The 70,011-nt window shown below is 51.8% G+C and overlaps 1 protein-coding gene and 1 long non-coding RNA gene across 4 annotated transcripts; one reads left to right on the top strand and one right to left on the bottom strand.

Moving 5' to 3' along the window:
- The first annotated feature begins 10,376 nt into the window (after nt 1-10,376).
- LOC123641078 lies at nt 10,377-16,945 on the top strand. Of its 2 annotated transcripts, none has more exons than XR_006736214.1 (4): nt 10,377-10,745; nt 12,407-12,575; nt 14,174-14,410; nt 15,168-16,945. It is a non-coding gene; the product is annotated as an uncharacterized LOC123641078 (long non-coding RNA). The 2 variants fall into 2 exon arrangements; XR_006736213.1 differs by having other exon boundaries at nt 15,165-16,945.
- Nucleotides 16,946-25,928: 8,983 nt separating this feature from the next.
- TBC1D21 (TBC1 domain family member 21) lies at nt 25,929-37,064 on the bottom strand. 2 transcript variants are annotated; one of them, XM_045555527.1, is made up of 11 exons: nt 37,005-37,064; nt 32,705-32,812; nt 32,468-32,571; nt 30,207-30,301; nt 29,587-29,697; nt 29,371-29,471; nt 28,508-28,604; nt 28,094-28,194; nt 27,022-27,138; nt 26,305-26,388; nt 25,929-25,961 (listed from the first exon to the last, which is right to left on the bottom strand). In XM_045555527.1, exons 1-11 carry the CDS (start codon nt 37,062-37,064, stop codon nt 25,929-25,931), a joined length of 1,011 nt encoding a protein of 336 aa, XP_045411483.1. The 2 variants fall into 2 exon arrangements, with proteins under 2 accessions (XP_045411483.1, XP_045411492.1); XM_045555536.1 differs by lacking the exon at nt 32,705-32,812.
- Nucleotides 37,065-70,011: the final 32,947 nt, after the last annotated feature.

Here is a 70,011-nt window from a genome sequence, read left to right as displayed (position 1 = left end):
AGCTTGGGCAACACAGGTGACAGTCCTGGGTGGAGTGAAGACGTTGCACTGTCTCTGTGACGTTGGAGAGGCATTTCTATTTCTCTCCGTCTCCACGGCTCAGCACCTGGCTGCATCTAAACCTAGTTTTCTTTGACAAGATTTTTAATGCCCGAATTCTGTGGACAAATCGTAATTGAATGAGTAACCCCTATTTGTTGGTTTCATTGTATTCTCTCCGCTGTTCTAAATGACGCTGTAATGAACACCCTTCAGCACAAATCCTCGTGGCTGCCTCTGCTGTATAGCAGCATCAGAGTGCCCGGGTTTGGTTCCAGCCCTCCTTGTTTTGAACTGTGCAACTTGCTGTGCCTTTTTTTCCCCTGTAAAATGAGAGTGATGGTAAAAATTTAAATGAGGTGACGTGTGGGATGCATTTAGCACAGAGCCTGGTGCATACGAGCACTCTGTAAGCAGCAGCCGTTGTTAGTCCCTTAGATTCATTTATTGCAAGTTGGATTTCTGGTGAAAGGGTTTGAATGTTTTTAAGGCTTTGGCACCAAATACCCAGCTGCCCCCAGAAAGGTGGTCCCCACATACCTGCCTGGAGTGCTCTGACCCTTACTAATACTGGGGACTGTTTTTAAAAAGAGCATTAGTATTGGATAGGTTAAAAACAAGTAAAGACATTTTTTTTCAGTTGCATTTCTTTGGTTACCTGTGAGGGTGAACATTTTGTCTTGTGTTTGTTGACTTCCCAAATGGTTGTCTTGCTTCTACTTTTGTACCCTGGAAGTCTATTCTTAAGACAGTGGCCAGAATGATTCTTTTGAGACGTAAGTCAAAATTTCATTCTTGTGCTTAAAACCCTGCAGTGGTTCCCCATTTCACTCGGGATAGAAGCCAAAGACCTCTCATGGTCTCCAGGGTCCCCACCCTTGGCCCCCTGCTCTCTCTGTGGCCGCCACCGGGGCCTCCCCCAGCACCATGGCACACCACGCTGTGTCTCCTGCTCTGAACGCCCCACTCCTGCACTGGTTCAAGGCTTTGCTCAAGTGTCTGCTTCCTGATGAGGCCTCCCTTCGTCCCTGAACCCCCTACACTCCACTCCCGATCACTTTACTTAACTCTTACTTTCACCAGTAGTGCTTATCACCTTGTAAGACACATCAGAATTTACTCATTTGTTTATCACCTGGCTCTCTCCAGTGGAATGTAAGCTCCCCGAGGGCAAGGACCCTTGTCTGGTTCACTGCAGAGTCCCAAGTACCTGGAACTGTGTCTGGCACATAAGAGGTGCCCAATATACACTGGTTGAGTAAATGAATGAATGGTGAATTTTCCGTTCATATCCTTTGGCTATTTTCTATTGTAATGCTCCTCTTTTTAGTACAGGTCTATAAGATGTAGTATAGTCAGGCCAGGCGCGGTGGCTCATGCCTGTAAACCTAGCACTCTGGGAGGCCGCGGCGGGAGGATAGCTTGAGGTCAGGCGTTCGAGACCAGCCTGAGCAAGAGCGAGACCCTGTCTCTACTAAAAATTGAAAGAAATTAGCTGGACAACTAAAAATATATAGAAAAAATTAGCTGGACATGGTGGCACATGCCTGTAGTCCCAGCTACTCGGGAGGCTGAGGCAGGAGGATTGCTTCAGCCCAGGAGTTTGAGGTTGCTGTGAGCTAGGCTGATACCATGGCACTCTAGCCTGGGCAACAGAGTGAGACTCTGTCTCCAAAAAAAAAGATGTAGTATAGTCAGCACGTTTTCATATGTCACTTTTTGTCACTGTATTTTGCAACTAATTTGTCATTTGCATCAATATTTTTTAATACATTCTTGATGTGCCAAAGTGCTTCATTTTTAAGCTGTCAAATTATTAAACTCAGACTTTATTGTTATGTAACTTTGGCCTTCACCAAGAATATGTACATTTTCAATTAAATTTTCTTCTATGACTTTATGATTTCATTTCACTTCTTTTATGTTGAACTTTTTATTTTATCTTCATGTGTGATGAGAGGTAAGAACGTAACTTAAAAGAAAACTAAGCAACTATCCTGACATGAATCATAAGTGAATTCATCATTTCCCAATGATCTGAAAGGCCATTTCATCATTTACTTAATATTTGCATGTATTTGGCTGGGCTTGCACTCTGTTCCATTGGTCTGTCATATCATTCTTCCACTGGCATTTATTGCCCTATTTTGATCATTGTGACTTTTTAATAAGGGTTAATAACTGAGAGAATACAAATCCACCCTTTTTTAAATTCTTTGCTGTTGTTATTTACATATTCTTTAAGATGAACTCTAGACTTTTTTTTTTTTCCTGCCAGGTTAAATAAGCAAATAAAAATCTCTTTGGGATTTGCATTAAATTTGTAGATTAATTTAGTGATGGTCAACTTCTTTGCAATGTTGCATGTTCCTAGCCAGGAACATGGCATATCTTTCTGTTATTAAGGTCTTTTTAATTGTCGTTCTTCAGTGAAGTTTTATTTTGTAGGTGAATATGCACATTTGGTGCTTGTTTTCATGACATACAGCGATGACATTTGTGGCAGGCAGCCCCTGGCATGGCTCCCAGTGACCTATGCCTTCTGGTCCTCAACCCTTTCCCTTTGTGTGTCGGCTGGACCTGGTGACGCGCTGCTGATGAATAGAGTATGCTGAAGGATGATGATGGGTTACTTCTGAGATTAGGTTATAAAAGACTGTAATTTCTGTCTTGCTGTTATTTTCTCCCCCTGGCCCTCTTGCTTGCCTGCTCTGATGAAACCAGCTGCCTTATGGGAAGCCCATGTGACAAGGAACCCAGGAACTGACGGTGGCCGCTGGCCAACAGCTAGCAGGGGTCTGAGGCCCTCAGTCCAGCAACTGGTGAGGAACAGGGTCCTGCCAGCAACCATGTGAGTGAGCTGAGAGGCAGGTCCTTCCCCAGCTGAGTCTTCTGATGACACCACAGCTTTGGCTGACACCTTAATTTTAGCCCCTGAGAGACTCTGAGTCAGAGGACACAGCCAAACCATCCTGGGATTCCCTGACCCACAGGCACTGTAAGATAATAAATATTGTTGTTTTAAACCACTAAGTTTTGGGATAATTTGTTAAGATAACTAATACAGCCTCTTTTTTTTCTTTGCATCATGTTTTCTAACAGTTTTTTAGAAAATGGAAAAGCTGTTAACTTTTCTGTAGTTATTTTATATCATAACTGGCCATATTACTAAACTTTTTTTTTTTTTTTTGTCACAGGATCTTGCTCTGTAGCCCAGGCTAGAGTGCAGTGGTGTCATTCTAGCTCATTACAACCTCAAACTCCTGGGCTTGAGTGATCCTCCTGCTGCCTTAGCCTCCTGAGTAGCTGGAACTACAGGTGTGAAACACCATGTCCAGCTAATTTTTCTACCTTTTTTTTTTTTTTGGAGAGACAAGGTCTCACTCTTGCTCAGGCTGGTCTCAAATGCCTGGCCTTAAGCAATCCTCTTGCCTTCGCCTCCCAAAGTGGTAGAATTACAGGCATGAGCCACCGTGCCTGGCCTTAAACTTTTCTATTTTGACAATTTTGTATTTCTTAGATTTTTTCTGGGAAGACAATCATATTTGTAAATAATTATAATTTGTATCTCTCTTCTTTGATTTTATTTTCTATCCAATTGTATTAGCTATGATTTTTAGAACAAGGGCAACATAGCAAGACCCCATCTCTAAAAAGAAAAATTAGTCAGATGTGGTGGTGTGTACCTGTAGTCTTAGCTACTTAGGAGGCTGAACAAGGAGGACCACTTGAGCCCAGAAGTTCGAGGCTGCAATGAACTATGATCACGCCACTTCACTCCAGCCTGAGCAACACAACGACACCCTGTCTCCAAAAAAAAAAATAAATAAAATTAAAATTTTAAATTAAAAAAATCAGGAACAGATGTTGAAATTTACCAAACACTTATTCAGCATGTAAAAATATCTTCTTTGACCTATTGCTGTGGTACATCAGTTTACTGCAGTTCTGATACACATTCCTCTGTGCATTCCAAGAATGTTTGCTCGTGGTGTATTCTTTTAATATATTGTAGGACATAGGTTGGACTTAATCTGATTACATTAGTATTAGGACTTTACATCTATGTAAGTGAGACTGGTGTGTGACTCATTCATTCATTCTGTCTTTGTGGCATTTGTCAGGTTTTGGTATTGGGTTATTTTGGCTCTACAAAAAGAATAGAAAAGGGCTTGAATCAGGGTCCTGGCAAGAAGTCCTCCCCCAAGATGGCTTAATGGAAGAGACTGCTTACAGAAGTGTGAATGAGGTGCAGGGAACAAACACGGAGGGGACAGTGAGGCACCCAGAGACTAGCAATTAAGGGAAGCGTTACTATCCCCAGGGCTTCTGGGGCAAGGGGAGGAACCAGTGTGACTACAGCCTGGGGACAGCTGGCACCCTGGGGAATAGGTCCAGGCAAGAGCTGAGGCTGTGGGGACAAAGCTACTGCCAGAGGGCACTAAAGCAGGAGAGAGCAGGGAGGAGACACCAACCCCTCTCGCCTCCTACCCTCCAGGCTCCTGCCGTGCCCTCCACTGTCAGAGCTGGGCGGGAATCTAGGACACCAGGGAGCTTGGGTGCTGAATCCAGCTCATAGGGGTCAGGGCAGGCAGGGAAGGATGCGGCTCTGGTGCCTCCTGCCTGGACCCTGACTGATGCACACATAATCATGTGTTTAACGGGTTTTTAATATTCACGTCCAGGTCTTTTATACAATTTCCCCATATTCACTTCTTTTTTTAATTCAGAGTTTATTTGGGTCAAGGTTGAGAACTGCAGCCTGGGACTTGATTTCTCATTTACTATTATTTTACTTACTTTGATTCTTGCTTGCTTGCTAAGAGTGCATCTTTCAGTATTTTTTCTCCCCATGAAAGGAAGAGCCAGACATGGCACGGATCCTAAATTACGGCATATGGGAAAATGTTTCTGTTTTCTTCATGCAAGAATGCACCTGGCAGATTGTTAACATTTTAGGTCACAACTGCGATCTCTCAAAATTCGATGGAAGAGTAGTTCCCAAAGTTTGTTCCACTGAGCACCAGTCTTACCACATATTCTATGGAAAAGAGCTTCATAGTCAAGTAAGTTTGGAAAACTGCGCTTGCTAATGTTGCCCATTTAACAACACACACGAACACTTTAAAAGCCCTGCAAAAGCCTCAGCGTAGGATTTTGTCTTGCGTGCTTAATTCAGCATTTCCCAAGTTTACGACAGAAGACTTTCTCCCCAGCATAAATACTTACAAAATTCCGTGGAATCTATTTTCCAATGACACGCTTTAAGAACTGTTGTAGGTATTTCCCCCACGTTTGCCTCTGCATGGGTGCCTAGAGAATTTTTTCTTTACCCTTAAAACTGAAAAAATTCTGCACGGTATTCCTAGGTATCTATTTCTTTTTATGATTTGACTTAGACAACGAGGAGCCTTTTACACTCATAGGCTCAGCTCGGGAATATTGTCGTCTTCCTTGTGCTGTGATCCTTGCTGTTTTCATGTGCTCAGGGTCTTTAGGCCTGGAGCCCTAGCACGTTCTCTCTGTTTTTCATCCTGTTGGGCTTTTCCCCTGCATTCTCAGAGATCTTCTCATATTTGCCCTCCACACTCTCAGATTCCACGTTCTGTAGTTCCAGTTCTGTTCCTTCTGCACTGCCTGAGTGCGATTGAAACTTCCGTTGCATTTGGAGTTTCTTTCCAGCCTGCCCCTCTCCACCGCGGTTTGCTTTCTGTTTCCACCTGCTTGTCAGCCCCCAGCTTCTCAGTTCACTCATTCTATCTTGTTTGCGAATCTCATTTCTTAGAGTTCATGTCTTAATTAAATGAATTGCGTACAAAGCAGATGTGGTCTGAAAGTTATTTATGCTTCTGTGATACATCTTTTCCAAAGGAATTCTTTTTCTCTGCCCTTTGAGGGACACACTCTCTTCCTTTCATGATGCAGAATGTTTTCAAAGGCTCTGCATGTTTCCGAGTAAACGTGTGTGCACACGTGTTCATGTGTGTGGGTGTGTTTGCTTTCCTGTGTACTTCTGCTTTAAAAATTAGTGTTTTAAACTTAAAAAAAATTTTTTAAATTTGTTTTCATTTATAGAAGCGGGGTCTCACTTTGTTGCCCAGGCTGGCCTTGAACTCCTGGGCTCAAGCAATCCTCCCGCCTCAGCCTTCTGAGTAGCTGGGACTACTGCCATGTACCACTACACCTGGCTAAAAAAATATGTGTTTTATAAAATTTTATTATTTTCCTTCAAACAAGGCAAAGGAAGTGGATTCTCTTTAGCTCACCATGCACCTGGATGTTTTCCTGATTGTCCTATCATATTTTAAGACTGAATAAGGCAATTTCACATTACCAGTTGGCTATGAGCACAAGCCACCTGTGACATATGTAACCCCAACTCGTTACCAGTATTGACCTGCAGGTCTAGCTGGCCGTGGGGGTGTATGTGTGTGTCCTGTTCTCTCCCCACTCTGGGTAGAGCCTCCCAAGGGCCGTCCCCAGCTCAGGGACACAGCTGGAGAAGGGGCGGGAGCTGGCTGGGGCCAGGCCCGGCAGGGACCTTGCCTCTGCAGCAAGGGCCAGCTCCATGTGCCCAGGGTCAGGGTTTCCAGGCAGTTCCTCTGAGTATTCGGTGTAGGTATGATAAGACCTGTGCCCACCCTATCAGCGAAGGAGGAACATAGGTCTCTTGGGGTCTTCCTTTAATCTGGGTCTTGCAATTTTACAGAGATCCCAGCATTCCTGGCATGGGAACGTGCCTTCCCTGGCTTCCAGGCCAACAAGGGCTTTCCCTTCCTTAATAGTCTTTTGATCAGTTCAGCTGGGATCTGGGAGGGAGGAGAGTTCTGCACCAGCATAACAGGATGTTGTGTGGGACTTTTCCTCCTGCTCTGGAATTGCAGCTAACACCCAAAGCTGAATGGAAGGACACTGGGGGCCCTGCCTTCTGCGTTCAGAAGGTTGTCAGTGGGTGGTCCGCAGCTGGTACCATCTCCCTTCCACTCTTCTGTCATCAACCACCAGCTCCCATGGTCACTGGAAGAGGGGCAGGGCGTCGGGAGGGGTCATTTGCCATGTGGGTGTGCAGGGTTTGTGGTAGGGGCTACCTGCTCCCCTCTTCATGGGCGATGGGGTGGGGCGGGGCATTTTCCCTCCCTGAAGCCATCGGAAACTTCTTATAAGGAGAGACAAGCATGTCATCCCCCAGGTGGTGCCTGCTTAGTCTGTGGACCCTGTGATGTAGCTCTGAGCTGCCTGGGTAGGGGAAGAGGGAAACAGGAGACAGCTGGCAGGGCGGGGAGACAGTGCTGTGTGAGGTGGCTGGGCTCAAGCTGACATGTGGGTGCCCCACCCAAGGGGCCTTCCTCTCGGGCTTTAGAGGATGCACAGTCCCTCCATGAGAGAGTCACTGGGGCGGTAGGGGGAGGGGAAGCAGCCGGAGAAGCGGTGACAACCCACCCAGGAGAGGACAGTCGTGTGGGAGTTGCTTCCTGCTGCAGGTCTGCCTCATTCTTTCTTCTCCCTGCAGACTGGTTTTGTCCCAGACAGAAAATATGACCACTGACAGCTTCTGAGTGTGGTAACTTGGAGGTTCTGCCATTAGAGAGAAGTGACCCTCAGTGGCCCCACATCTGAAAACACAAGAAGAGGAGCCTCCATGGCTAAGCTGCGGACAGTGAGCCCAGCCAGGAGGGCAGCCTCACATAAGGAGGTAGGAGGTGAGCCCTGCAGAGGAACGGGATGTGCCACCCAGGGAGAGAGGCGGTCAGGCGGTTGCCACTGGGTTCCCAGCAGGAATCTGAGAGTCTGGCACTGTGGCCCTCTGCAAAGACGAGATTCTGACAGCCCCACTATCCCTTCACCTGCCGGCATCTGAGGAAACTCGGCCCCTCACCTCTCGTGAAGCCCACGGCAAGGGCAACAGCAACGACAACAGCAATAATAGTGGTTGGCATTTACTGTGCACTTACTATGTGGCAGGCCCTGGGCTGTGCTCTACGTGAATTTTTATGTCACCCTCACAGCAATGTATCATCTCCCCCGCTCTGCAGGTGAGGACGCAGGGCAGAGAGGCAGGGCCCAGGGCCACGCGGCTAGCGAGGGGCAGTGCGGGCATCCTGCCGGTCCCTCTCGCTCACCTTCTCTGCCATCAAGCTCTCCTGCCTCCAGGGCTGAGGGCCTGGGCCCGGCCATTCCCAGAGCCGGGTAGCAAAGTCTCCTGGCCCGGCAGGTAGTCCTGGCATGGGGACGCACAGGTATCACAGCCAGAGCCCGTAGGGCCTGTGCCTTCACACCGCCCGCCAGGTGAGCCACCGCGAGGGCTCCCGGGGCTGGTATAAGCACCTGGGTAGGTGACACTCCTGTAAGCAGCTTCTGTGGTCAGTGAGTGACCACACAGCTGGATCCTCCATCCTGGTTGCTTTGGAACAGAATGGGGCCCGGTTCTCTTCTCCCTTCATTCCCCCCCTCCCTTCCTCTCCTCTGTTCAGATTTTCCCTCTTCCTGTCCTTCTCCCGGCTTCCCTGGGCCTCTGCCGGGCGGGATGTGGGCGCAGGCAGCACTGCGGCCGGCAGAGGGTGCCAAAGCCCCTCCACGCACGGGGCCCAGGCCTGGCTCGGGACGGGCGGGGGTGGGGCCGGTGTGGGGGGCGGGGCCAGGGGGCAGGGCTGCTTGTTCCCCGCCCATTCCCAGATTCCTCCGGCCTCAGCCCGTGGGCCTGTGTGCCTGCGCTCACAAATGTGCAAGTGCCCGTGTGTGTGTGTGTGTGTGTGTGTGTGTGTGTGTGTGTGTGTGTACGCGTGCAGGCACTGCTTACCCAGGAGGCACATCTGACAGCCGGCAGTGTCAAAGAGGAAGGTCAGGGCATAGGGGCAGATACTGTGTCTGTAACCACTGATTTTGTACATCTCAATAAAACCACTTTCTGGGGCAGGCATTGTAACTCCAGTTTCTGTTCTACTGTGGGACAGGCAAGGAATGAGTTTCCGTAGAGAGGGGAAGGAACAGTTATGCAGCCCTCCTCTGTGTCCCGCCTTGGCTACAAGCTTTACATCCATGATCCTGGTTAACCACACTAGCAGCCCTGTGAGCCAGGCACTATTAGCCCTATTGTGCAGATGAAGACAATGAGGCTCGGAGAGGTTAAGTGACTTGCCTGAGGGCACACAGCTAGGAAGCAGTGAAGATTTGAATCCTGGTGTCTCCGATTTCATAGTCTTTGGCTGTTTCACACTCTAAAGCTGCCCTCTCAGATCTGTGTTTTGCTCACATGCAGACCCCCCCAAAGATAGGCTTGAGAGCAGCGCAGTGAAGTTCCAGAGGCAGCAGTTTCTCCGTGGCTGGAATAGCTGAGCTGAGAAATTAATGTCGATGAACAGTTTGTGGCCGATTTTTAGGAGTCAAAGAATAAGGCACTATATTTAGTTGCTTGCTGTGGGCTAGTTAACTGGTAGGGAGTGAGGGGCCAGACTACGGCGTGAGGGGGTGGGGAGAGAGAAGGAGAGAAAGAGAGATGCCCAGTTGAGAGAGAGAGATGCCTGGCCCGGGGTCCTCGCCCACAGAGTTGGGTCTCTGTGGCCAGCTTTGCATGGAACAGTGGCTGGTGGAGCCTCTTTATGAAGTTAAGACCTGACCACACCACCAGGCTGGTGGGAGAGAGAACAAGGGGATGCAGAGGAGAATCTTCCAGGCCTCTCCACATGCATGGCATTGGTCGGTGAGTCACTCTGAGCTTGGGGGTGCTGGGGCTCTGTAGACCAACACTTCGCACAGCTGGGACCCACAGAACAGATGCTCAGCGCTGCACACACACCCTCGATGGGGTAGGGGTCACATCTGTCCCTGTGATTTACTTGACCTCAGTTTCCCCTCCTCATGAGCTGGGACATCCCTCTTCTTCCTCACAAGGGGAAATTGGGGCACTTGCTCCAGATGGGCTTGGGCGTGGTTTTCCCAAACAAGCCGCCTCCCAGGGGGACAGAGAGGCAAGACGCTGCCTCCTCCTCCCATGGAGGTCTGTGACTGCCCCGGCTGGCCTTTCTCCTCAGTCTACGGTGTCCCTCCACATGTGACCAGTGGAGCTGGTCCTCATCCTTCTTGTCAAACTGGCACCTCCCTTTAAATTTCACCCACTCAAAGACATCAGGGAGCAAGGTCAAGTTTACTGACAGTTTGGGTGGGAAAATCCAGAAGACGGTCTGGCACCCACAGTGAGACTTGAAATCCTTATCCAGTGTTTCTCTGCAGCCTGTCCCCAGCCTTCTCTCGCTTAGGTCGCCCACCTCCCCAGCCTGTTGTCCACCTCCCCAGCCCCTTCTGTCCCGTATTTGTTTGCCCAACTCCTTCAAGATGGGCAACACAGAGGGCCACCAGGGACCAGGAGTCAGCTTCCTGGAGAATTATAAATTTACAGCAACAGAACTTTTCTATATTTAGAAGTAGCACAACAAATTTTCTGGGACTGTGAGTGGGGGCAGCTTAGACCAACAGAAAGGCCACCACACTGGAGCCCAGGAGATGTGCTTAGGCCCACCCCATCCATGCTGCTGGTGACCAGGAGCCAGTCACTTTCCCTGCTGACGCTCAGAGACACCTGAGTTCACCTGACGCTCAGGCAGGTGCTCTTTCTTCCAGACCACACTCTCTTGGCAGGGAGGCACAAGGATCCCTGGGACAGAGGTCACATCCATCTCAGCACTATGCTGCCAGTCGACTCCCCCAGACCGGTAAGCCAAAGGAGTCTGCCCCACCCCTTGAGGGAGGCTCACAGCTGGGACTTGGGCAAATGCTGGAAGCCCACAAACTCGCTCAGAGTTTTATCACACCTGGGCACCATAGATTGGTGTGGGTGTGGGAGGTGAGTAAAGGCAGTGGTAGCTCTCTGAAGGAAAAAAACACCCTTGGTTTGTAGCAGTTGCCAATTTCTGCAGTGTAAACACTCCCATCATGGCCAATTTCAGGCTACTAACATGATGTCACTGAATGCAGAGTTAGGAAAAGATGTGGAAAGTTGATTGTTTCCTGAGCTCGTGCAAGCTGACTTCAGCCACCACTGGATGTGTGTGTGTGGGGGGGGGGCCTGGATCCGGGGGCCCTAACCTAGAGGATGTTCTGGATGCAGCTGGGTAGAACCACCAAGCAGATGGCTAGATCTGCACATCCCTTTCCCACGTTGCTTTAAGAAGGGAGAATAAAAACTCAAGGGAGCCTTATGAGGGAATTCCTTTCAGAAACAATCAAATCACTTAGCAATTTAATTGCCTAAATATTTTTTACCTAATTTAAAATGGCTCGTCATGTGAGTAATTGGGCAATGTATTATTGAATTACTGAGGGATTTAATGCCTAAATTGAAGAAGCAATCAAACATTCAGATCTTCAAGTCGCTGAGTGACACCTAAAGGAGGTCGTCACACAATGGCTTGGGGGAGCATGGGACACCTTGTCGGGGTGGAGGGGACTCTGAGCCTCCCTTGCAAGCTGCCCTGTCCACCGTGAGCCCCAGCACTGTAGCAGCAGCTAGGCCTGGGCTGTCTCCTCCCTGGCCCTCTCCTGCTGCCGCTGTCCCTGCTCATCCCTCTCCGGTTTGTGCTTTTGTCACTGCGCTCCTATTTCTGCCCTTGGCTCCCTCCACTGTCTTCTCTTCCCAGTTCCAAGCTGTCTTTCCCTCTGTTTCTGCCTCTGCCTCCCTCCCGCCCTCTGTGCTTGTTTTGCCTGTGTCTGCTTTGTCTCTCCACGTCTCTCTCTTCTGTCCTCGCCTCTTCCTTGCCGTCTCTCTCCGTTTCTCTTGGAGTCTCTCTTTTCTACACATACACGTAGCCCGAGCCTTGTCCTCCAGTCCCAGGAGCTCCTCCCTGCCCCGACTCACACCCCACCCAGCTGCACTCCAGCCCCTGGCTCCTGTCCACATCCCCCTTGGCACCCTGCTGCCCAGTCCACACCCCCTCCCCCAAGTCGATTTCCTCCTGCATCTCAAGGGAAATTCAGAGGTGGGACCTGTGAACCCACAGACGTACTCGGGATTTCATTACACCTGGCAGCCACAGGTTGTAGGGGTGGGGAGATGAGGGAAGGCGATGGCAGCTCTTTGGAGAAAACCAAACCCCTGATTTGTAGCATTTGCCAATTTCCATGGTGTAAATACTCTCACCGTGGCTGATTTCAGACCACCCACAGGATGTCACTGAACGCAGAATTGAGAGAGATGTACAAGCTTGGTTCTTTTGAGCCAGTGCAAGCTGACTTCAGCACACCACTGGGCAAGGGGAAGGGGCTTGCCGCCTGCCTGCGGGGGCTGGGGAGGCTGCCCACGGGGCTGGCCACAGAGCAGCACATTGCCACCCACAGGGCTCAACTTTGGGCCAGCACCTTACTCCAACCTGTTTAGTTCTTCCTTGTAGCTGCCTTCACAGCAATGCTCACCCTAGGGTGGGGCAGGAGCCCAAGGACTGACCGCCACACACAGAAGGAAGGCTCCCTAGGTGCAACACCTGGCTGGGTCACAGAGCAGAGGTGCAGAGGACGGGACGGCATTCCAGGCCGAGGGTGAGAGGGCGGTGAGTGATGATGGGCAACTGCTTTGCCCGGGTACAAAGTTTGAGGCTGGAAAAGGTGAGAGATGGTGTCACAGAGGCGGACAGGAGCCAAGGTCACTGAGGGCCCTGAATACGGAGTGAAGGGGCAGGGTCTTCCCTTGCAGGCGATGGGGAAGGTAACACGACCTGATGTGTTGCCTTAGTTTGGTTTCCCCCCAGATGGACCTTTGACAAGGATTTGGGTGGAGTCATTTGTTTGGGAGATGGTCCCAGGCAGCATGTGAGGGGCAGGGAAGTGAGATGGGGGACAACTGGGGCCCACCAGCTCCCATCTCCCATCAAGGGTCACTCCTGGGGTGTCAGTTCCCCTGGCATTCCAGTCAAACTCACACGTGGACCAAGCTTGGTTTAAGACCAAAGAGCCCTCCTAAGGAGACCTGGGACGCTGGTGGCCACAGGTGCCAGGACAGGGAGAAGCACAGAGCCTGCCATGGTCGGGACTGGGTGTGACCTTTGGACTGGGCGGCACAGTGGTTGTTGGTGGCTTTGGGAGGGCAGTTTCCATGGGCTAAAGGAGAGTGAGTTATGGGAAGAATGAGAGAGCAGGAAACACAGAGACTGTAGACCACTCCGAAAGGCATGGACAACAGGAGACTGTCGGAAGGTACCCGGGCCCAGGGAGAAGGTGGGCTGGGGGCTGGTTGTGGAGCTGCTTCAAGCCAGGGAGGCAAGCAGGGGGCCCCGCGTGAGCGGCAGCTGCCAGACTTGGACTGATGGAAGCACAGAGGGGCCTCCCCAGGGCACCCCAGCCAACACTGAGCATGGAGCAGCCAGGGCACACCGCTGACCCTGCAGTCCCCTTGTCCTCCTTGGGAATTGTGGATTGGCTCTGTGTGACCCAGTTCTGCAAGCATTTATTTGATTGATTGGAAGCAGACAGGGCCTCCACTCTCCAGGAGAGCAGACCCCATGCTAGGCATGGGGGTGGGGCAAGGGTGGGAAAATGAGAAAAATCTAACCACACAGCGTGGGGAGATGCAGGCGTGCAGCCACAGATACACGCAGCAGGCTGTGGGGTGTGCAGCAGGGGAGCCCCCAGCAAGTGCGGGGGAGGCCAGAGAGGAGGCAGCTGTTCTGTCTGTCTGGAGGAGGACTGCTTGGAGCAGCCAAGCCTTGAAAGGTGACATACACTGAGAGGCGGAGAAAAGAGGGGACAGGCACTTCTGGATCCAAAGGCTTCCAGCCTGCTTAAGCCTTCCCGATGGCTGGATATTCCACACCCTCAGGACCAGGACGAGGGGACTCACTGGCTCCAGAGGCAGGCCTTCCACGGCCGGACCCCTCCTGCTGCCCTGTGACGAGTCCTACTGCCCTTGCTGGGGAGGTGCCAACAGAAGGATGCTTGGCCGGAAGTGAGGAGGGCCACAGCAGGCACCTAGCTGCGTTCCTAGGGTTAGGTCCTTGGCTGGTAGGCTGAATTTCACCCGCCCCGATAGCCACATCCTGATTTCTGGAACCCGTGAATGGCAAGCAGGACTTTGCCCATGTGAGTAGGTTAGGGGTCTTTAGATGGGGAAATTATCCTGGATATTTGGGTGAGCCCTGAATGTAATCCCCAGGGTCCTTCTAAGAGGAAGCTGAGAGGGCCAAAGGAGCAAGTAGGAGATACGACAATGGAAGCAAAAGTTGGAGTGATGCGAGAAAGGGACCAGCAGCCAGCAACGCCAGAAACTGGAACAGGCGAGGAGACCGACCTCTCCGAGAGCCCCGCAGGAACCAGCCCTGCTCGCACCTTGACTTAAGCCCCAAGAAACTGAGCTCAGACTTCGGGCCTCCAGAACTGTCAGGGAACGCGTGTGAGTGTTTTTAAGCCACCACGTTTGTAGTAATTTGTTAGCACAGCCAGAGGAACTAGTGTGCCTGGAAGCAGGAATTCGAGTGGGGAGTGCTCTTGGGGGGCCCCTCGGGGAGCGAGGAGCAGGGCTGGGCACAGGGGCAGCTGAACCGCTGTGTGGTTGCAGTGACTCCCTGGGGAGCTGCCCCAGATTGTGGCCCAGGTGCCCACACAGTCATTGGATGGGGCTCCTGGGCAGGGGCTGTGGCCTTTGGCACAGAACAGTTCATGGGGAGGGACTCGGCTGTGAGCCCTCAGCAGGCCACGCTCACCCGGGTCCTGAGGGGGCTCGTGGCACAGCTCTGCATGTCTCTGGACCATTTCCTTTGGCCTACAGGCCTCGTGCTTTGGCAACTTTCCAACATCCCAGACTTCCCAATGATGGGTCCACTTCTGTTCCTGAGCAAGAAATTGGGGTTTTAGTCCCAGTTTCTATACTTGTCATTAAGTGCTTTACATACACTGCTGTCTTTAGTCCTGGGAATAGCACTAGCTATTATCCCCATTTTACAGATGAGCAGGCTGATACTCAGAAAGGTTAAATGAGTGGCAGGTCGGGCTAGGACTCTCCTCGGTCTGCCTGGTGATTTTCACTGCCCTGTGACTTGGCCTCCCATCCTCCACTGTCCCTTATTAGCTGTGTCAGCTTGAACAGGTCACTTAGCTTCTTTTAGTCCCCATTTTTTGTTTGTTTGTTTGTTTGTTTGTTTTTCCAGCAGACTCTTCCATGGATGAAGACCTCCATTTTTTTTTTTTAAATGGCAGTCCCTGTCCTGCCTCTCTCCTAGAGCTGTGCTCACCTGGCTCCAGGGGAGACGAGATGTATGCCGGCTTTGTACCTGGGCCTGCGACCCTACTGCTGTGACTCTCTGGGCCCAGGAAGTTCACCCCTGCATGTCTCCCCTCACCCAGTCCCCTGACAGCTCTGGTGCACTGGTCCAGGCGAGAAGGAGGAGGAGGAAGGGCAGGGTCTCCTCTGAAGGTCCCATCTCCAGCGGCTTGTGGTTTTCAAGTTTGACTTGTCTCCTGCGTCCAGTTTCCCTCAACACCGGGAATTGCACAGGACCGCTGTGACGGCCACATGGCTGTGCTCTGGGTCTCTGCCAAGGGGGAAGAGGGGACTGACATCCATCCCGTGCTGGACACTTTTGGCTTGGCACAAGGGCACCATCTGCCGAGGGGCTCATCTGCCCAGAGGGGACAGCCTTGTTTAATCCTCACAAAAGCCCTGCCTGGGTTCTCAGTGGTCTGAGAATTATGTGCTGGCTTTGCAGGAGCCCCCAGAGCCTCGCATCCAGAGCACGGGAGGGGCAGTAACGGGTGTGTGGGAGTGAGAAGCAAACCCACTCCCAGTAGCACCCCAGAAGAGGCCACTGATCCTGCAAATCCCTCCATGGGAGCTGCCCAGGGCCCCCTCCCTGGAGACACGCAGAGGGAGCCCTGGGACGCCTGGGCTGCCACCCCCAAGACCCTGGGCCCACTTCTCTGTGCAGACCTCTGGCACAGAGGCCCCCACCCCAGGCTGAGCTCCCTGGGGCCAACCACAGAAAGGCCCAAGGGCTCTGTGTTCCTGCCTAGGTTTCTAACCACCCCAGAGTGGTTACTTCATCACTCATTTTTCCTCTCCCAGTCCTTTCCTGTACAGGTCTCCTGCCAGCACATCACCAATCCTGACTTCCCTGCATTCCTTCCCTGGCTCAGAGACTTCCACGGCTCCACCTCGTCCAGACCTGGCACTTAGCATCTACACACCCTTCTTCTCTCCCCTGAGCCCCTCTGGCTCCCTTTCATCTCTTCCCCCCACATCCCACCCCCAGACCTTTGCCCAGACTGCTGCCTTCCTGGACCGCCTTCCTTACCCTCCTTTCCTCTATCTAAACATGAAAGTCCCTTTCAGGCTGCATGAAGGCCCTCCCCTCGTGCAGAGCAGAAGAGCATCCCTGGCATCAGGCGGGGCGTGGGCCAGGGCAAGGCGCTCTGGGAGTGCAGACTGGGGCCCGGAATGGCCCTGAGGCCTGGATGTGAAGAGGGCACCCGATGTACCCTCTGCAGGGGCTGCACCCGCGGGCAGCTTCCTGTGAGCTGGGATCCCTGGAGGGGGAACTGATGGCCCATCGGGCTATGAGCCAGTGCCCAGGACAGCCCTCGCTGGAAGAGCCAAGGGTGGGCTCTCGGGTGGAGACCCCTCAGCCATAGCTGGGTCAGGGTGCCTGGGAGACCCGTCGGCCCGTAAGGCAGACCATCCACAGACACTTACTGAACGCCAGGTACCAGGAGATAACAAGTCTGAGTGACTGTCCAATACCAGAGCCACTAGCCACACAGGGCCACTGAGCATTTGAAATGTGGCTCGTCCCAGTTAAGACTTAGTACCCCCCAAAAAAGAATATAAAAATCTCATTAGTAATTTTATACTGGTTACATGTTGAAACAATAATATTATTGGGTTAGTATTGAGTTAAATGCACTTTTTTGCCTATTTCTTTTTACTTCTTTAATGTGGCTATTAAAATATTTAAAAATATATTTGTGGTTCACATTCTTTATTTCTATTGAACATTGCTGGTCTTGAGTGTAGAAAGACATAGGAGAGGGCTTTGAATTGTTTTTCATAGAGAAACAGGCAATGGTTAGGTACTGGCTAGAGGAAACAGGAGGCTCCGATTCCAGCCCGGCGCTGAGCCCTGTCGGTGGCCAGTGACCAGCGGGAGCGCTGGCCCCATGACCATCTGGAGGCAGCTATCGCAGCTGCTCCCTGTGGGCACGGGCCAGCGGGGCAGTGCCTCCGAGCAGAGCCCCAGCTGGGGACAGTGGCAGCTCCCTGGGTGTCCCTGTGCAGGGTGTGCGGGGATGGAGACCAGTGAACCGAGGAAGCCGAAGGGCAAATTCTCTCCAGCCGGCCTCATTTCCATTCCGAGAGATGACACATCCGAGGTCCCTGCTCTCCTCTGGCCATCATCTGGGGTTTAGGACGATCATTCCCGCTCACAGCGACTCACACTGGACCGGGGAGAGAGAGAGAGAGAGACAGCCTGTTTGTGTGTGTGTGTGTGTGTGTGTGTGTGTGTGTGTGTGTGTGTGTGTGTGTGTGTGTGTGTGTGTGTGTGTGTGTGTGTGAGAGAGAGAGAGAGACAGAGAGAGAGAGAGAGAGAGAGAGAGAGAGAGAGAGAGAGATGGGGGCGGCATTCCTAGCCAAACAGCATGTGGGCACGGTCCCCACCGCACGTGCCCACGGGGCTGCTGAGAGGGACGCCTCCAGGGGGACCCAGATGGCCCCTGGTCCCAGGATTCTCTCCTAGCACATGTGCAGCCAGAGTGGAGGGCTAGGACCTCTGAGAGCCATGAACAACGACACATTCCTTCTCCCTGTCCCCCTTCAGCCCCCAAAGCTGCTCTGGCGCATGCACTTAGGCTTCCTTCCTGCACCTCTCCGTCCGTCCGGCCGGGTAATAGAGGCTGCAGAGCGACTCTAGCACCCTGGGCAGGGCGCCTCCTCCCGGGCGCAGCCGCGCCTGCGCACGGAGTCCTGCGCGAGCCGAGGAGGCGCGCCCTCTGCAGGATGTCGCGTGCAAACGCAGGTTCCGCAGGAAGGAGGAGGTGGCTCACCCTAGAGGCTGCACCTGTGGCTGCGCGGGGCCGCGGGGCCTGGAGCCGTCCTTTCTCCTGTGCCGACTCTTTGGGTTAGAGAATAAATGATAATTCTGAACCTGACCCCTGCAGCGTCTTCCCAACAGCTACCAGTTCTTTGAATTGGAGTTTGCTGGGTTAAACACATCACAGACATAGCCATATCACAACCTGTAAGGTAGGTATTTTTATTTCTAAATCATGGGTGAGAAAACAGAAGCTCAAAGAAGTTAAACATATTGTTCAGTGTCACACGACTGTTTCCTGGTGTCCAAACAGTTCACACCGCAGCCTGCATGGGGGTTGGACTTCTGGGAGGGGAATAGAGCTGTGAGGACAGGGTCAGGCAGACAGCTCTGGTGACCTCATTGCAGTGGCAAGATGAGGTGAGGGTGATGGAGAAGTGGAGAGATCCGGGCCATGGGATGGGAGCAACACGAGGCCGTTTCTGAGTTCCTCCTAGAAGACATTTGTTAATATCTCCCCAGCTCTCTATTTCTTGACATCACCACCCCTCCCGCGCATGCGGACACACACACACACACACACACACACACACCCTGCAGCTTCATTCCACTGCACACGCACCGTGAGTCAGCTGCACTTGGTTTCCACACTCTCCCATTTCACAAAGGGGGAAACTGAGGCCCAGTGGGTGACCACAAGTCACCCCACTGGTCACAGGCAGACCTCAAGCATGCCCCCCTCACTGAGTGGAACTGGGGTGCTCACCGAGTCTGCCAAGGAGACAGAAGTCAGGTGTTGTCTCCAAGCTTTCCTTAGGTCTGCGGTGGGGGCCCCATGCTTGCTCCCCCATCGCAACAGGCCTCGGATCTCTTCCTCAAATTCCGCCCTGCTTCGTTCTGACAGGCTCTCTAACCCCACCCCACTGAGCTTTAGAGTTTTGAGAACCCATCTTCACCGACTTGTCCTTCGTATCTTCACCTTCTTTGTCACTTCCCTGTCACCCTCACCTCCCATGGGTCACTACAGTGATTTTCATCACCCACCACTCTCCCACAGCCTCCACTGTCCTCCATTCCAGCCACCGTGGCCTGCCATTCCCTGCGGCACCAGCGTTACTGTTCTCCTCCTCACGACACGCACCCCTCACAGTCCATGGCTGTCGTTTCTATGATGACTGTCATTAGCATGACCCTGTCATCTCCGCTCTACCCAAGCCTCACCTCCACCATCGCCTCCACCATCCACCACCACCAGTGCCTCTGTTACATCTGTCCTCACCGTTCCCGCGGCTCCCGTCTCCTCCAACCCCATTTTCCCATCGTCACTATCATCTGTTGTTCCCAGCACCACGTTACTAGGAAGGTCACCACCTTCACCTCAGCTCTGTCACCTCCTTGACTATGTCCAGCTCTGTCATTTCCACCATCCTCTCCCCCATTGCCTCCCTCCCCTCCACCACCCCTATCACCACCGCTCTCTCCCCCATAATTCAGTGCCTAGCACTGAACTTGGGGCTTGGGCGAGGAGCCCAGGCAGAGGACACACTGCCTGGCTGACAGACACCCCCGCCCGGATTTCCTAGCACAGAGACTGCTGGCCAGGCCTGTGAACAATCCCTCCTCGTGACCCGAGAGCCAACCATTCCTCAGGATGCTTCTGAGGAGACAGGGCCGCCCTCCGTGTCAGCCACCCCCCCACCTAAAGAGATAGCTGCTGTCTATTAATCCAGGGCTGCCCTTGTTTGCATAATGGATGCATATATTTGCATCCTATTTGCTCCCATCCTCTGAATGCTGCGCTGTGGGTGTTCGGGCCATTTGCATATCGCTGCAGGTGAGGTTCAAGCCTTTGAGACTCGGTTGTTGTTAATTCCTTCTAAGCCAGCACAGATTCTTTTCTGTGCTGGCTTAGAAAAGAACTGGGAATATTTGTTCTCAAAGAACGAGCTGAAGGGCTCTAAGGTGGGCGGGTAGGGAGGTCCAGTCTAGAGCCCGTGGAAAGAGGGCAGCCAGGGGCTTTGGTGTGGTCCAGGGAGGAGCACGGGTGGAGGGTGTGCTGCAGAGACAAGCTCTGCTCCTGCGTGTGTCAGTGCAGTGTCAGGCTGTAGTCCACTTGCTGTGAGGACTTGGGCCAGTCCCTCCCGGCCCGGGCCTCGGACTTCCTCTGTGTGGAAGGAAGGGGTCGGGCCAGCTGTTCACCAGTCGCCCTTCATTAGGCTCCTGCTCTGAACACAGGGTTTTTGCCTGACTGCACTTTAGAGTCACCTGAAGAGCTTTGGGAAAATCCCAGCCCCTGACCCCACCCCCAGTTATTCTGATTTAATTGGTGGGCCCCTGCACAGGGGTTGTTTTTAAAAAGCCCTCCTGGTGATTCTAATGTGCAGCCTGGACTCAAAGCTACTCCTTGAGACTCCACCCTCCTGCCACAGCCTCCCCCACTTCCCGTGGCTAATCTCTTCCCAGCTACAGGCTCACCTAGCCCCTGGGGCTGGCAGGACGGTTTGAAGCTAATGCTTTTGTTTGCCGTCTCAGAAATAAGTCCTTTCCCCTCCTGGGCAGTGTGGCTGATGGATGGCTCTTGGCACTGTCTGGGAATTCACTCCTCTCTGCCTTGGTCTTGCTCCTCCCAGGGGGTCTCCCCCTGGGGCTGGTACAGGGCTCTGCAGGGGCAGGGCTGGGGAAGGGAGGCGACTCCCAGAGTTGGTGCAGGTCTCACCTCACACACTGGGCCATTCCAGCCTCCCAGCCTGCTGCTGCCAGCCCGTCCTGGCTGCCCTGGCTCAGCCCTGCAGACTGATTTCCTTGTAGCCCCAGAGCCCCAGCCAGTCCCCCGTCCTGGAGCAGGAATGCAGAAGGAATGTCCAGCGCAGCTTGAACTTTGTTTGAAAACAACATGCAATAAACATGGCTGCATCCGGCCTTCCCCAGCCTTACTGGGGTCATAACAGGCATAGCGAGGGGGAGGGAAGTAGGACAGAGCCTCCTGTGCACACCCCCCCCCCCAATCTAGGCCTGGCCCATCTCTGCCCGCCTGTGCGGCCTCAGCTGCCAAGGCCGGGGTGGCCCACTCTGCGGAGGACCAGACAGGAGACTCGGTGTGGGCTGACGGGGGCACGGCAGACCCTGAGTGGGGCTGCGGGCAGGGAAAGAGGTGGACATGGGAGCTGCCCCAGAACCAGTACTGTGAGGGAGCAGTGGAGGGGCCAGGGGTTCTCCCCTCAGCGTTCAAATCCTGGCTTTGCCATCCCTAGCTGTGGAACCCAGCTTCCTCACCAGTGACGAGACGGTAATGACTGCACTTGTCTTCTGAATTTGAGGATTCTGTGACAGGACTTGGAACACAGTGATTACTCACTAAGTGCAGCTCTGATCATGGTGAAGGTCGGGGCGGCATGCCCTTGTTCCTGCCCTCCTGGAGCTCCAGCACAGCCCTGTCCTTGGGGTTGGGTCCTAGGCAGTGCAGGCCCTTCTGTCCAGCTGTGTCCTACCCCCCACAGGGAGTATCCCCTCCTCTCCACTGGTCAAAGGTCTGATGGATTCAGGCCAAGACTGGAGTCTCCTGGCCAGGCTGAGGGTGGGTGCAGAAGCCCACCTCCTTTCTCCTCTCTGGGGTGGGGGCACAGACCCGGGGGCTTTATAAACGGTGCCTCTATGTAGCTGTTGGTGGGGAAAGAGCCATTGTCCTAGCTCCAGGGACAAAGAATGGGCCAGGGGCCCTTCAAAGTAGCCAGAGAAGGGGGAATAAATGGATGAATTCTCCAGGGAAGAGGTTTAGAAGAAGAGTGAAAGAAGAAGGGGTGGGGGTGAGCTGATGGAAGGAACACGGCCAATCCAAGCTTTTGTGTCAGGCTCAGGACCGAGGTTTGGAAAGCCTGACTGGGCCTAGGTACTTCCATTTTCTTTCCCTCTATGCTCATAGCCACGGTGACTCACTGAAAGATAAGATGTTTATGTCTTGCTCACTGGAAGTGTGCTGGGCACTAGTTTTTCAGAATGAATCGATCACTTTTCATCTCCGTCATGATTACCATCACTATTAGGGTGGAAACCTTAGTAGGTGCTCACAGCACAGGCAGAAAGATTTCTCACACTGAGATTAGGAGATATATATATATATATATATATATGTTAAGAGTTCATTTCATCTTCTTGGAAGGAGAGAGAGGGAGAGAGAGGGAGAAAAAAGAGAGCAGGGAGACAGGTGGCATCCCAAAGAAAGAGAAGGAGGGTGCCAGCCCTGAGGCCAGGTGGCTTGCTGATTTTAGGGGACAAAGAGAAAGGAAAAAACATAGTGATTGTTGTCAGTTGATAACAGAAGTGGCTGTGGAGTCATTAGCAGGAGGCAGCTGCAAGTGGGCAGGTTGTCTGTCTTTCCTGTTTTTTTCTGCTTCTGGAGACTCGGTTATCTCTGAAATGTAGTCAGGCTTGTCACTGGGGATGTGATCTCCCCCTGAGATATGGTTTTGGGCAGGAAACTGAGGCCTAGAGCTTGCACCCCTGCTGTCCATCCAGGAGCTCCTCAGGAAATCCTTGAGGCTATAAAACAAATTCTAAAAGACAGTGAGCTGGTGAATGTAAAAAGAAAGATTTACATTTCCTTTCTGTCTGTTGAGCTCTTTTCAGATATTGTGAAAATGGAACCCTGCAGGGTGCCTGTCAGCGAGGGAGGTAGAGGGAGCAGAGAGCTCATTTTTCTGTCATTTTCCTAGCAAGACCCACCATCCTTTCAATCATCAATATCAGTACAGAATGGGAAGCCCAGAGCTCACGACTCGCCCTCACTCCTCACCTTGAATCTCACATCCTTTCCTATGGTACCTCCAAGGAGTGCCATTGTAGACACTCAGTAAGTTTTTGTTGAGTGAATGAAAGTCAGCCCTACCACCACCACCACTGACATTATCATGCCACTGCCAGAATCAGTATCACCTCTGCCACTGCCATCACCATCACCACCACCATCACTGACATCACCGTCACCATCACCACCACCATCACTGACATTACTACTATTGTGCTCACTGGTATCACTACTACGCTTATTCACCACTATTACTACTGACATCATGACTTCCCCACCACCGTCATCAACATAATCATCATCACTGACATCACCACCCCCATGGCCACCACCACTAATTCATCTTCTCTCCTAGAACCATGCTCCTTTCCTTCAGAACACTAAAAGAAATTTACAAGCATACATTCTTTAAGGTGATTATCTGGTCCCTACTCAACTCTGTCATGGAAACAGAAATCATGTGTCTTTTTTCCCCAAACTGTCAAATCTCAGTACCTGGACAGCAGGCAGCTCACAGTAAGTACTTGCTACAGTTTGAATCTTGGTGTCTCCTCAAAATTCTTATGTTGGAACCCAATACCCAGTGTGATAGTATTAAGAGGTAGGGCCTTTTAGGAAGTGATTAAGTCACAAGGGGGTAAGAATTGGATTAGTGCCCTCATACAAGAGGTTGAAGGCAGGTGTCCTGCCCCACGTCTGCCATGTGGGGACACAGTAACAGGTGCCACCTTGGAAGCAGAGAGCAAACCTTCACCAGACAATGAATCCACTGGCACCTTGAATTGGGACTTCCCAGCCTCCAGAACTGTGAGCAACAAATTTCTGTTGTTTATAAATTACCATCCATGGCATTTTGTTATAGCAGTCCAAACAGACTAAGATAGTACTCAATAAATGTGTCCTGAAGAAAGCTATTTAAACCAACACAGTCCCTGCCATAAAGCCAACCTAGGCCCTATGGTTTCAATGCTTCCCATAGCTCTGTCTCTGGAATGGGCCCCACTAGAGAAAAATAACACTGTGCTATCTGAGTGACAAACTAAGTGCGGAGAAGCCCATACTGGCTTTGGGATATGCACAGCCGTGTAGTGGGAAGACCCTACTCTATGGTCCCCTGGGCTGGTAGTGCTGCAGATGAACTGAGAGTCCGGCGCTTCTAAAACCTTTATTTCCACCACTTCACCACCTGGGGTTTGTCTGAACCTGGATCAATTCAGTGTCAACACTTGATCTGCCTCATCCTTAAGACCTAACAGAGATTTTCAAACATGCTCCCTAGTAGGCCAGAGGGTACCATAGGGAATGACGTGAGGTTCAAGGAGGGGGACTGAGAGGGGCCACAGGGGGAGGGCTCTGGAATCTTCACCCAAATTTGATCCACTGGCTCCTGGGAAAGGCTGTGCAATAACAGGGCTCCACTGATGTTTAAAAATAGGTATGGAAACAATTGCCCTTAAGAAGGTGAGTTCTTAGATTGTTTTAGTTTTGAAATAGATATTTGGCATTGCGTGTATGTCACAACCAAAAATCAAAGGCCAACTAATGCCACCAGTCCAAAAGAACCATTAGAAAATGCACACCTGATGTTTCTATCGACTCTTCTCTTCCCAAGGCCAAGGTTAGCTCAGCAAGATGTCTTTTACTCTGGTTCTCTGGTTCTTTGGCAGAATGCAAACACAGTTTCATTCTTGGAGAACTGTATTCCATGCAGGAATCTTTATTTAAACAAACTGTCTTAGGAACATAAAGCTGAGGAGAAGAGTAGTATTAATACATGAATTTACCATGTGCCTCCTGCCCAGCGAACACTAGCTCTGCAGCCATGTGGAGAAGACGTTGTGTGTGTATGTGGAGGCGAGGGGGCCCATTCTTCAGCTTCCCCCCAGCAAAGACACAGAAGCTAAGACACTCAGAGCTGGCCATGGATGGGAGATTGTCACTTGAGGGGGAGGAGACCAGACATTAATTGGGGACATAGTGCCTTTTGAGTGACGGTCACTGAGAGTGACAGGATGGGAGCAGCGGGAGGGGTGGTTGGCTGCAGAGTGAGAAGGATGGTTATGCCTTACCCCCAGGGACCAGTCCAGAGCAAAACCAAGGGGTCCCTCCTGTCCATGCTCAGCCTCCCTGAAAGCACGGAGCCACTGGGCAGGGCCGTGTGTATGCGTGTGCAAGTGTGTGCACGTGTCTACATTGCTCTGCAGCTCTGCAAGGCTCCCAGCCAGCCTCCAGCCCTCTGCAAGTTCAGCCTCCTCTGGTCCATCTTGACGTCTGCCCTCAGGTCACCCCTTCGAGAGGCCCGGGGAGCATGGGGCAGGCTGGCCAGGGGCTTGGGCTGTGGCATAGCCTAGGGGGAGCAGGTGGGACGGGCTCCTGGCCCAGGGAGACAATGACTGCCTGGGCAAGGGCAAAGACTGCATTTCCTGGAGAGATTGAACAAGGCTGAAAAATACAGCTTAGCTTGAGGACACATTTGCAGGCTGAGAGATGAAGGTGCAATGACGAAGGAGGCTTTGACACCAGGAAGGGACTGGCCTGGTTGTCAGAGCTTCCCTCCTTTCAGGCTGGGCCCTTCCACAGCCCAGCGAGGAAGCTCTGGAAGAACAACGTAATTGTGTGATTGGCGTGTGGGATGCAGGGAGCGTGGGGGTGGGGCACAGCCTGGTCAGGTACTAACTAAGCCTTATTAGATATGTTCGATTTTGTCTTCCCAGGAGTCTGGAAGGCTCTCAAAGTTGGCTCTTCTCTTAACCATTTGCTGCCAGATAGGGACCTGCCTGCCGCAGCCTTGGAAACCCCAGCCAGGGAAGAACTGCAGGCCCTCTCTGTAGCCTCAGATTGTGTCTCTCTCCAGGCAGCCTCTCTTCTCGCGTACAACCCTGTCTCAGCCGCACACGCCCCGCCCCCAAGGTCAAGGGAGACACACTGCCCAGCACAGACCATCACTGCAGATGCCTGTTTATACTGCAGCCGTATTAACCACTCCCCACGCCAACGCCCTTCGGACTTGACGCTGACTTCACGGCTGAAGAGCCACCTTCACCCTGTCCGCTGGGGGTGTCAGTCCACAGTGGGTGTCGGCGTCCTCAGAGAAAGAAATCCTTTAATGGCCGAGGAACCTGGGGAAGAAGAGGGTCCAGCAGGTGTATGGTGGACAGACACTGGTCTGTCGTTTTCAGTCTTCAGTTCCGGTGACATTCTCCTGAGCCCCTGGGTGCCCAGACCCACTGGGATGGACGCAGGGCACAGGGGATGAGGGTCGTGACCTCTGGAAGCACAGCCTGCTTAGGGAGGTGGGAGCTACCCGTGCAGACAGTGAGAAGATCACGCAGAGCGACATCTATGGACTGGGGGCAGAGAACGTGGCACAAACTGTCTCTGAAGTTGAATGTGTCTGCCAGGGGCTGGGCTTGGGAGATCAGGGGAGGCTTCTTGGAGGAGGAGAAACACTGCGCAACTCACATCCTTCTGGATGAGCTCAGCGTAAACCACGCAGGCAGCGGAGATCAGCTCGTCAGCATCAAGGTCGATGAGCTTGTTGCAGGCCTGTGCCAGAGCGGGAGGGGTGTGGCTGGGAGGGGGGCAGACACGCCTCCCTGCAGCACCAAGGGGAGACGGCTGCTGCTCACAGCCGTCACTGGGGCCGCCTGATCTCTCCCCAGCCTGCCTGGTGTAGTGCCTGAAATTTTATATTTTGGGGGGCTGGTAAATGTGTCTTTCATATTAGGCTCTAGGGGGTTCCACCAAGTATCTCAGGGGCTTCCAAGGAGGGTTTGGTTTATAATTGAGGTGCCACCTAAGATTTTTTTGAACAAAGACTTCAGCTGCTTTTTGAAACTGTTGGAAAGCTCCTGGTCTTTTTGCCACAGGAGTGTCCCAGGTCCATGGCTTTAACTGCGGGGCCGCAGAGCCCAATGGCTACAAAGCCCTCAAGGCCTCAGTTTCCTGGCAAGCCAACCAGAGATGGTGATGCTCATCACAGCCCCTCCGTGTCAGGCTTGTCATGAGGCTGAACCAAGCAAGCTGCTAAAGGCTCTGGACACAGTGCTCGGCACATGAGCCCCCATGGCTCCTCCTGTCCAGGGGGGGTGGGGAGGGAACCGAAGCCCAGCACCCCACGAGCCCCGTCTTCCTGCTGGGCATGGGCTGGGCCGGGCACTTGCCCGAGGGGGCTCTCACCAGGAGGATGTCGTCCCCGCTCATGCTCTCCTGCAGCACCTGGTCCCGCACCATCTGCAGCAAGCTGTAGGCCACCAGCACCTGGAAGTTCCTGCAGGGCTTCCCTGTAAGCAGAACCTGCAGGCCGCGGGTCTCAGCCTGAGCCCTGTGGCCTGGACTGCAGGTGTCTCAGGAGGCTGAGGTACACGCCCGCCACATGCCCTGGGTCAGCCATTCTTGGACCTCTCTGCTGACTTGCTCACTCACTCATTCACTCTCTCAGGCAAGTGCTCACAAGTACCCCTGGGGTTCTAGGCATCGTGCTGGCTGGAGATGGAGAATTCAGAGATAAAGGCTTCAGGGAATTAATTAGATGGGGGGAAGGAAGAAAACGGGGGCAGGGGGAGAGACTGGGGAACTGTCTGTAGCATTTGAGTGGAGTTTTGGCAAAGCAAGAGTGGATGGAAATTCAACAATCCAAGGTGTCACCAAAGGCCTAGGGGTGGCCATGGACTTGGGCAGGGAGACCAGCAGGCCAGGAGGCAGGGGCGAGGCAGGTGGGAGCTGACGTGTGGGGCACTGAATGCCAGGCTGCTGGTTGGGCTGGATTCCACAGGCCTCGGCAGCCACTGGGCAGGGCAGAGATGGGTGGTGGGGGTGGTCCTCAGGAGGCTCATCTGCTGGTGGCCCAGGGGACTGTGGTCAGAGGACTACAGGTGTCCCTCGGGGGCCCACCTCCTACGAGAGAGGGCTCCACAGGAGCCAGCAGTCTGGTGGGAGAGGAGGCTGGGGAAGGGCAGCTGGGAAGGGGGAGCAGAGGGGTGGCGAGGGCAGGGAGGAGGGGAGCTTGTGCTGCCACAGGCCCCAGGGGCCCTTCTGTGCCAGCTGCCCTGCAGAAGGCACAGCCAGTGGGGCCTCTGCGTCACATGAACAGATTGACAAACTGATGCTCCAGCTTCCTCCAGCAAGGCGGGAGCAGGGTCGCCGGCCTAATAAAACCCCAGGCTGCTGAGCTCCAGCCAAAGGCAGGAATACTGGGCGAGGCGAGGAGAACTTGGGGCTTACCCCAGTTGCCCCCAGCTGAGCGTCTCACCTCCCAGAGCCGCCAGACGTCGTCGAAGGACTTGAAGGCGCGCTGGAAGCAGAGGCAGAACCAGGGGAAGAGGGACTGCACGGCCCCCGCACCCTTCCCTTCTGTGGGGAGAGGAGCCGAGGCCACAGTCAGGGGAAACACCCAATGAAGCGAACGCACACAGACGGCGCCAACAACAGAGCGTGCGAAACACTTGGAAATACAGAAAGCCTGGCTGTCACTCTCCCAACTGCCCCTGGAGACTGTTTGGGGTCGATTGCCAACTGTCCAGACTCCTACCCCATCCAGGTGAACCCTCCTCCCTCCTCCACCATCCAGGTGATCAGATGACTGGGGGCCACTGCCATGGGGAGGTCCTGCCCCCCTCCCATGCCTGTCCTGGTTGGGGGGTGGCAGGTGGTGGGGACCACTCACTTAGGTGCTCAGCAAACACGGGGTCCAGGAAGGTGATGAGGTTGTTGAGCGTGTCGAGGTTCTTGCCCACCCCAATGTTGATGACACAGCTGTGCTCCTGCACAAGAGGGTGGGAGGGAGGGACATCGAGTCCCCCTCAGCTCGAGGGCACTGGAAGAGTCAGCCCCACTGCCCCCAACTCCACCTCTGGAGGCCCTGGCTCTGGGCTGGGCCCGTGTCTCTGTATGAGCCTAGGGGTGTGTGTGTGTACGTGTGTGTAAGTGTGAGTGTGAGTGTGTGCACACACATGCGTGCATCTACGTCCATGACCGTGTGGAGGGAGGGGTGAGGGAGGGTTCTGGGCAGCCCCTCACAGGTCGTGAGGAAGGGCTTTCCAGGGAGGAAGTTCCAGAGAGCAAGGCCTTCAAACCCTTCGACCTGGACAGTGTGGGGTGTAACTGGGGACCACCAAGTCCCCCGGTGTGCCTGGAATGCAGGGTGTGTGGAGGCAGCAGTGAGACACAAGACTGCCTGGCTGAGATTCGTGGGCTTTATTCTGGAGGGTTTGCAGGGAGGAGAGCTGTGGCTGGGGGAGGGAGTGCCAGGAGAGGGTGACGTCACTGGGCCTGGCCAGCCATGCTCTTTCAGTTTGGTGAGAGCTGGACCCAGAGCATCGCTCCATCTGCCTTCCCAGCTCTAATGCCTGCCGCCCCTGCCCCCATTACACACCCCACTGGCCCGGCATTGCCCTCCGGGCTCCTCTGTGACCCAGGGAGCTGTTGCAGGGCTGGAGCGGGTGGCTGGGGCTGACCATGCCTGCCCCACCTCGAGGGTTGTGTGGGGAATGGGGGATCCCTATGCCTGAGCTCAGGCCCGGGCCTCACCATTTTCTGTAGGAAGAACTGGAAGAGCCAGAAGGTCTCGTGGTCACACTCCACCAACAGCTGGAAGAGCATCACCATCTCGTGGAAGCCCTGCTGGTACTCTGCAGTGGAGAGGGGCCAGGGGAGCAGACGTGGACCCTAGGCCCAGGCTGGGCCGGGTCCCGGGAGAGGACTGAGCAGTGGAGGCTGCCGGGGGTGCCCAGCCCTCTGGCTCACCTGCCTGGGTGTTGCAGACATAGCTCAGCAGCAAGACCTTCTCCAGCCTCTTCTTGTCGATGAGGACATTGCCCAGGGGGTCTTTGTCATAGAGTTTCTCAATGTCATGTGCTGGGTTGGGGGCGAGGGGCAGGTAGGCAGCACAGCAGAAGGTTGTGGATGAGAGGCCAGGCCCTGGCACGTCCTGGGGAGTGGGCTACGGAAGGCACAGTGGCCCCTCCCCCAGGCTCAACTCCCCACCACACTGCGCTGTCTGGGTCTCTTCCCATCTCCAAATCTTTGACCAGGCCATAGCCTCTGCCAGGAATGTCTACCCCGCCCCCTGCCAGCTTCCTCTCTATCCAATTCAAATCCAACCTAGTTCAAGGCCAAGGGAGGAGGAGAGGAAGACCAAGCAGCAGGAACATCATGCACCCAGGGCAACATGGCACTGGGCATCTGGGACACCCTGGGAGACTGAGAGGTGGATAAACCGAGGTTTAGCTGACAAAACTCCAGGCACAAGTCAAAGCAGCTCCCAGGACCCTGGGAGTCACCCCTCCTTGGAAACGGCTAAGAAGAGGCCAGGGATGGCTCTAAGCCCTCCCCTCTGCCCAGCCTCCCCACCCCACGGTGCTCACTGATAGTATTCCGAGTCTCTATGAAGTTCTGGTGCAGGTTTTCCAGAAGGGGCTGAATCTTCTCGTACATCTGGCATAAGGCCTCATAGTTCTTCCTGTGAGAACAGGATTGAGGCTAAACGAGGTGGCCCGCACCTTTTGATGAGTTGGGAAGAACTCTGAGCAGCGGCAGCTGCCAAGGTCATGGCAGATACAGGACAGCAGCCTTGCCCAGCCGTTCCCCTACCTGTTCGCCCTACCCACTCCCTAAAGTGTCCCTGGAGTGGAGACTGGAAACGGCTTAGCCTCCCGGGCTCTGGAGTCCAACATCTATACCTGAACCCTGGCTCCGCAACTTAATAACTGGGTGTCTGCAACTGGGGTCAAGCCTGGGGCATCACTTTCCATCCCTAAGCCTCAGTTTCCCCTCTGTACAGCAGGGATAATACTGGCAGCTGTGTCGCATAATTGGAAGGATTGGGTGAGGCAGTGTTTTGTGCCCATCACTAGAATGTGATCAGCAGGTGTAGCTGGCTGAACGGTGGCCTCCAAAAACGTACGTCCACGTCCTAACCCCCGGAACCTGCCAATGTGACCTTACGTGGAAAAAGGGTCTTTGCAGATGTGATTAAGTTAAGGATCTCAGGATGGGACCATCCTGGACTTCCCAGGTGCATCTGAAATCCAATGACAAGTGTCCTTATAAGAGACACACAGAGAGAGGAGAGGGTCTTGTGATCACAGAGGCAGAGATTAGAGTGATGCAGCCACAAGCCAAGGACACTTGGCGCCACTGGAAGCTGCAAGGTAAGGAAGGATTCTCCCCAGAGCCTTCGGAGGGAGCCAGCACTCTGACTTGGGGCTTCTGGCCTCCGGAACTGTGAGAGGACACATTTCTGTTGTGAGCCACCCAGTCTGTGGGACTTTGTTACTCAGTCTCAGATAATTGCTACAGGTGGGCTCTGGCCAGGGCGCTCAGGCCTCACAGCCCCTGCTGCCCTGGCTCACTCTCTGGCCACCCCTGTGTGTGCATCTCTTCCCCACCCTCTTGGGTGCATCCCCACCCTTCCCCGCGCCCAGTTCCTGGGCCGGTGAGTCCAGCCCAGGCGAACACCTCCGAGGGGAAGATATTCCACAGGGCAGTCCATCTGCCCCAACCAGCGTGTACGGAGCCCTCACACGGACAGGCAAGGCCTGGAGAGGGCCCAAGACAAAGGAGATCGGGGCAGACCCTGCCCTGGTTTGCTCTTGGCCTGGTACAGAAGACATGTGCTCCAGTGTCACTGCTGCTGGATCAAGTGCCCAGGGTCACAGGAGAAGCACAACTCAAGGGCCTCTGGCTTTGGAAAGGAAGCATTAGCGTCAAAATCATGAAAGCTGCTCATTCCTCACCTGTGCAAGGTGCCTTATCTATATTTTCTAATTCAGCCCTCACAACCACTCCATGAAATGTGTTGTTGCCCCCACTTTATGAAGGAGGAGACTGAGATTTCAGCGGTGAAGTTCATAGGCAAGTTCACCCAGGTGTAAATGATAGTGCTAAAATTTGAACCCAGCTTCCAAATCCAAGACAGCCCAAATTTAAAGCCTGTGTGTTATCTACTGAACCAAAGTCCTCTTCCTGGCTCCCCTGGGAGGGCTGCTTGGAGGAGGTGTACTGTCTGATCAGGGCCCTGAAGGAAGGGTGGAGTTTTGATAGGCGGATGATGGGGAGGCCTTTGTGGACAAAGGGGAGAGAGTGAACCAAGGGCAGAGGGCAGTACAAATGTGGTCTGTGCTGGGGCAGGGGTAGGGGTGGGGGCTGAGCAAAGGGGGAGTCAGGTAGTCAATGTGGTTGGAATGTCAGGAGTAGGGGGAGCCAGGATCAGGAAGGTCTTGGAAGAGAGGATGTGCTATTTGAAATGCCACCAGTTACACCACTGAAGGACACCAGCAGCCCAGACTGGGCTTTATACATCTCCCCCTGGGTACAGGGAGAAGGTGCTGGGTGTGGGCAGGGGTGGGCGACCCCCAGCCATGGAGGTCAGGGAGGAGGTGGGGTGGGGGATGGGGCCCAGGGAAGTGGGTGGGAGACAGCGGAAGGCACAGGCCCCAGGGAAGGGTGGGATTGGCGGATGGTAAGTGGAGCTCGGGGAGAGGGGTGCCGGACCTGGGTCAGGGTTTCTCTCTTGGAGTGAGAATCTGTGTAGGGGAAGAGGACTGAATCTGCAGGCTGGGTGGGCACCACCTGCCTCCTGCAGCGCCACCCACCCTCCCCTGACAGGGGATCTGGAATGTTCTACCTCCTCTTGCTGTCCACGGTGAGCCGCTCATCCTTGGAGCTCTGCCATGAGTAGTAGCCCGTGAGGAACTTCCAGGCTTCCGTCCTCACCAGGGTGTGCAGACCCTGGGGCGGGGTGGAGGGTGGGGGTCACGTCCTCTGGATGCCGCCGAAAGGGCTTTGCCCGACGCCGTGCCTGCCCCTGCCCATCCCCACCCTCGGTTCCAGGGCAAGGCCATGGGTAGCTTGGGGACCGTACCCTTTCCAGGATGTTAACACAAATGAAGTCCCGCGACTTGGCCAAGTGGCCGTTCTCATCAAAGAAGCTATCCCATTCTGTCTTGTCAATGGATGGTTTTCTCTTCACCTGGCAAAGACAACCAGTTCAGCTCTCTTTTAGGAGTCTTTGGCTTTTTTTTTTTTTTTTTGAGTGTGATTTTTAAATACTATGCTCTGGACTTTGTAATATGAATCAAAGCTCACTGCCTGCCTCCCTTCTGGAAATCTATCCTGAGGAAATTACTGAAAATATATAGAAAAATTTCTGTACCCACAATAATTTTCATTGCACATTACTTACCAACATGAAAAATGCAAACACTCTAAATGTTCTGCAATAAGGGAATAGTTAAGTAAACTGTGGTTTATATACTCAGTGGAACAGAGGGAGGCATATAAATGGATGTTTATAAGAAATGAATAATCTGGAAAATACAAACGTTAACAGAAAAAGCTGAATACACAATTGTATATTCATCATCCTCTCTATGTACTATATGCTACAGTACTACTATAGTGCACATACTACCACATCTCCACGTGCTGTCATATATGGTAAAAATTACACAATATAACCTCTAATATATAGTGCATTAATCACTACAAAAATTGTTTGGAAAAAATACCAAAACCATCCACTAAAAACAACAGTGATTATCTTTGAGTGATAAGAGAATTAGTATTTTTTTCCTTTTTCGTGTACTTCCAGAATTTTCTATAATTATGTATACTGCCTTGATAATGGAAAATATAAAATGAGTACCAGTTAAACACATTTCTGAGCTCCATTTTACCTTTCTTGGAGATGTAAAACAGTTCATTACAAGGAATGGTTTCTGTTTTATTTTATCTTAATTTTTTTTTTTTTTGAGACAGAGTCTCACTCTGTTGCCCGGGTTAGGGTGCTGTGGCGTCAGCCTAGCTCACAGCAACCTCAAACTCCTAGGCTCAAGGGATCCTCCTGCCTCAGCCTCCCTAGTAGCTGGGACTACAGGCACGCGCCACGATGCCTGGCTAACTTTTTCTATTTTTAGTAGAGAGAGGGTCTCACTCTTGCTGCGGCTGGTCTTGAACTCCTGAGCTCAAGCAATCCTCCCTCCTCGGCCTCCCAGAGTGCTAGGATTACAGGCGTGAGCCACCTCGCTTGGCCGGTTTCTGTTTTAGATAAGGGGTATGTGTATGTGTGTGTGTGTGTGTGTGTGTGTGTGTGTTATGTGTGGTGTGTGCGTGCATGTCTATGTGTTGGAGGGAGGTGAGTACACTGCATGCTAAGTAATTCAAAACGTTTACAAAGTAATAACTAGAAGTTAGGGTTCCTGTTGGAATCAAGAAGATTCCTCTCTTCCTGGCATATTCCCTCCTATTGGAGAGAAGAGAATCTTGAAGTCTACATTGCAAGCATAAAGATGTGTGGGTGGACAGAGCTGACCAGACATGTCTGCTCTACATAGTATCAACTTCTCATTGACCGTACACTTGAATATGTACATGGGTGACTCAGAATTCAATTTGCATACAAATTACTGAAGGATCTTCCCAAAGTGCAGTTTCTGATTCAGAAGGTTTGGGGTGGGGCCCAAGATGATGCCTTTATACCAAGCTCCTGGGTGATGGGAAGATGCTGCTGCTCCACTGACCACGTGACCAGCTCAGTATCAGAAGGTAAAACAGTACTGGAAACTAAAAATAAGAGCCCATAGGCCCCAGATTGGGATAATTTCCACTAACTGCATGTTTCATGGGGATGAATTGAGAAACAGATTCTTTAGTAGCTCATGCATGCCCCATCTTCTGAACCAAAATGGAACATAAGGACCCAAGAAGGCACAAAAAACCTCAGTATTGGCCTAATCTTGGGAAGCAGAGTCTGCGCTAAGGCCAAGCACCACCTACGGAGACACTGTCACTGTCATCAGAGCCAGGTTTCCGCCACTCTGACTGCTCCGTGTTCTCCCAGCCTACGCTCATTCACTCATTAAAAGGTAAGGATTTTCAGTTTGAATAAAAAATACGTATCTTACGCAAGCTGTAAACAAAAGGTATACCTTAAAATAAAATACCATGCAATGATTAAAAAGTAAACCATGCACAAAGATATATAAAAAAAGGTCAAACAGTGAAAGGGAGACAACACTGAAATTAAAGTAATATGCACAGCACACCATAATAAAAGATACGACATCAACATAATAAGGCAGAAGTAATTAGAAACATCACAAAAGCATCTGTGGAGTACCCAGAGAATTTGCAGTACGAAACCTCTACCTGCAACAATTGGCCATCTGCCTACTTTGCCGTGGTTGAATTTGTTTATAAAAAGTCACCGCCTCTTCCTTCTGGGAAACTCCATTCCTCTACACCCACCAATTCCCTGTATCTCTCCAAATCTAAGCAAACTTCAGGCCACCCACAAGAATGGCTAAGGCACTTGCTAGGAAGCCAAGGATCAGAACTAGCAGCCCATTGACTTGCAGAAGGCCAAGAGGAAAATGTCCACGTGGAAGCCCCTCCCTCACTTCTCACAGTATATCCATACCACCTGGTGATGCCAGAAATCAGAGAACCTGTGTCTGGGGTCAAAGTGATGGAAATTGTCAACCCAATAGCCTTTCAAATCCACCTTCATCCTCCCATATTCATCCATTCTCTGCTCCACCAACCTATTGACACCCTTCCCCCACACTCTGGGTACAATGACTTGGTAATCCAGGAGGGAGAGATGTGTAGCTCATAATGCCTTTCAGCTCTGTGGCAGCAACTTTCCTAGTCTCCTGGGAAGAGTACTGCTAGGTAGAGAACTTTTGGAAATGTCCTTCCACCTTTAGGGTGTGTCTAGCAGGTTAACGCTCTCCATCAGCAAACCTGGAGAAACTTTGACCAGACTTGCCCTGGGGAAGGGGGCCAGAAGTGGGAGCCCCAAGTGGCTCTAAGTTTTCCTGCTGCCAGAGGCCCTGGCTTCAGGAATACATCTCCCCACCCCACATTCCCTCCACATCATTGGGTGAGGGATTTCCTCTAGTATTTCCAGTAAAATAGGAAAATCAATGGAGGATAAGTAAAACTTTTTAGAGGGTTTTTGATGCCAAGTTTCTCTGAATACCCACAGTCACAGAGCCTCCAGTAACACCTGGGGAAGGTCATTGATTCTGCTTAAGGTTCTCAACCTTTTTCCTACTCCAGTCCACCTGAGAGCAAGACACACCCCCAAATGTAACAAGGGCTCCCCATAACAGCAATCATTGCCAACCCGGGTATGCGGGGTGTATCATCAGCATAGCACAGGGATTAAGAAAAAGGTTTAAAACAGTGGTTCTCAAAGTTAGCTATGCGTCAGAATCACCTGGAGGGCTGGTTTTCAAAAAAACACAGATCTCCGGGGCCCAGGAATCTGCATTTCTTACAAGTCGCCATTTGGTGCTAAAGCTGTAGGTTTGGGTACCACATTTGAGAATCACCAACCCACCTGCCTGGTGGGTCCAAATACCCACCAGCTCTGCCACTTACTACTAGCTGTGTGACAATAGGCGAGTTAGTAAATCTCTGTGTCTCAATTTTCTGACTTATAAAAAATGAGGATAATAGCATCATTCATCTCACAGGGTTGTGATAATGAATGACTAAATAAAGCATTTAGAAGAGTCGTTGTACATAATAAATACTATGTGACAGTTTATTTTATTGTTAGCTTTCTCAAAGTTCAGACAAATGACAAAGATATCAAGAGAATTTAAATCAAGGCCTGGGGATAATCTGCAATAAAGCAGTAACATTTAAGACTCAGGGAGAGAGGTGCCCATTTTGCATTTTTATGTATCACTCTTAATCACTATGATTAATGAGACTTGAGATCGGTTAAGGTCATTATAATTAGTTATTATGATTTTGGAAAAATACTGTGTGGAAAATTTTTATGACTGAGGCGAACTTGTAACAAATAGATGTCTTGTTAACGGAGCTTAGAACCACTTATTAACAAAGCATTACTGCCACCTGGTGGCAGCATACCAAAATTGTTGGCAAAAGCACCAAAGAAAATTTATCAGCATTTTCAGGGTTGACCTTGCAAACCTAAAACTCGAGGAAGTTAGAATAACACATCTGGGGGACTTGGGTTTCTCAGTCCTGTTGCTGGCACTGATGGTAAGACCAAGGTACAACCACCCCTGCTCCTCCTTCTACGCCAGCTCAGGGTTCTAGTCTTTCCAACCCAGCAGGTGAAAACGGCCCGAGTGTGAACCAGAGGTTGGGAAAGAAAGCACGAGCTGATGACGAACACGCACCAGGATGAAGGAGGCTGACTGTCTAGCAGAGAGGCTGTTTTCCGGAGACAGAGTGGTCATGGCCTCTGCTAGCTGTCTTCAAAGCAGCCTGTGACTCGAACTGTCTTGGAGCCCTAGTGATGCTTGATTAGCAGGGCAAGGTGATCCTCCTTTTAGGAGATGAGTTGCATTTCCATGAGGAACTGGGCCTCTTCTGACCTCCCACAGGAGCCAGCTGTGTGTCACAAGGTCTTTGGAACTCTCATCACAATGGCCTTGGAACATGGGAGCACCTGCCTTCAGAGGGAAGACACACACAGGGCCGAGGGACCAAACCTACTAGTCACTCGGAAAAACTGCAGCACATGCAGTGGAGGTCGGGTTCGGAGGACATGGGATCAGAGTGGGGTGCTCTGGCCAGCGTGGGCTTCCTGGGAGAGGTGGGCCAGGGAGCCTTTCTCCCTGTCTCCGGCTCTGCCTCTGCACTCCCTCAGCTGGTTATCCCACCAGATCAGTACTCGCACCTGGAGAAAACCTAGGCTCCAAGCTTCAGATTTCTTGGGTACCACTGGCAAAGATTCAGAATCAGTATGCCTGGGCTGGGGGCTTGGGGAATGTCCTTTGATAAATCTCCCGAGTGACTCAGATGCAGTATTTGAATGGTAGCTTTGGGGGCGAAGACCAGTTTTACTCATCTTTATATCTAGGGCATTTAAAATGGTGCCTGAGTAACTGAATGAATGATTAGATTGAATGGGAGAATAAACGAAGTTCTCTTAAATCTCATTTCACTTCCCTCTGTGTGTATTTCAGAGATTGGTGCGTGCCCCATCTGCCCCTTACCCTGAGTTCCTTCAGCCCAGGGCCAATGTCAGATTCTTTTGTGCTCCACCACCCCATGCCAACCCTGCTGCCGTGGCATTTGGTAGGTGCTCAATATTTGTTGCATGGATCTAGGGAGTTGGCTCCGCTTGGCTTCAGCCTCCCTATTCTCCACCTTAAGCATTGCTTGCATTTCTACTCAGGTCTCATCTGGCTGTAAAGCATCTGTAGTCAGCAGGCGATGATAGTAATTAGACGAACCAAATTGGAATTGGAGCTCAGCGTTGGAATTTGGACTCTGACCTCAAATTTGGATGTTCCCCCCTTGTGAGCCACAGATTTCCCAGCCATGAAATCAGAATACAGTCAACCTCCGGCTTTCACCGTCCTTATTAACATAATGAATCAGCGTCCATAAGCAAGTCGTCAGTGGACCCAATTCATCGTCTCATTTACTGTCACTGTTCTGCTAGCCGGTGGCACTGCAGGAGGCCTCATTATCTGCCTTTCTCCACCACCCCATCCCAACCTAGGAAAGAGCCTCTTTCCTTTGATCTGCGCCCCTGGGTCTTCCTGGAGCGGGAGGTGGGCGGCTTTGAGTAGGGGGACGGTTGGAATAAAGACTGGGCCTCTTCCACATCAGCATGGCTTCATTCTGAGATTCCCAAGAGGTTTCCAAAGCTAATGTCAAGAGCAGGGGGCATGGCATGGCATCACTCATCATTTGAGATCCTCTATGCCTCTGTTGCTCCACATTAACTACATAGACAACTGAGAATAACTGCAATTTTTCCCCGAGAAGCTGAGGATCAGGTAAAGGGTTGGAAAAATCTGAGTACTAAATTCAGCGTGGCTTCTCAAACGAACGTGGAGGGCACAGATCATCTACCGACCTTCCTTTAACCTCTGGCTCCCTATCTGGGGATTGTAGGTAACATTCCTTCCCCAAATTAGCCAACACACTTTAGTCATGCTGCAAAAGCCTCATAGCAACCACATGAGGCTTAATATTCAAACAGAATCGCAGGACCCTGCACGGAAGCAAAAAAGCCCTTTGATCCGCCTCCCTCTCCCGCTTCTTTTTCAGATTCTTAAAGGGATTTACATGTGTCAACTTTTTTTCCAGGGCTGAATGGTCCTTACTGTGTCCATTTATTATTCTAGGTGTTTGCGTTAAAGAAGTCCTGGGAGGGAGAAAACCACCTGGCCCGTGTTTCCTCTGCTGACTGTGGCTGTCCACGAGCCGATGAGGCTGTGGTGTGTGGGCAGGGCAGGCGTGGAGGGCCCTGGGGAAGACCTCTTACCTTCAGACATGCGGTGTCCATGCAGTGAGAAAGCTCGTGGGCTTTGGAGCCAGAAAGACCCAGGTTCAAATCCTGACCCTGCCACTGGCCAGCGATGTGACCTTGATCCCATCTGCTGGGAAAAGCAGTCTCCCGTGTGCCGTCTTTTGCCCTTTGCTCAGCCCTATACAAGCGGCCTTGAGCCTGAATCGCTTCCTCACCAAGAGACAAGGAGCCCTCCTAGCTCGTGCTGGGCTAATCGCCTCATGTAGGGACATTTTTGTCCCTGTTCCAGGCTCAGTGTGTACTCCTTTGTCTTGCTTCAGCTTGTGCGTCATGTGGCACCTGGTCAACCCCACTGCTGCACCTGTTCCAGGTGGTGAGGGGAGGGGGTCCTTCGCCTGTAGTGTGAGAAGGGTGCATGCCAATCATCGCTCTACGTTGGCTGCAGGACGAGACCCCTGGCCATGGGGCCTGACACCTGCTATTGAAGCTGGTCTTGCTCTGTCTCTTCTCTGTGTGACTAAAGTGTGGTTCCATCCAGTGCCCATGCGAGTCGTGTCTTTCTTGATGACACCTGCGAGCCATGGAGTGGGTTGACATCCTGGGACCGCTGCTCCCGGTAGTGGGCATTGCTGTGCTGTTGGCTGCCCTGCAGCGTGGCCCCTCCCTACCCGAGTCTCAGCACCCTCATGTGTGCCACAGGGGTGGCCCTGGCTCGTGGGACTGAGGGTGAAAGAAGCGGCGTCTGTAAAGAGCCCGGCATGGCCCTGGAGTGCAGGAGACGCCCGGTGTGCGGTAGTTATTTTCATCCTCGGCATCACCGTTACTATCACCAATGGCCAAGACTTGTTTGTAAGTATCGCTATGAGAGCTGCTTTCTGGGAACCGACTCGAGCTGAGATGCTGCCTGTTTCCATGCGGCTGGCGTTACACTCGTGCACAAATTCAAAGATCCCGTGAGCCAGTCAGTTTCCCCCTCTCTGCGTGTCTCTGAGAACCTGAGGGACCAGGATTACTGTAAAAGCAGGTAAGGCTGGTATTGCACACCAAGCTCACTCCAGTGCCCTTTGTGCCAATGCAATACGACACAGCTCTGTGAAATGCCGGGTACTGCATCTCTGTTAGCAGGTAGCAATGCCGTCAAAGGATGCCTGCCCATGACTGCCTAAGTCTGAGCACTCTAGTTCTGGATAATCACATCAGTACTGATTTTATTTCATTGCAAAGTGCTGAAGATCTTTTATGCTAAAGCCATAGTTTTCTCTTTGTTCCCTTTGTGGAGGATGAGGATAAGTTTGGATCTCCGGCAAGAGGCTTTCTGCCCTCAACCCCACGCGGCGCACGGCATTTGTGACAATGTCGGAGATGGCTGCACGTTGCGCATTACTAACGTGCGGGGAGCAGGGCTGGGGGTGGAGAGTGCTCTCTTCTGAGCACGAGGTAGTTGCAGTCCCCAGAGCAGTAGCCAGCCCAGCCACCTCGGAAGTCCCCTGAGCTTGCTGGAGTGCCAACTAGCTGTACTTTGGGCCACCTCCAAGGTCTTGGGGAGCCCACCTCCTAGACAACTTTGTGGGTGCCAGAATTACCCATAGGAGCGACTCTGGACAAAAGAGAGGCACTCAGGCTGAGCCCACCCAGTCCTGCTCCTTAAGGGGTCCTCATCACGGTTCTCCCTGCCACCTGTCCCCCAGCCCAGGCTCCTGGGGCAGCGCCAGGCAGGTAGCCCTGACTCACCTAGCAAAGGCGTGCCTTCCTGCTGCCCACGCCTCCTGCTCACAGCTGGGCCTCCCCAACCACAGCTGCCTTTCAAGGGGCACTTGCTATATACCTCAAGCGAAGTGCTCTACGTATGTGAGTGCCTGCCTTGAACACCAGAGAGGTTAAGTCACTTGCCTGGCATCACCCAGGCAGTCCGTGGGGAGCAGGAGCCTTCCCAGCTCTGCCCAGCTTTGTCGCTAGCCGGGCCATCTCCGTGTCACGTGGAGCTGCCTCCCCCATCCTGTTGGCAGCGGTGGGCATCTTGGAGCTCTGTGCTGGCTCAGGGGACTGTAATCCTACAGCCCGGTGGCGGGGGGAGTTTGCTATAACTCCCTCTCCAGATTTTAAAATAGTTATTCCATCTAAAAGCAGAGCACGTGGCGGTAATGGGGGTGGGGGTGGGGGTGGGGGTGGGGAAGTGTTGCAACCTAGATTATAAAGAGGATGGAAAGAGTGAAATGGAGAGAAAAAAGGACAAGACATTCCAGCAACTGCCAGGGGACTGCTAATGGAGAGAAATAACGTGGCTAATTACATCTCTGAAGGCTATCCATTCCAAAATGAATTTTTAATGGAAAAATAATGCATTTTCCCTGCAACTTAAATCCGGGAGAGAAGGGAAGGAGCAGAGTCTCTCAGGACAGGCAAGAGCAGCTGTGCGTGTCCAAGGGTGGCTCTGACCCCCTCACCTGGGTTGCTCCCCCAGCATCCTCATCCCTGGGGTGGCCACGAAGCAGTCTTCCACGGAAGCCCCAGGAGCGAGCCATGGGACCCTCGCACCACGCGACTGGGCTGCAGGACCCCAGGTGCAGACTGAGGTCTCTAAGTCGAACTCCCTCCCCCATCAAAGCTCAGAGATGTGTCCCTGCATCAGCTCCAGGAGGCCTTCTCTGGGTGGGGACCCAGTCGCCTTTCTCTGCTCCCTCCTTCCCATTCTCCACATCAGGGACTTCTGGATCTTAAATCCAGGAGCAGAAAGTCAAGCTCCTTCTGTGAAATAAAGGCTCATCTTTGACGAGCCAAACACATTCGTTTGGTAAGTGTGCATTTGGGGAAAATGAGCCTCATTTTCTCCTCTTTCTGGAATAATCTGTGGATCAGAGTGGGGAGAGAGAAGCACGAGTTTTAGAGTCAAACAGACCTGGGTTTGGATCCCTGTCTTATAACTTACTTGTTATATGGCCAGGGGAGACACTTAATTTTCCAGACTCAGTTTCCTTATCTGTAAAACAAGCCACTTCATAGCATTGTTGTGTGGTTTAGATAGCGTCTGACATACTCCAAGCCTGCAATAAATGGCCGTGGGTTGTGTCTTTATTACTGCTCCAGAGCACACCCAGGCCAGCACTGGGCACCCCGAGAAGCTCATGCCCGGGATTCTCCAGCCTTATTCTTCCCTTCTCGCCTGCTGTGGCCACCTGGGCCAGATAGCAAGGACCACAGGGACAGCTGTGACCCCAGCTGAGGTTGCTGTGGGCCCTTGGCCTCAGATGGGCTCTTGGGCCGAGGGTCCAGCTCTCCCTCCAGTGAAGAAGAGGCAGAAGGGCAGGAGCCCCCAGAAAGCTCCTCCGGGCAAAGGAGAAGGGGCCCAGTGTTCCAGCTTTCGCAGGTGTCCTGCACACGTCGCCCTTGGGCACACTGGTCACCCTGCAAACTATATATGACACCCTTAAATTTAGGAGCACACAAGCCACATAAAATGCAGGACCATGTGCTTCAATATTCACTCTCCAACATGTTAGATCTGCAGAGACACAAACAGCCCCACAACGTGCATATGAATGCACATATAACAGGCTGCGACAGACCTGCATTTATATGTGTCCCAACACAGCATGAAATCAGTCCAGGGCACCTCACTTCCATGCAACGCTTGCGCTCTGAAGTGTGTGTGCGCATGGACAAACATGCCCACCTACTGGCACAGACACTGGGGCAGGGGCAGGGATGGCACCCCTAGGCCTCTCAGATGGTTCCCTTCTCCGGAGGGAACCCAGCTGGGGCCAAGGGGAGGGCCAGGCAGTGGGCAAAGCCTGACCCTGGAGACGTCCTGGAGGGCAGGGTTCATGAGCGACGGGGCAGAGCAGGAGACCCCAGGGGCCTGGAGTGACAGAAGGGACACGCTGAGCTGGGCTGAGGGCTGGGGGAGGAGCAGGAGGGTGCTGAAGACCAAACCCACACACTGGTCCTAGAGGCAGAGAGGCGGCTCCGGGTCCTGCCTGGCACACTCCACACGAGCAGGGAGACTGGAAATACTTCTTTCCCACTTTGTTCCCCATTCTGTCTCTTTCCTGGAACCTTTCTACCTCTACCCACTGGGAGATGCTGGGAGACTCCTGGGTCTGGCTTGACAAGTAGTTGTGGAGACCAGGTACAGGAAGCTTGTGACTGGGATCCTCGAAAGGCCAATGCTCGAAGTAATGTCTGCTCACTGGGTCTGCTTGGAAGAGTCGCGCTCCTGTGGCCTCTGCCCTCTGTCTTTGGGGCCTCGTCTGGGGGGCAGGAGACAAAGGAAGGATCTTACTTCCTCTGTGCCTGAAACTCTTTCACTTGTTGGTGGGAGAGGAGCTGCACCCGCATGGGGTGGACCCTAACACTAACCCGAGCTCCTAACCTGGTGTGCTTACAGACACACGACGCCCAAAGGAACACGGTCTGAAACGTTGCTCCCCTCACCGCTTGCTCCCACCCCAGCTCCTCCCTACCCTGCCCCATGCCTGTTCTCTTCCTCTCCCAGCCCTTTGGGGCCACAGTGACCCTGCAAACCTTCTCCTCTGCTTTCTGCCGTCCTTGAACAAGCTGGACAGAGACCGCGCTGATGGGAGTTGCTCCTGCTCTGCCAGCCCAGCAGTTGTTTCCGGTAATGGGACCGTGCAGAAAAACACGTGGCCTTCGTAAGAAAGTCAGTGAGGTCAAGGTGATGAGAGCAATTCCTCTGCCACAGGATCTGAGACAGGTAATTCTATACAACCTGAACCCACGTTGACTCTCACTCTGACCACAGCCTAGTCTTGACCACGGAGTTTGAGATTGAGCCCTGGAAAACACTTCCAGCGACTCTACTTCACAGATGAGAAATTAAGCTCCAGAGAGGCGCAGGACCTTGCTCAAGGTCACACAGCCAGTCAAAGGTGTGCCTGTAACTAGAATCCAGTCTCCTGCCTCCCGGCCTCGTCTTTAGATCTCAGCAAAAAGGTGATGCTTTAAAGCCAGACTTTGGAGACAAGAGAGGGAGTGCCCAGGGGAGGGGCCTTGCAAAAGTTTGAGGAAGTAGTCTCGGAAGGTCTTGTTTCCCAGGGCACGGGTGTTCTTTTTTCTTCCCCTTTTTCCATCTGCGGCCAGGCCAAGTGAGGGCCAGAAAGTGGCAGATGCTGCTCATGCCAGGGGTGGGCAAGGGGGCGGGGAGAGGGGCAGGGCTGGGCGGGCTCTCCCCCCTTTGTTCTGGTCTTCTGCAAGAGAGGCTCAGCATGTGAGCTGCAGATGCACGTGAGGCCACTGTGCAGAGAGGCAGAGACGAGAAGGATTGATCTTTCTGCTGCTTCAAAGGGAACAGAAGCCCTCCCTGTCATCGTGGTTGATCAAAGTCTCTGCAGAGCATATTTAACGTGCCCTGCCCTGCCCTGACTTTGCGCCCCTTGAGGCAGAATCCCACCCTTGTCATGCTGAGGCTACCTCCAAACCTTATTGCAAACTTGAGAGACAACCCCCACCACCTTCCAGTCGGGGTCCCACTGCAGCTACCAGGGCCAGGAGTTCACATTGCCCGCCAGCACCTTTTGTAAGCGGCTTAGCCCAAGGCCAGGGCCTGGTCAGAGGAAACGGATATCATCCCCATTGCACAGAGAAGAAATTGGGGCATAGAGAGGTTGTCACTTGCCCAGAGCCCCAGGCTAGTTATGCCTTGGAAACCCCCATTCTTAAAAGATTACATGGCCTGTGTCCTCACAAAGCCCCTGTCTGATGGTGGAGACATGCTCCTCCCTCCAGAGCTGCCAGCCCACCAAGCATGCACAGGACCCAGAAAGACCATAGAAATAACCTGTGTGCAAAAGGAGGGATGGGCTCTGTTTCTAAGACATCTCACTTCAGAAATCTTAAAAAATTGAAACACTTTTTTTTTTTTTTTGAGACAGAGTCTCACTCTGTTGCCCTGGCTAGAGTGAGTGCCGTGGCATCAGCCTAGCTCACAGCAACCTCAAACTCCTGGGCTTAAGCGATCCTACTGCCTCAGCCTCCCGAGTAGCTGGGACTACAGGCATGCGCCACCATGCCTGGCTAATTTTTTGCTATATATATTTTTAGTTGGCCAGATAATTTCTTTCTATTTTTTAGTAGAGACGGGGTCTCACTCAGGCTGGTCTCGAACTCCTGACCTCGAGCGATCCACCCGCCTCGGCTTCCCAGAGGGCTAGGATTACAGGCGTGAGCCACCGCGCCCGGCCTGAAACGCTTTTATTTCACTTTGCCTCCCAGGTGGGGCAGAAAGCAGACTTGTCTTCCCTTCTTCTCTGTCCCCTCCCCAAATGACACCCAGCTTCATCTATTTCCAAATAGTGCTCTGCCTTACATGGGAAAATCCTTCAATGCTTATCCATTAAATACAGTGTGAATTTTGAAGTCCTTAGCCTGGCGTTCAAGGCTCTGAAAAACCTGGAGAGGCCACGTGGCCTCGTGGTTAAGGGCATGGGCTCCTGGGCCAAACTACCTGGGCTAGCATCCCAGCTCCTGAACCTCATGGCTTTGACCCATGGATTATTTAGAAGTGTGTTGTTTAATTTCCAGTATTGGGGGGATTTTCCAGATAATCTCTGTTATCTATTTCAAGTTTAATTCCATGATAGTCAGAGAACATACTTTGCATGATTTCAATTCTTTTAAATTTGTTAAGGTTTCTTTTAAGACCTAGAATATGGTCTAGACTGGAGCAACTTGAAAAGAACGTGCATTCTGCTGTTGGTGGTAGAGCCTTCTACAAATGTCAATTAGACCAAGGTGGTTGATGGTGTTGTTCAGGTCTTCTATCTCCTCACTGATTTTCTCTCTAGTTTTCTATCAGTGACAGATAAGTGTCAAAGTCTCCAACTATAACTGGGTTTGTCTATTTCTTCTTTTAATTCTATCAGTTTTTTGTTTAATGTATTTTAAAGTTCTATTGTTGAATATATACACATTTAGAGTTGTTACAACTTCTACATAAATCAATCCTTTTATCATTGTGTCATATTACTCTTAATCCCTGTTAAATTTCTTTCCTCAGAAGTCTACTTTGCCAGATATTAATTTGGCCATTGCAGGTTGTTAAAAATTAATATTTTATAGTATTTTTAGAAACTTTTAACCTATCTACATCATTATACTTAATTTCTTGCAAATAGCATATAGTTGGGTCTTATTTTTTAAAAAATCTAATCTGAAAATCTCTGTTAATTGGTGTGTTTTAAACCATTTACATTTAATACATTTAATGATATGGTTAGGTTTAGATCTACCATTTTATTGTTTTTTTTTTTTTTTTGGTTTGTTCCCTGTGTTTTTCATTTCTCTGCCCTTTTCTGCTTTCTTTTGGATTACTAAATATTGTTTTAGTATTTTGTTTTTATTTCTCTGTTGACTTTTTGACTATATCTTTCTGTATAATTTTTAAGTGGTTGTTTTAAGGATTATAATGTACATACCTAACTCTTCATGATCTACTTAGAATTAACATTCTACCACTTCAAGTGACATATAGAAACCTTGCAACCATATAGGTACTTTCCTCCTCCTCCTTTTATGCTGTAGTTGTTATATGTATTACATCTAGATATTAAAAAGCCCATCATATAATGTTATAATGTTTGCTTTCAACAGTCATACATATTTTAAAGTACTTATGAAGAAGATATTATATTACATTTACCTAGCTATTACCATTTTGTTCTCTTCTTTTATTCCTAAAGTTCTGAGTTTCCTTTTGGTATCATTTATCTTTTTCCTAAAGAATTTCCTCTAGCATTTCTTTTAGGGTGGGAATGCTGGTGATGAATTCTCTTAGTTTTTCTTCATCTAAAAATGTTTTATTTTGCCTTAAAAAAGATATTTTTAACTGGATGTAGAATTCCAGGTTGACAGTTTTTTTTTTCTTTCAGCACTAGAGATGTCATTCCACTGCCTTCTGGCCTCACTGTTTCTCATGTGAACTCTGTAGTCATTTTAATCCTTCTTCCCCTGTACTTAATGTATTGCTTTCCTCTGAGTGCTTTCCATTGCTTTTTATCCTGGGGTTTCAGCAGTTTAAGATGTATTTGGGTCAGATTTTCTTTGAATTTGTCCTTTTTTTGGTTTTACTGAGCTTATTGAATCTATAAATTTATGTCTTTTCATCAAATTTGGGAAATTTTCAGCCATGATTTCTTCAAATATTTTTTTCTGTTCCAAGCCTTTTCCCCCTCTCTGTGGAGAGACATAAATGACATAAGTATTAGATCTTCTCATACTGCCTTACAAATCCCTGAAGGTCTGTTCATTCTTTTCAATCTTTTTTTCCTCTGTGTTGTCCAGATTAGATCATTTCTATTGATCTATTTTTGAGTTCATTTACTCTTTCCGCTGTCATCTTCATTTTGCCATTGAGCCCATAGAGTGAATTTTTTATTTCAGTTATTGTGTTTTTTAGTGATAAAATTTCCATTTGATTCTTTTCTTTTTTTATAGTTCTCATTTCTTTCCTGAGAACTACCTTTCCATTCACTTCAAGAGCATTCTTTCTTACTTAATGGACTGCGGTTATAATAGCTGCTTTAAAGTTTATGTGTGATAATTCCATTATCTGGGTAATGCAATCCAGGGCCAGCATTTGGTAACTGTTTTTTTCTTTGAGAGTATTTGAGATTTTCCTGATTCTTTGCATACGGAGTGATTTAGGGGCATTTTGAATATTATGTAATCAGCCCTATTTGGTTCAGACCACAAGTCCCGACCTGCCTTCCGCTTTGGGTCTGTTCTGTACACACACAGCTCGACAGCAAGTCTAGGACTTTGTACACATATTTGAGAGGTCCTTTTTCCAGCTCCCCAAGATTTCTCTCACATCCTCTGTTTCCCCTGTTCCCGAGCCTCATGCTAGAAAGCTTGAATTTTAGCCTCCCCACATTATTGCACATCTCCCCTGATTGAGTCCACCTCCAGGGTGAAGTAATGAGAAAAAAAAATTAACAGAATTTCTCCCACACCCCGACAGAATCCCCTTTTCCCCTGGCCCCTCTGGCCACAGAGAGGGATTTTCTTCCACAGTTTTAGGTCTTGCACCACCAACACTACAGGAGCGTGGCTGCACATTTGGGGCTTTCCTTGGGGCATGCTCAGGAGAGTAGAAGGAAAAAAATTGGGATTCCTCCCTTCCCTCTACCCTGCAGAGTCCCTGTCCCCAGTCCTCTCACTAGAAAGAGAAGGTTCTCTTGGACCTTTTTTGTTTGGTTGTGCCCACTGCACGATTCTGGGGTTTGTGCTCTCTAGAGTCCAAGCCAGGAGATATTGACGGGAAAACGCCAGGAAAGTCACTGCCATGTTGATCTTTGAGCATTCATCTTCTGCCAATCCACCTGCTATTATTTCTTTTTTCAGAGTCCTTAAACAGTGCTGTATGCGTTCATTCCAGGGTTTTCATTTGGAAGCCATGGGAAAGAGGAGGTGAAGTGCACCTGCTCCTTCTTAGCTGTACCAGAAGCCTGTAGACATGTGATTTGAAGTTGCGAGGCATGGGAGAATTGGGCTAATTTTGCAAGCAGTATTGCGATACTTATGAGCATGTGAAAGTCACTAGTCACTGTATTTATAAATGCAATTTATTAGATTTACAACAGTTTTTTTAAATACACGATGAAAAGATTTTGTTTGTTCAATTAGACATTTAAGTTACACAGGAAAATAAAATATATTAAATGTTTAAATGTAGCCAAAATTGTTTAAGCAAATTTAATTAAATTGTAAACGGCACTGATGGTTTAAAGGAGTTTAGTTTTTTTCAACTTGAGTTAATCAAATTTTAATTGAAGAAAAAGTGAAAGTCTTGTTCTTATTTTATTACATTTATAACTAGAACAATAAGAATGGTAAGTGGAACTTAATCCTTGAGAAAAGTCATGTTTTTAAATGTGTATTCTTAATAAATCAAATATTAATTTTAAAAAGGTAACTATAAATGGTATTTTCTTGTGCACAACTTCCCCTCCCCCCGACTCTCGGGCACTCCCACTGTGGGAAGGACAGATGTCTCTCTCCACCTGAAGTCCGTGAGGAGTGCAGCCTGGAGAAGATGAAAGCTTTTGCAGACAGACTGGGGAGGAACTTTACTCTTCTGTGCCTCAGATTCCTTATCTATAAAATGCAAATAAAAAAGGACTTATCTCAAAGGTTTGTTTTGAAAATTAAATGAGAAGGTGTACGTAAAGGGCACATGTATGGCAATTGCTTAGCATAGGAAGCTGTAGCAGCTTCAGTAGGAGAAGACAGCAGTAAGAGTAGAAATTATTGCTGTTGCTGGTGTTGTCATTCTCCGAGCCAGTTCCCACAGGTGCCAGGCCCTGGCCCTGGAGGGGCCGTGAGAAAGCCCCCAGCCCGGCCCTGCCCACATGGCCACTTCCTCTCCGGCCCCGGCCGTTCCTGACCGTGCAGGCAGTTTTCTGGGCTTGCCAGGTGGTGCCTGAAAGATGCAGAGCCTTGGTCTGAGAGGGACTGGAGTGCAGACCCCAGCTCTGCCACTCCTTCCTGGGTGGTTTGGAAAAGCTGCCCAGACTCTTGAAGCCTCCGGAGCTTGAGGACACTTAACTCAGAGGGGCTGGATTTGAGTACTAAGTGAGACACTGTGCAAAGTGTCTGGCACCATGGCTAGCATGTGGGGGGCTTGTACACACAGTGGTTACCTCCCACCGTGTACATTGTACTCCAGAATGGATTCTTTGGCCTCAAGTTATCCAGTTAACTTGTCTACACTGACCCAGGTTATTTGGTTAGTGTGTCTACACTAACTCACTGAGGAGCAGGAGGCCCAGCTTCTAGTCCTGGGCCTTGACACTTAGGTCAAAACCCTTCTCCTCCTGGGACTCAGTTTCCTCTTCCGTAGTTTGGGTGTGACAATTCCCATTCTGCCCCCTTAGGCTCCACGTGGCTCAGATGGCCCGTGGATGTGGAGGGCTTCGTTCTGAGGAGGAGTTTGCACTGGCAGACCCAGGGTCTGTGTGGACAGAGCAGGATTCTCTGGCCTCTTCTCCCCCTGGCAGGAAGTTGGATGCCTCATGCTTCCAAGGCCTGATAATTGGTCTCTGTTCTGGCAGCAGGCGACAGCACTCACAGGCTTGTGCTCTGAGTCACCCATTCATCAGCCCCGTGTTCCTTCTTTCAGAGAAAAGGCTGCTATGATAGAAGCGGAAGGGGAGATCCGAGGCGTCAGTGCCATCGCGGCCTCTGCTGGAACTCCCCGCCAGCCATCGCGGGCTCACTTGCTGCTGGTCCCCTGTGCACAGGGGTCTGACCCTCCGAACCGGGATAGGCGAGCAGGGACAGAGTATGGCCCTTCTGCCTTAATCCACCTGGCCCATGCTCACTGCACACCTACTGTGTCCTTAAAGGCCCGGCTCTAGCCCCTCCCTTCCTCCAGGAAGCCCTCCGTTGCCCCCCACCCACACCACCCTCTTCCTTCTCTGGGAGTCTGAGCTCCACACACCAGCTCCCGCTCACGCTCTGTCCTGACCTGTCAGCCAGGTAGGGAGTTTCTGAAAGGCAGGGCTGGGAATGCCTCCTGCTCTGCCTGGCAGCCTTGCCAGGATGGCCAGGGGGTGCTGAGACTGTCCAGGCTGCTAGCTGGGAAGTTGGGGTGGGGGCAGAGGCCAGGTTCTCAAAGCCCAGTCTGCAGAGAGCCCCACAAGGGAGGGACACCAGGCCCCACAGTGAGACCTCAGGCATGCTGGGGACCACCTCTCTGGGCTCAATAGTGACAAGATCTCCCATGTGTAAAGAACCTTATGTTTCCAGATGGTCTTTCCTATCCCTGTGATCATTTGACAGTGGGCATTATGACCTCTTATCTGCAGAAGAGATATCCAGGTATTCAGAAGGAGAGTGCAACTGCTCAAGGTCACAAAGGTACCAAAGGCAAACACCCCGGCTAGAACCCCAGGCTTCTGACTTTCAGCCTCTTGAACGTCGGCTCTAGCTTTCCCAGGGATGGGAGGCAGTGGTGTGAGAACAAGCAGTGAGTGGGCCACCTTTCTGCATCCTCTTCCTTCACGCCTTCCCTGCTGGAGACAGGGGCAGGCAGGAGGAGGCCAAGCCTGCGATGCTGTGTTGGGCCAGTCCTCGCTGGGTGTGGTGCCATCTGGGAGCCCTGGAAGCCCAGTGCTCCTGCACCCTACAGCCCAGCCATGACCACAGGGACCCCATGAACTCCTGCCCCAGGCTCCTTCCCAGTATCCCAGGGAAGCATGAGGTGAGCCTCCCTGGAGCTGCCTCCACTCCAGAAAAGAGGCTGGGAGTGAGGCTGGGTCAGGCCCTGAGGATACTGACCAAAGAATGAGATCCAGCTCAGGGGCCCTGCCTCCCGCCCTGCACTGCATCTCAGCAAGCTCTGCTCTCCAGGGCTTGCCTGGCTGCCATCTGGCTTCTGAGATCTTTCATGCTTGTTTTCTTCAATAAGCTGGAGTGGAAAGGTCCTCCCCTCTCTGGTTAGTTTGCACTGGCTCATTTTCCTCTCCTCTTCTCACCTGACTCCAGGGGGGTGCAAGGGAGCAAGATACAGACAGTCGGTGTTCCTTCCTACTGGTCCAAAAGAAAGGCCTTGAATGGGCGTGTGTGTGTGTGTGTGTGTGTGTGTGCGCACGAGAATTTCCTGGAGATGGGCCAGGCCTTCCCCCATCAGACAGGCAGGGACCCAGCTGTGCCCTGCAGAGCTTTCAGAAGAGATGACTCCTAGCACTAAGGCTTCATAATTCCACTGTCAGGAGGTGGAAGATGCTGTCAGTCAAAGGAAGCCAGGCCAACTTGTTAGCCACCCCAACTAAAGGACTGGCCAGGCTGGCGGCAGGGGGCAGCTCTGCCATACAACTCAAGCCAGAAAGGAGTTGGGGGACAACCAGTCCAGAGCTGGCAGCCAGAGGACGGATACCCAGGCACACTTCCCAGATGCTCAGCATTGGCATGGAGTGGGACCATGGGTCAGCACAGCCCTTCACTGCACAGGTGGGAAACTGAGGTTTAGAGAAGGGCTGTCCCCTGCCAAATGTTGCAGAGCAGAGTAGGGACTGAAAATAGGTCTTTGGATTTCAATTTCGGTTTTTTACATAGTATCACATCAATTGTTCCAAAATCAGAAGATGGAAAGTTTATTCATTCCTATTCATTGTCCCTCCCAAGACACTTCTGGGTACCAGGACTGTGCTGAGGCTTGGGGAGACCCAGGATTGCATGAGGCCCACTCCCTCAAAGGCCAGGACCTGCTTAGCATTCAGGTGCTAAAACAGCCCTGGCTTGATAACCATGAAACAGAATGTGCTGCAAGGAAGCTACAGGCAGAGCACAGCGGGATACAGGGAGACAGGGCAGGAGAAAGTGGGAAATTTTACTTACTTATATCTCACCTCATTCCCAAAAGATTTGTGGTAGCTGTGAGGCTGTGAACTCACAACAGTTTTAGGGTATAATGTGGTCTTAAAGGATGAACAGGATTCAAAAAGGACAAGATGGGGACGGGCATTCCAGGAGGGAACAGGTTGTGCAAAGACACAGGACATGTGTGAGGTCTCGCAAAGCCCAAGGTGACTGGAATGGAGGGGTAGTGGGGAGTGCTGAAGGGAACATGGTCCTATTCTGACTCCCTATGTGCAAGCCTATTGTGGGCACCATTGTGGATCAGCCTGCCCTATTAGAGGCTGGTCACCTTGGCCTTAATCACTGTATTTCCACAATGATGCTATGCAACAAACTCCCCAAAATTCAGTAGCTTAAAATATTAAGTATTTAACTTATTATTCTGTGGGTCAGAAATTTAGGCTGGGCTCTGTCGGGTGGTTCTTCAGTTCTCAGTTGGGCTCACTTACTTCTTTGGAGGTTGGCTGGCTATTGGCTGACCTAGGCTAGCCTTGGTTGGGGGCTGTGATGATGTGGCTCTTCTCCATATGTCTCTCTCCTCTAGCAGACTAGTTCAGGCATGTTCTCATGGTGATGGCACAGGCACAAGAAGGCAAGATCCAGTGTGAAAGCCCATTTCAAACTTCTGTTTGCAGCATATCTGCTAGCATTTCACTGGCTGAGTCCAGAGTCAAGGGCTGGGGTAGGTGCCCTCCATTCACAGTGGGAGGACAATACAAAGGTACGCACCAAAGGGCATGGACACCAGGAGCAGGAAGCATGGGGCCATCAGTACAATCTACCACAGTCATTTGCTGCTCAGCCTTGGCATAGGCATCTGTGCCCACATTCCTGGATAGGTGCAGAGCAAGCCTCTAGGACCTAGCTCAGTCTTTCCTTCCCAATGGAGCTCTCCTTGCTGACTCCGCGCTCAACTTAGCTCATACTGCTTGACCCCATGAGGGCTCAGGTGTGTGTGTGTGTGTGTGTGTGTGTGTGTGTGTGTGTGTGTGTCTATGTGTGTATCTGTCTCAGCCAGATGGTGGGAACTGGCAAAGGGATCCTGTTTGTCATCCTTGTGAGCTGGGCTGTGGAGCCACAGAAGTGACTCAGACACGTTCTCTATCCTCTAGGAGGCCAGTTCTCTGTAGGAGACGCGGCAGCCAGCAGTGACAGCCCAGCATGGCAAGTAGCAGGATCAGGCACATAGGGCACAAAGAGAGCCCCAGGGAGGCATAGGCTCAGCCCAGCCACCAGGAAAGGCCTTCCAGGGAAGGTGAAGCTGGAATGGAGTCTAGCTCCAAGGGTTGGCAAGTATGAATGAGCAGGAGACTAGGAGGGACCAACGCTTTTAGGCAGGGGTGGGAGAATTCTGTCCCACACAGGGGACAGCACGGGCAAGGGTTTGGCACTGAGAACAGGTGGACATGTCCGAGGAAAGGCTGTGGCTGTGTGCAGCTGAGCTTGGGGGGAACGCTGGAGGGAGATGGTGGGCACAGGGCTGGAGAGGTTGACAGGGGCAAAGTTACCAGGCCTTGGGCTCTGGGTGAAGGAGGGGAAGTGACAAGCATGAGGCCACGTGTAACCTGCACCTTGGGAAACCAGCTCTGGGGCGGGCGGGGCAGACCGGAGGCCAGAAGATCTTGGGCAACAGCAGTCCAGGGGCGGAGGAGGAAGGTCTGAGCCTGGCAGAGGTGGTGGAACTGAGGAAGAGGGAGTGGATTAGAGAAGTGATTCTGACTCTTCAAGACTGGGTGACCTGCAAGATGTGGCACTCAAGGCACAGAGGTCTCAGGCCTGGGGTCAGCGGCTGGAGCTGAGGAGCAGGGAGTTCCCTGGAGTCTAAAGGCTGGTGCTAGAGTCTATGTGGTGGTTGGAAGCGAGGGAGACATGGGGCAGGCCGGCTCAGAGCTAGGGGCCCCCAGGGGTCAGGGTCCTGACAGGCTTGGGGACCCTGACTGGGCACAGAAGCCACCAAGAGCCTAGGGCCTGGGCAGAGCTGCTCTCCCCTCTTGAGCAGCCTGGCACAGCCACGCTCCCGCCTGCTTCCTCTTCATCGGCACGTCCTGATATGACAGCGCTGCTGGTAGAGTTGGGGGAGCTTGAAAGGCCACATCAAAGCACCTTCCCGGCTGCGTCTCCCCAGCTCCAAAGCTTCAGACGCCGCTTGTGCCGCAGGCCTGAGGCGCATGTCACCTCCCTGGGGGAGGGGGGGGTTCAAAGGTGGCCCTGCCGAGCTGACCTCTTGCTTCCCACTGGGAGATGGGCCACAGTCCTGCCGGCCACCTGGGAGCCTGTGGCGCCTTCACCTCTGAGCCGTTGGCTGACCCGCGCAGGGAGCTTCCCTTCCTCCCCTCCGAGGCTTCCTCTCATCCCCAGGGCTCCTGCTGGCTGAGAACTTGTCACCAGCTGTGCTTGCCTGGCCCAGAGCAAGGGCTTCTCTGCTCTGCCCAGGGCCAAAGTCCCAGCCAGGCCCAGGTCTGGCTCCGTCCACAGGTGCCACAGCCTGTGTCTCCTAAAGAGTTGGGTCCAGCTCTCGCGCATCTGCTAAGGGCAGAAAGGCTCCTGGATCTTAAATAAAGAATTCTCTGAGGAAGAACCACACTCTGTAGAAGGGTTTTCCCGTTGTTCACTTACAGGCAGGAGCTGTGTTTCAGAACAAGCCCCGGCTGTAGGATCAGGAGACCTGGCTTCCTGCCTTAGCCCTGGTGATTTGACTTCGGGTGACCTCTTTGGGCTTCAGTTCCTCCAACCCTAGAATGAGATTGAAAAGGCCAGCTTCAAAACACTTGTCTGTCAATTGAATAAGGTAATACGTCTGAAAATGACTCATAGCGCCTGGCATATAGTAGGTACTAATTTTTTAAAAGCCCATTAATTCAATCATGTACGTAAGTTACCACGTACCCCTATGCCCTGTACACAGGGAAGCCCCAGAAAGGAAGCTTCTCGAGGGGAAGGACCTTGGAGAGCTCACAGGCCGGTCCCATTAAAAGCCCCTACTCCACACCTGTTGTCAAAGAACAAGGATCAGGTTAAATCCATGGTGCTATGAGCATGGGACAGGGCTGTGGGGGCTGGGGTGGGAGAGGGCGGGGTGGGCTCCTCGGGAAGGAGGAAGAGAAGAGAGAGAAGAGGCTCTGGGCTATGGATCCTGAATCTCTTGCTGGTTTGACCCAGTGTCATCAATGTGTTTAATACAGTTGCTGCCTCAGCATCCATTTTTAGGCCTGACATAAGTTATTTAAAACTCAAATGTACTCCTTCACCTTTGGCCTAGTTAAAACTTCCCCTCCCACGTGGTTGTTTGCAATATAGTCTGCCTGTTCCTCAGCCTGCTGACCCCAAACCTAACACACCCGCAGCTGCTGACCATGGTGAAACCAAGTGGTCGACGCCAGACAGACTCACGTCAACAAGGTCCCCCTGCTTCAGGTATGTTCCCTCTAAACCCGCCGATCCACAGCCCTGTGGGAAAGCCTGAGAGGTAGCACCCGGGGCCTTGATAGGCCTAGGCCCCTAGGTTGAGTCCCTGTCACCTTTGGACTTCCCATCAGCCTCTCGTGAGCACCCCTAGCTTGTCCAGGACCTGTAGGAAATACATTTCTTCTGTATTTTGGTATCGCTTCCTCATTGTGTCTCATCTGACACGCCTCCCTCTAAACCTAACTCTCCCCCACCCGGCTCTCCTAGAGAGTGGCTGTTTGGCTTATGGCCGCTCTCAAAAGAGATCTCAGGATCAAATTACAATAAAAATCCCCACACCATGGAGACCAAACAGTCCCCTGCTGCAGGCCCTGGCCAGGTTCCCCTGGGGCCAGAGGAGGGGGCAGCATGCCTTGGGCATCTTGGGCACCCTGGAGCCCTTGTTGCCAAAGATTCACCCTGGAAATGCCAACCCTCTTTTTTTTTTTTTTTTTTGCTGCTGAAGCGGGAAGCCTGGGGAAGAAGGAGAGAGGTCCCCAAGCCTGAGGCAGGCCTGGGAACCTGGGGCACAGAAACTGCAGGTGGACCAGAGGATGGGATGGCTGGACATGTGTCCTCTCCTCGGCCTTCAGAAGTGACCCCCAGGTTCCTGGGCAGGTCCAAATGCAGAAATGGGTGGGGAGAAGTGGAGACAGGCAGACCGGGCTGCTCAAGGTCAGGGGCCTGCATATTGCTTTTTCCCCAGAGCCCAGCCAAGGCCAGCCAGATTGGTGGAGGTGGGAATATGTGTTTGTCAAACTGGTTTGATAAGAGAGATCCAGAGTGAGATCCAGTCACAGAGACGGGGGCAGGCAGAGAGGCAGAGAAAGCAAGAGATGAGAAGAAACGCACACTCAGGTAGAAACACCTAGAGAGATAACAGAAATGGAGGAGGGGGAGAGAGGAGAAAAGTCTAACAGAGCAGAAATGGGGAAGAGAGAGAAAGAGAAGATAGTGCCTTCATCAAGTCCCAAAATAGCAGCTGCTGGTGCCGGCAGCCTGCCCTGAGATGGCCTTCTAATTGGGGCTGAATTCAGCATTCTCTGAGCCCAGCGCTTGTGCGCGGGTGTAGCTGCGTGCTGGCCCCAGGTTGTCAGAAAAGGCCCAGCTGGAGTGGAATGTGCGCCCAGTGTGTGGCTTCCTGCCCTGGGCTCCCCACACCCCCTCCGGCTTCCGCCCTGCACGCCCAGTCCGGGATGCCACAGTGAGGTGGCAGCACCAGCTCCGAGGAGGTCAGGGCTGCTCCAGCTTGCCTGGGGAGAGGGGAAGAGGGACTGGGGGGAAGACATTGCTCTGGGGACATCCCCCTTGCTTTGGAGAAGAAGAGATGGTTGTGAGAGAGTTGGATACTTAGTGCTGTTATTTTAGGGACGAGTTATACTTCCATGAAACTCTCTTAACAAGCCGATAGTCTTGTCACATCCTCTCTTCCAGATGCCAGCACCCAGTTGTGTGGCCCAAGCAGCCACAATTTAAGGTACCACCTCCTTTCCAACCCATTCACCTATTGCTTAGGAGGTGTCTTGTGGGGACATAATCTCTGCTCCAGCCGGGTATAAATGCGGCCTGGCTGGGCTCCATTTCCCCTAAGGATAAAATGAAAACACCTGATATTCTCCACACCATGAGGAATTTTTTTTAGATCCCAATAATTTTCCAACAGCATGAAAAACAAGACTAACATACTGGGAGAGATAAGTTGAATGACCACCATCCCACCTCCCTGAGCTATCACATGGAAAATTTGAAACTTTTTCCATAGACTTATGCCACATCTGTGCTTGTGATGCTCAATCAATATTGTGATGCTCAATGCTATTAAAATTTAATATTAAAATATCAACTGACAACTAATATTTGGAAAGTACCCTCAGACACAAAAGAAGGGAAGGCAATTGATATTTGTTGAGCACGTATTTATATGCCGGGCATTGGGCTTTATAAACATTTTTACTTGTGTTGACTCGTTTAATCCTCACAACAAGTCTATGATGTTTTTGTTTTGTTTGTTTTGTTTTGTTTGTTTCTTTGTTTTTGTTTTGAGACAGAGTTTCACTCTGTTGCTGGGGCTAGAGTGCCGTGGCATCAGCCTAGCTCACAGCAACCTCAAGCTCCTGGGCTCAAGCAATCCTTCTGCCTCAGCCTCCCGAGTAGCTGGGACTACAGGCATGTGCCACCATGCCCGGCTAATTTTTTCTATATATTTTTAGTTCTCCAGCTAATTTCTTTCTAGTTTTAGTAGAGATGGGGGTCTCGCTCTTGCTCAGGCTGGTCTCGAACTCCTGAGCTCAAATGATCCACCCGCCTCAGCCTCCCAGAGTGCTAGGATTACAGGCCTGAGCCACCGCGCCTGGCCAAGCCCATGATGTTTTTATGACCATTTCTGCTTCCAGATCTGGGAATAGTGGCTTGGGGAGATTAGGTAACTCGCCCAAGGGCACCCACCTGGTTAATGGAGGTGCTGGGGCCCAAACCCTGATCTGCTTGTCTTCAAAGTTCCTTTCGCTATGCCACGGGACCCAGGGGACCTCAGGGGAAGCTTGCTTCTAGAAGCAAGGCAGAGGACTGCCACAGAATGGGGAGTGAACAGAGTCTTTCAGGAGGCTCGTGGGAAATTGATACACAGGGCAGCCCCACTCTTCCCTGGTGGCACTGGGTTCAAGTAGCCAGGTGGTGGCCAGAAGAAGCCTAATCCCACAGGGCCAGCAGTTTAGAGACGTCACAGGTTGGGTTCACCTGGAAGCAGACTGAGAGACAATTAGTAGAAGTGTATCAGGACCAAGGCTTAGGGGGAGGGAAGGAAGCAGGAGTTGGCAGAGGGAGGAGCTGGGCAGCAGTGCAGTCTCAGTGGAGGCCTCAGCTGGTCCCACGGGAGCTCTGAGCCTTCAGAGTTGTGCAGTATTGGGATGGGGGAGCTGGGCCTTAATACCCTGTCATTGACCAGTCATTGGGTGTGGACTGCCCTGGGAAGGGGTGTTACCTTGGGTAAGGACACTTTCTTTGGCTAAGCTATTTCTCAGAGGGGCTGAGAGATGAGAGCTGGCAAACAATCACCTTCCCAGCAGCTGAGAGAATAAGTCTGTCACTTCTGACGGGGCATCTGGGTGGTGCAGCACAGCATCCACGACAGTGATGCTGGCAGGGAGGTGGCTTGGGAAGGTGTTCCCTGGGCTTGGTGACGCCAACTCCAGGATGCACAGAGACTTCCACGGACAACACTTACCGTGGATGAGGATTCCCAAGGGGCAAGGGCCTTACAGATTATGGGGAAAATGAAGGAAGCTGGGTTGAGGAGTTCTGGAGGTTTGAATGTGCCCCTCTGCTCCCTGTCCCAATAGTGCCAGACAGGAAAGATGCCCAGAATGGGCTTCTGGAACTAGAATCAAATGAGGACAGAGTCATCCCCTGGCCAACATGGCCCCCCCAAAGACCTGGAGTTCCTAGCCCTGCACGGAGCTATGCTGGGTGGGAGGAAAAGGAGGAGAAAATGAATGAGACAAGTGAAGGACATGTTGGTCCTTCCTCAAGGCACTCACGCTCTGGCTGGGGGTGCAGCTTCATACGTGGGGGCAGGCAGAGAAAAGCACACGGTGTGCTCCCGGCTGTCTTGGATGATGCTGCCAGCTCTTGGGGCAAATTAATTCAGAAAAGGGAGCCAGCAAGGTGGGAAAGTCAAGGAGAGATCCTCAGGACAGAAGAGGCTTAGGCTGAGCCTTGAATAATGGCAAGGAGTCAGGCAAGCAGGGATTTGCATTCCTGAAATGTCCTCTCACTTCCTTGCCCTGCGACCTCGTGGGAGGGAGTGTTGGTATTCACCCAGGGTTGGTCCATATGCGGAGTAAGAGGTGACCCAGAGAAGCACCCAGCCCTCTCTCTTGCCTTTATGAACCTTCTCTGGCTTCCCAGAGGCCCTAGACCTGTCCATGGTGCTGAATTTCAGGGTGCTTGTCCAAGCCTCACCTTGGAAGGATCAAGTCTGCAGATTTCAGTTTCTCCTTCTGCAAGAAAGTGACAAGGTGAGCCTCTTTGCAGAGGGTTCTTGAAGGAGGCTTCAGCCAATCCCAGAAGATCTCCCCCTGTCCCAACTTGCTTTCCCTGGAAAGGCTTCACTGGGCAGAACAGGACAGGTTAGGTAGACCTTCCCAGTCCAATGAGCAGAGCACAGGGGCAGCACATCCTTGGCGCCTGTGCAGGGTATAATGTGGGCAATTTAAAGGTGTGCCCTTAAGGAGCTGCTTTGAAGTGATGGAGCCATTCTGTACCTTGATTTTGGTGACAGTAATATGGATTTATATATGTGATAAACTCGGGGAACTATATATACATACACACATAGAAAAAAAGAGTGCGTGCTGGCCAGGCATGGTAGCTCATGCCTGTAATCCCAGCACTTGGGGAGGCTGAGGCTCAAGGATCACCTGAGGCCAGGAGTTTGAGACCAGCCTGGGCAACATAGAGAGACCCCATCTCTACAAAAAAATAACTTAAAAAATCAGCCAGGCATGGTAGTGCACACCTGCAGTCCTAGCTACTTGGGAGGCTGAGGTGGGAGGGTTGATGGAACCCAGGAGTTTTAGTCTGGATGACAGAGTGAGACCCTGTCTCTAAAAAATAAAAAGAAAAAGAAAAAGAAAAAGAATCCATGAAGAAACTGGTAAAAGCCAAGTAAGGTCTATAGATTTAGTTAATTGTATTATGCTAATGTCAATTTCCTAGTTTTACTATTGTGCTACAACTACCCCCACATTCCCCCATACTAACAGGGGAAGCTGGGTGATGGGTACTTGGAAGCTTTTTATACTATTTTTGCAACCTCACGAAGTCTACAATTATTTCAAATTTTTAAAAATTTAAATATACTGTTCCCAGTGTCCCACTTAAGAGCCTCTTATCAGCTGTCTCCTCTTCACCCATTTATGCCATTTGGGGGCCCAGCTTAAGTTTTTCCTTCTCCAGGAAGCTTCCTGGTTACCCGTGCCCACTGTGGGTCCCTACAGCACTCACACTGTGAGCACACAGCCAGGCCTCTGTCCCGTGCTGTTTCTATGTGCCCATTGCCTCCGCTGCCACGCTGAGAACTCCCCGAGGCCAGGGGTTGTATCTTCTGGGTCTTCCGTCTCCTTCTCACACCCTGGGAACACAGTGCTCAATCATTACTTGCTGACAGACTGGTAAATATCTGTCTCCTGCAGGACCCAGGCTTGCCCAAGCCCTGAGTTGCCTCCTCCCTGCCCCAGCTCCTCGGTGCAGCCCTGTGGTGGCTTGTCTCCAAAAACCACGTGAGGATGCGAGAGAACACAGGACTTGGAGCCACAGGAGATGCTGCACCGTGAGCCACTTACTGAACATCTACATCACAGCAGTGCTTCACAGGCGTTGCATCTGACCTTCATGACCACCCTGCAAAGCAGGAGCTGCACTCCCATTTTACAGATGAAGACACACAGCAGGAAGGGGTGGTGGTAGCAGAATTGAAAACCAAGTTCTGGTCCCCAGCTTTGCCACGTACAGTGTAGACTGGAGTCAGTTGCTTAACCTCTCTGATCTCAGTTGCCTCATCTGTAAAGTGGGAAGAATAACACCTCCTTGCCATGGATTTCACACGAGGTGAATGAAATAACCTTCACAGCGTTTGCTACTCTGTGGATTCCTCAAAGGCCGGACCAGGCCTGACACGTGCTGGATGTTCACTATGTGTCTGTGGAAGGACTCTGAATGAATTGGTAATGAGAGCATGAGCAAACGCTGCAAAGCGCACCCACAGTTCTGAGCACAGAGCTGGAGCTCTGTAAATGTTAGTTCCTTCCTAGTTTCCTGTCCTTCTCCTCCTCTTCCTTCTACCCCAGCCATTTCTGGCATGAATCCTCATCCCAACAGTGCCAGGATGGTGGAGAAGCTGCCAGTCCCTTCTGGTTCCAAGGGAAGGAAAATGTGCCACCTGCAGTTTGGAGGGTTTGGCATGGGGCAGAGGCATGCTGAGGCTGGGGCTCCTTCTGCCCCTGGACTCATTCTTGCACATGTGGCTGGCAGGACTCGGGAAGGCTGTGCAGACCAGCAACCCCGGGGGTGCCTGCTTATGGGGCCTTTTGTGCACAGGGGTCAGGGAATCCAGGGGGGCTGTGTAATACCCACCTTTGGGAAAAAGGCGATAGGGCTTTACAGTCCCTGCGTGCTGTCCCTTAACACAGAATCTTGGAATCAAAGCTTTTCAGAAATGTGAGGGACCCTGCATGTCATCAGTGCAAGGTTGGGAAGGCTGATTCCTAGGCTTGAACTCCCCAGGGAGTGGGGGACTCACTATTTCCCCGGCATGGCTGTTCTCTGCTCACCATGGCAGGAAGGGCAAGACAGACCCTTCGAGCGTTTCTGGAATCCAGGGTGCCTGAGTCAAGCTGAAAGAGCAGTGAAGGTGGCAGCTTCATAGCTGAGCTCCATGGCCAGTTCTTTTCACTGTGATGCCTGAGAGTCCTTTACTAGGAGGCAGAATCCTGTACTTGCCTGGAGGGTTCAGGCTGGTCAGAAGCCCCTGGGGAGGGGAAACCAGCCACAGAATTCGCACTGAGGTGCAAATGATTGACAGGCTAGGTTCTTCCACAATGCCTGCCTGCTCTGAGGGGCCACTCCATGCAGTTCTTGCCTCCAGAGCTGTTGGCCAGATGGACAGACAGCACATCTCTAATGCCCCCTCTCTTCTTGGCCACAGCACCCACCTCCATCTAGCCCTGGAAATCCACTGTAGTAGAGGATTATTGGGTTTAATCCATATCCCCCAGATTTGGCATAATTCCCCTCATCCTGGCCCAGAAGGGATGGGGAATCCAGCCAGTTGTGCAGGCTCCAGTCCCTCTGCCTATTCCTAATTTGAGAGCTGAATAAGAATTCCTGACATTTTTAAGGTCTTACTCTGTAAATCATCCCCCATGGTTGAACATGTGTGGATTAATATTGCCATTTCATAGATGAGGAGAGTAAGGTTTTGCAGGCATTAGAGAGACTCACATAGGGAGGCAGTGTCAGGCTGAGTCTACATCTCGGGGCTCCAAATTTCTTCTCCTGCACTCAGCTCCACGTCCCTACCCCCTACCCCTGCCTTACTGCCAAGGCCGGCCCGCAAACACCCACTGCAGAGGCTTCCTCAGCCGCTGCCCTTCACCTGCAGCTCTTCCAGCTTGGACACAAGCCCCTGTTTTCAGAAAGCGACAGGGCTTTGTTCTCAGGACGCTCCTGTTAGGTGGACAGAAAAGAGCGTGGCCCAGGGAGCAGGGACAAGCAGCAAGGCAGGGCTGAGGGGTCAGAGCACGGAGACCAAGGCAGGCTGGGAGGTCAGGGAGGCCTTCCTGGGAGAGAGAACTTGGGGGCCTGCAGCACGCTGTAGGCTCAGGGCAGCCCCCTGGGAGCCAGTGAAGTGATGGGCTCCGTTTGGGGTTGGGGACCTGGAGGAGCTAGTGAGGACTCCGAGCCAGTTCCCCACACTGACGTTTGCTCTTGCAGTTGCACAACCCCTCGCTCGGCAGTGTTCTCAGACTACCTGTCAGGCCCTCCAGACACACAGAGGCCCGGTCAAGATCGGTGCTTCCATCCCAGAGGCCAGATGCCCTTCCCAGGCCCACAAGCTGTCCCCACAGCCTACCGCTTCTAAAGACCGGGGCCTCTAGAAGGAGCCTGCGTCCCATCCTCTCACTCTCCCCTCTGCCCCCAGCTCCCACCCCCGCGCCGTGCTCTGGGAGCCTGTCCTAACAGCAGCAGCCCCTCCTCTCCTGCAGTCCCCAGTGACCTTGGTGAGACCTGATAAGCTGGGCTGTGGGAATGGGGCTAGCTTGTGCCAGCCGCACTGGGATCTTGCCCAGAGGCCTCAACATTTTTTCTAAACTTAGCGGGATGAAGGCTCAGGCTGGGCCCCAGATTAGGTCCAATCTATGGTCAGAGCCAGGGTTTAGTTATAGAAGTTAGGGGTAGAGTGCACCCCAAACAGCGACACAAGCACGGTCTTTCTGTTTGGTTTGGAAGGAAAGGACATACATCCCTATGCACATGGCTTTACTGTGTGTCCTCCTCCTCCCGCCTCCCTCCTCCTTCCTCTCCGGAGACCCAGCCCTGAGCCAGGTGCCGTGCGGGGGGCTGGGGCGAAGGGCCGCTCTCAGGAAGCCCTGGCCCGGGAGGCCGGCTGAGCCTCACACGGCCAGCGGTTCCCACACACAGTCTTCCATGGCTGCCATAACAAACAGCCCCAGATTTGGTGGTTTAAAACAGCACAAATTAGTTTTCTCACAGTCCTGACACCAGGAGTCTGACGAGGTATCACAGAGCTAACAGCGAGGCGTCTGCAGGGCTGTGACCCTGCGGGGGGTCCGGGCACGGATGTTTGCTCCCTTTCCAGCTCCTAGAGGCCACCTCATCGCTTGGCCTATGTCCCTCTCCTGTCTGCAGAGCCAGCGAGCACCAGCTGAGTCTTTCTAGTATCATGTCACCCTGACAATGACTGTTTTTCTGCCTCCTGCTTCCACTTTTAGGGCTCCTTGTGGTTACACTGGGCCAACCCAGATAATCTCCTCATTTTAAAAGGTCACCTGATCAGCAACCTTCACTCTGCCTGCAATCTCAATCCCCCCTTGCTGTGTAATTTAATAGGCTCCCAGGATTAGGATGTGGACATTTAGGTGGGGCATTATTCTGCCCATCACGCCAAGTAAAACAGGCTGTAGGGCCCCCAGCACCTGCAGGTGGGGCTCGGGCTCCCACTGGGAGCTGGAGATCTTCATTCTCTTTCTAGTTTGGGAAAAGGACCATTGAGTAGGTTCTTTTTCCCTTGGGCTCCAGAGTCCCCTTCTATATATAAAAGAGTGGACTAGATGACTGCTGTATTAATTACTGTAAAGTTGAGCTCTGAACCGTAGAGACCTGGCAATAACTCACTTAACTCAGTTGCTTTTAAAAAGATGGTCTGATGTATCAATCCAAGGTGAACATCCCAGGTGTACAGAGGCTCTGCTCCACGCGGTCACTCAGGGATGGAGGTGCTTTCTGTCTCATTCCTCTGTCATTCCTTAGGTACTTGTTACTCAAAGTGTGGTCCCTGGACCAACAGCATCAGCATTACCTCAAAAGTCTCCTAGAAATGCAAATTCTTAGCGCTCACCCCCAGAGTTACTGAATCAGATCTAATGATCTAATGATCCTTCCAGGCGAGTCTGATGCTCACCAGAGATGAAGAGCCATTGCTCTGGGGCTACTTATCTGCGGGGCTGTGACTGGGTCCCAGGCCTGTCTGAGCTTGGGCTCATGGGAAGGGGGCGTGGTGGAACATGCTTCCAAGGTTTCGTAGGCCAGCCTGGGTAGGGTACGTCAGCTCTACTGTTGAGAATTTGGTCCCACGGCCATACTTAGTTGCAAGGGGGGCTGGAGAGTAGAGTCACTGGCTGTGCAGGCACGTGGCCAACTGCAACTCTACCATTATGGAAGAAGAGGAGGGGGGATGGTGGCACATAACTAGCAACCTCCACCAAATTGCCACAGTCTCTTTCACCTTAGAGGAACAGGTTTCCTGCATCTGTCCTGGATCATGGGCCTCATCTGATGCACTGAATGCACCCAGAGGTGCGTGCTCATCTATCACAACCCTGCTCCAGCCTCGGTTTCCTGGACATCCTGATGGTGTTGGGAATTCTGGGTCATTCTCCAATGTGGAATGAAGAGGAGTCAAAGACAGAGAGGCGGGAGTGGCTTACAATGTCTTGGGAGCTGGAGTAGGCAGCGGCTGGAGTTGAGGATCATGTTTAGGATATTGGACATATCCACTTTCACCTGCCCCTTGGGACTCATACAACACCAGAAGTTTTCAAGATATCCCGGGAGCAGCAGGATTGTCACTGTCCTTCCCCCTCCGTGAGTGTTTACCACATGCAGTCCCTGCACTGTGTGCTGAATGAGAAATTGTCCCCGAGTGCTGAGGGTCTAGGAAAGTTCAAAGCCTTAGGTGGGAAAAATGGGGGAACAGCTGTCCATCCTCCTGTCCCTCCAGCCACTGTGGTCCAGGAGCTCCTTAAGGGAACATGAGAGGCCTCCTTCTTCAGACTGGGCATGGTCAGGGAGAGGGACTCTGTCTCCCCTTCAGCTCAGAAGCTCCAGGCATTTGGTGTGTCTCCTTGTTCTCTCTCCTCAGTCACATTGAATGCCCGCATGCAGTTTCTGATGGGTCATAGTTGTCTGTACTTTCACTCTCAGATGGCCCCGTGTTTTCTCACCTCTTGGCCCACATCGGCTGATCCTCCTGCAGAAACTTCGTCCTGAGCTGGGCTCAGGGATAGGCCATGACTTCTGCAGAGGACACCATAGACCCCGTCTGCATTTTCCGTGGGCTGTTGGGGAAGCTGCTGCCCATTGTGAAGCTCAGTGAACCTCAAGAAATGGCTCCCGTGATAAATGCCTGCCGCTTAGAATTTAATGCCAAGAACGTGTTTATGTCTCCTGAAAAACTGGCCTTTTGTTCTGGCAGGCGGAACACTATATCCTTTTGCTTCTACTTTGGTCTGAGCTGCCAGGAACCTCAGAGCTAAATTTAAAGATTAATCGCAACAACCTTAATGTTTTCAGTGTAGAATGTAGTTCTTGCTTTCTTTCCCATCCACCAAGGCTTCTCAAAGAGAGGGCTGTGGATGCCTCCAATGGAGTCTCCTTGCTACGTTCAGCTTCCTGGGCCCATCTCAGACCTACTGGAATCAGAGTTCTAAGTCAATTCCTGTGCAAACTGAAGTCCGACACCCCCTGCCATGAGTCATATTGATCTTTTATCCCAAATATCCTCTAGTGAAGTTATGCTCTCCTGTAAACCAACTCAAGATGCATTTTGATGCAGGAAGATTTCTTTTTTTTACATACAATATACATTTCATTGTGATAGATGAAAAATAGAAGTGGCAACAAACCTCTGCATGTAACAGTTGAAACAGTTGAAAACCATCTTAAGAATAAATGATTGACGGTAAGATTAAATTTGGAAATAAATCATAAATTTGGAACACATCCTGAGCCTATCATAAAGAAACTAAAAGAATCTCCCACATCATTAAAAAGTCATAAAGAATTAGGAAATGTTACTGTAAAAATTATTCAAGAAACCATAATGACTGTCCTTGAGAAGTCAGAGAAAGACGCACTGTCTTGCTCTAAGGGGCTCCCGGGTGGCGGCGCTGGAGTGAGTCTAACTTCCCACGTCAGACATTTCTGTCGCAGATGTGCAGGGTTTTGAATCATAAATAAATTCTGCAGTGGAATACTATGCAGCCGTGAAAATGAATGAAAGCACTTATTCAAAAATAAGATTTTGAAGATATTTCATTAGGCGAGTAAAGAAAGGAGCAGAGCGGTGAGCACAGGGTGCTAACTCTTGTGAAGCGCGGGGCGGTGTGAAGACGGCTGGCTTTGCGTGTGTAGGTGTAAAGAAACTCTAGAGACTTCACAAGAAATTCGTCGCAGTTTGTGTGAGGGGGTGGTGGGAACTGGGTGGATCTTAGCTGGGAGTGAAAGGAAACCTTTCATTATACACCTTTTATATTTTTCATTTTTGAACCGTGTGAATGTATTTCAGATTCAAAAAAACTGTTTAGTGTGTGTGTGTGTGTGTGTATATATATAGATCTCGGATATAAATATCTGATCAAAAGATTCTCTGCTCTGTCACAACTGTGTAAACTGTTTTATTAGAACAGGTGTCTGGAGCCACGCACGGTCTCTCTATGTCAGGCCTTACCTCGTGCAACTCTCTCCCAGGGCAGCCTCCCCTGCAGGGGTCCCTGGAGCTCACGGCTTTGGACAGAACCAGCTGCAACCTCAGAATCGTGCAAGGTGGGCTGACTGAGGAAGGGAGGGTGAAAATGCTTCTCAACTTCTACGAGCCTTCAATGTTCAATGCCCAGGTTCAAGAATGTTCTGAGGTTAATTAAATCTCAATGTATTAGTTTTCTCAGGATGCCATGACAAAGTGCCACAGACTGAGAGCTTAAACAGCAGAAATGTATTTTCTCACAGTTCTGGAGGCTGGAAGTCCAAGATCAAGGTGCCAGCAGAGCTGGTTCCCTCTGAGGCCTCTGTCCTTGGCTCACGGAAGGCCACTCTCTGGCTGCCTCTTCACAGGGTCTTTTCTCTGCAGGCACGTCCCTGGTGTCTCTGAGTCCAAGTGTCCTCTTTTTATAAGGACACCAGTCAGATTGGATTAGGACCCACCCTAACAGCCTCATTTTACTTTAATTACCTCTTTAAAAGCTCTTTCTCCAAATACAGTCATGTGCGAGGTACTGGGAGTTGGGTTTTGCCTATGATTTTGAGGGGACAGAACTCAGCTCATAAACCAGGAAACAAGACCAGCTAGAATTCGGGGACTGAGGCTCTGGATTCAGACCTCGGCTCAGCTCACCGTCAGCGTGGGGACAATTTCTGGTCTGGCAAGACGTGGTTTGAAGTAAGGAGTTTATGATAAAGGAAGAAGTTCAAGGCAGGCACATGTCAGGCGAGAAAGAAAAGGGAGGGACCGAGGGGAAGATGAAGGGAGGAAGGAAGGGGGAGGAAGGAAATAAGAGAGCCAAGGGAGAGGTACAGGGGAGACCAGCAGTGGAGCCCCAGCACCTACGCCCCCTAAAAGGACAGCAGCCACTGGGACCCCTACAAGGTGAGGGGTGACCAGGAGCGTTGTCCTCACAGCCCCAGCCCCGGGACCTGGCTCGTCCCTCTGGAACTGTAGGACTCCTGCCCTTCACCAGGCTCGGCCCGGCATGAGCCGAGGCTTCCAGGACACCCCCGTTTTAGAGTCCACCCATGAGCCCCTTCGTTTTGGAGGAGAAGGGGAGAGACCTGAATGGGGAAGGTGACTTCAAGGCTACACAGCTGGGATTGTTCCCCTAGAGCCATCGTGGGTGAGGGGCTGGGGGTTCGTCTAGAATGCTCATATCCCTGGGGGTCCAGCAGCCAGTCAGGATTGTTTATACTCACCCTGTAGTTTACACTCGGGGGCCCCTTCTCTCAGGTCAGAGACAAGGGCCTCCTCAAGGCGGGGGGCTGACCATGGAGCCGGGGAGATGGTGCAGAAACACCCCCAGAGAGGGCTGCAGGGAAAGGCAGAAACACACGTCTTGGGTCACTAGGAATGATGCGTCAGGAAGACAGAGATGTTTCACAAAGACTGTCCCTAAAAGGGAAAAAGAGTGACATAAATTACGACTCAACGCCCCGGATAGCTCCCGGTGTGAGATTTTGGAGTCCTAGCTGCAGGCGTAAACGCAGGCCTGCCGCACGGATGGATGGCGTGCTCGGGATGATGGAGTGTCTCCCCAGCCTCTCGGGTGACGCCGCCTGGTTTATGCTCAGTGTCCGTAATGAGGACGTGCTCCATGCTGAAACGCAGTGCAGGGATGGCAGCACCAGCCTGTCTCCGCCACGTTTCGCCTGACAGTGGAGGGACCGCAGGGTCAGCCTCGCAGCCGGCTCCTGGCCGAAGGAGCCTGCCCGGGGCACAGGTCTCCTGTCGCGCCACACGCAGCTCGCTGCCTCTTGGCCACGGTGGGGGAGAGGGCGCAGGGGGACTTTGAACCCTCATCTGTTTCATTTTCTGTGGTCTAGGGGGTCGGGGCTTAGGGAACCTGCTCCACAAACCCAAGAGCGAGGGCTGCAGCAGCCTGAGTCCTCAGGCATTCAGATCTGGGGCTGACCTCCGGGAGATGGATCCGTCTACCTGGGAGGGTAACTCATCCCAGGCACAAGCTCTTCTCACGGGGAAACATTCCATCCCACCGTGGCCTCGGATCTGCTGGGATCATCCAAGGATCTGTTTTCCACCCCTGACCTTAGTTCTGCTCTGAAGTTCAGAAAACTCTTTCTGAGCACTCTTTCCCGCCTCTACAAGTTAACCTACACATTTAGCCCACCCAAGACGCAGTCCCCTCTTTGATCTTCTAAGCCGTTCTTTCTCATCATGCAAAGGTCAGGTTCGAGCCCTGCCTCCTCCAAGAATCCTGCACTAACTACTCCGGATGGCACCCAATTCTTCCATCCCCCACCTTCACCATGCATCACCTTGAATTAATACCTAAGTATTCTATTCCAAACTGTAA

This window comes from Lemur catta, chromosome 1 (genome assembly GCF_020740605.2).
Source record: "Lemur catta isolate mLemCat1 chromosome 1, mLemCat1.pri, whole genome shotgun sequence".
Taxonomy (NCBI): Eukaryota; Metazoa; Chordata; class Mammalia; order Primates; family Lemuridae; genus Lemur; species Lemur catta.
Note: the sequence above shows the minus strand (reverse complement) of the source record. Positions and strands in the feature narration are given on the sequence as shown.

Coding starts and splice junctions, on each gene's coding strand:
- TBC1D21 (XM_045555527.1), bottom strand. CDS start 37,064: ATGACCACTCTGTCTCCGGAAAACAGCCTCTCTGCTAGACAGTCAGCC. Junction 30,302..32,467: donor ACCGTGGACAGCAAGAGGAG/GTAGAACATTCC, acceptor CTGTTCTCACAG/GAAGAACTATGAGGCCTTAT. Junction 27,139..28,093: donor ACGTCTGGCGGCTCTGGGAG/GTGAGACGCTCA, acceptor CGCGGCCTGCAG/GTTCTGCTTACAGGGAAGCC.